Here is a 62,641-nt window from a genome sequence, read left to right as displayed (position 1 = left end):
GGCAGGAGAAAGCCTGAAAAGCTCTGCTGTAGTTGGATCATCTAACGGGACCTCTGCGCTCTCAGAAGCTCTACTGGGAAAAACATCTTTTTAGCCCGGTTTTAGCCTGGTCACCCCCCATCAGATGACCTAGGGCTGGTGTGGATATAGCCATTGTATCACTCAAGCTACCTGCATCCATCTGCGAAGCAGGATGGTCTTTCCTCTGGCACATGAACTAAGCTGCGAATGCTGTCTTTTGCTAGGAGGAGTAGTAAGGAGGGTTAGTAAAGTTGGTGTACCTTCTCCCTTCCCCCTCTTCCCACTCCCTGCTACCACAAGTCACCTGGTGGGCCACCGTGCTGAAGCTGCTCCCCTCCTCTACAGCTTATCTAAAACTCTTGGTGCTGTTCCTGCCACTGCAAAGCAAGTATGGACCGTGGACTTTTTTTTTTTTTTTTTAATATCAAATATTTCAAAGTCAGAAACTGCTAGTTAACAGAAAAGAAAACTTCCATAGAATGGAAAGTGTTACTGGGAAAAAAAAAAAAAAAAAAAAAAGACTTTTGTTAAAAATCCTCCAACAACTGACTCTGTGAAAACATGTAATTTCAAAAAATTATTTCCATGTTATTAGAGTAATGGCAAGAAAACAAGATGTAGACACTCAGTAGGACTGGCAATAGCAATTCAGCTGAAGTTCAGCTCAGCTCTGGATACAGAAACACATCTATTTTGCTACAATCACTTTCAGCTATCACCTCCAGCTCTATTTTACAGTGTATGTATTTAATTAAATTAATTAGAAAAAGAATCTGCTTTGCAGACCTGCATATTTTGAAAATCCTAAATGTAGGGTTACAAGTTTTATATTTTATAAAATCCTATGAAATATATTCCAATACTATATACATGTTATTTCTGGTTTTTTGCAATGGGATAACAATACTTTTTAAAAAAATATTAAAATGACTTTTAAGATGAAACCCATTTTTTTGTTTCAAAACACCTGTAAAAATAGTTGGGGAAAAAAAGGGAACTATTTTACCATTCATATCCCAGCTTTATAAAGAACATTTTTCTAGGTTTTTTTCCTTCAGGGGAAGACAGTCACATTCAATCCTTGATTCCATAAGAGATTAAGGGAATGAATATATTTCCCAAACACCAGACCAGAGCAACGTAGGTTAATGCCAGGAGATCGTCTCTTGAGATCAATGCCCTCAGAGTCACTAACTTGCTAGAAGAAACAATCAAAAGGGGACAAGGCATAAATGCCACTGAAAGATGGCCCTTGCACTCTGCGAATATGAATGCCAACTGCATGTCTGACACACTGGTGCCTAAGCGAAGTATGATAATGACTGGTTTATACACTGCACTAATAATTCCCAGATTATGTTCTGCAGGTTGGAATAATTACAACTTCTTTGGATCACTGTAGGTGAGAATTATTTTCTAGTGAGTTGTACTGACATTGTAAAATTTAAGATACTACAAGTAATTAATATTCATGCATTTTGAAACAAATTCAAGAAAAAGAGGAGTCATTTTTATGTTGCAACTGTAGGATTAAATGAAGGCATTCAAATGTAAACAATCATGCTATCCTCTTTATAAGCATTTTCTGACCATTTTAGAAGCACATTCAGAGGGCATAAAACACTGTAATATATGCAGTACAAAATGTACACCTAAGAACACACATACAATTTCATATTCAAACGTCATAGGAAACTGGGTAAAATTTATGCCAATGAGAAAAACAACTTTAATTCATGACCTCAATTCCAAATTTACTCAGGATGTTCAGGATATTATGGCCCTCATTATGCCACATATAGTCTTTTACAGTCTCTATCCATGAAATAAATATAGAGTAACAGCCTTCACTATTTCTTTTGAATAAATGGGTATGTCAACATACAATATATGATACAAAGCCTGTGCTCTAGTGAATTCCAAATCCTTGTCGTATTGGACCTTGTTTCTGGTTTATTTTTCCATCCCAAGCAAAACATCATAGATCTTTTAGTGATAAATATGATAACCCAGCTCTGAACTGTACTTGTTTAGCTAAGCAAAAACCCTCTGAAGTTTTCCATCTCTGGGGCCAGGAACTGCTTTTTCCTGAAAGGGTCTAACACCACCAGTCCACAGGCTGGGCTGGAACAGCAGACAATAGCTCTGGATGTTAATAAAAACCATTCTGTGACACCACATGCTTGCATACTCAGCAGTGCTATCTTATGGTCAACTATGATTAAAGAAAGAACAGAGATTTCTTTCCCAACTCCTTCTCAAAACTGATGCAAATTATACCTCTTAAACAGCAAACTGTAAATTTGGTTTTAGAAGAATGGCAGTCTGTCTAATGTGAGTGGAATATAACCCAAGTATGTGAGTCTGAAGCTCTGACTCCTGTTTTAGGCCTCAGTGGGAATTCCTGAGACTGCCTTCATTAATGAGCTACAGTATAACCTGCATATATCTGTCTGCATGCACACAGCTGATAGACCGGTGAAGCACAAAATGCACATTTGTTGTCACCCAATTAATTTCAAAAGTCTGAAAGCATTAGTAACAAGGTAGAAAAAACCTGACCCGTTATGATTTCTTCAGCAAAATCTTCACAAAATACATCTCTCCATGTCTCCTATGCATGCTTACATGGAATAAGGAAAAATGTTATCTTAAGCACAAAACTCAATTTTGATTATATTTCAGTATTACCTGCCAGTCGTGTCCAAACCAAAATTACTAAATATCCTGAGAAAAATACATTCTCTTGAGACTTTTGAATCAAATAAAAAGAAGTGGGGCAAGGAATATCATTTATTATAAAGCTATTTCAGACCTGTTTTAGCAGAGTTTGAATAATTAGAGTTCTCTGATTTTCCAAGTGCTTTTCTAAGCTAACCATACGGTTTATTTGTATATAATATATAGTAATAATCTGACAAGCTTTTCATCTGCTTGAAAATTTATAACATACAGAAAGAGTGAACAGCATGCTGTGATGGATTTAACTTATGGGCTGATTATACAAACAAATGTTAGAGAGGTAAAATTGGAAATGTATTTAAGGAGAATCTTCGAATTTTACAGGACACTCATGCCAGCAAGCCTGGCTAAAGATGATTAAAAGTAATAGGTTTTGGATCATACTCGTAGTTTGAAACAAAGTTTAATAATTCCAGAAGCAGACACTACAGGTTCTAAATCATCCTTTCCAAAAGAAAAGTGGGAACCATCCATTCCTGCTGTTGTAAATATGGATTTGTTGCTTGATTTTACTGTAAATATGCATGGTCCTTGTTAAAGTTAATGCTTTATTTATAACAACTAAGAAATTCCAGGTATACTGAATGCAATGATGAATCAGAGTCTAAATAGATAGGGGCTTTATATATGCAAGAAAACAATACTCTGGGTGCTCATTTAGAAAAGCATCATAGTTTGGTAGACCAGGCTGCATTAAAATATTCTGAGATTACACTGTTAGTAATCAATATTAACTAGATCCAGCATACATCTGACAAATTTTAAATCGGCATGTTATTTTTTTTCTGCAAGATTAAAAAAAAAAAAAAAAAAAGGCAGCTGAACAGGCAGTACAAAAAAAATTTGTATTTGAATGACAGGAAAAAAGTCTTACGCTACAAGATCTGACAGTTTACATGAACCACGGAAGTAAGAGGTGACAATAAAGTAACTTTAAAGGAAAAGAATAATAGTATCTAAGGGTATGTGAATTGAAAGGGAATTGGCCATCGAGAACCAAAAATCAGGCAAACTGAGGTAAGAAATAAGGCACTTGAGTTGATCCATATGTAATGGGGTTTTAGGTATTTCTGTGACTCATTAAAAAGCTTGTTTTCCTCCTTGCATTCACTGTTTACACAGAAATAATTAAACCTAAACAAGACTTTACTAGTAAAAAACCATTGTAGCTATCTCGCATTTTCTGTTTCACTCTCTTTTTCCTCCTGTTTATGGCGATTTGCACAAGGGATGGAACAGTTGGAGCACTCTAAATCCTTCTTTTGTACTTTGTTTAACTTTGATGAGCAAAATGGAAATGCTAATCCCTTCTGCAGACACATGATTTCCTTCCTTTCTCCTTCTCTCCGAGACATTTGTTTTTCTGTTCTCCAGCCTTTGTTCCCTAGTCCCAGCGAGGTTCATATGATGCACTCCTTTTCCCAAGGTCCTAGGGTGAACGAGGGTCCACAATCCAGCAATTCATGAAATGCAAGTGATACTGAGACAGGCAAGGGATCTATCAAAGCAGCTTCCTACCTCTCCACCCTCTCACTATGCCTTTAGAACAAACAAACAAACAGAAAGAAGGGTCGGCGTGTTCAGTATCTCATAAGGAAACACTCTAAAATACTGGCCTGAATTTTAGCCCTGAAATTGATTGTAGCTAACTTCAGTGATTCCAGGATTTCCCATCATGGCTTCTCTTTGATCAATATAATTCTGACCACATATTTAAAATTGGAAAATAAATAAAAATTATTCAGTAAATAATAATGTCACATACAAAGAACAAGTTGAGAAAAACATTTGATTTGACATGAAGCAGACTCTCTGGTACAGTATATAACATTCATGAAAATGTTGGAGGATTCCAGCGTTAAAGGCTTGAGGGAAGTAGGATGTCAAAGAAAATGGATCCAGGTGCAAAAAGGGAAAGCTCTTTGCTATGTGCCTTAGTAAATTTCTTCATGAACATTCAGTGGAAATAGTTTATTATTTTTTTCTTTTATTTAGAAAGCTAAAGACTATCCAATTGGATTAGATTAAGGTACATAGATGCAGGTTAGAGGGTACTGGTTGAAAGATCATATTTTAAATTCTAAAATAAAACTTTCACAAGGTCACAATAATAGGTGTCTTTCCCAATAGTTTAGAATGTCTGTAGATGGAGTTACATCTACTTTGCAGTCTATTCTCTGCAGTAAAGTCAAAGAAAACAAGCATTCATTGTGGGCATTTTATTAATAAGGGGTACATGTGTGCCACCAATAATCTGAAACCTGACCTAAATATATAACAGCTTATAGTCATTTAAAAAGGACCAAAAATTTCAAAAATTGAATAATATATATAAATCTGTAATGAAAGTCACACAATGTATGACATTTTAGTACTTCAACTATGAATTCTTTCCTACCATTTGAAAAGTAAACTACAATAAACTACATACAGGGCTTTTTGGGCAACACCACAAACTTGCTTTTTCTAGAAATAATCCTTCATAGGTTTAAATACATAAGGGATCTGCCAAAAATACCAATTTTGAAGTTTAAGACCAATGTTTTCCATGACCACTGGAGGTGACATACCAACTTTATTTGGAAGAGGTGGCTCTTGCCCCTGCTTGGTGAGCTAATCCTACAGTCTTTGGCTTACACCCAGCGCTTTATACCAATTAAACCTATTTTTTGCCACCTTCTTTTGAAAGTGCCCCATATTCACTTCCTTATATTAACATTATTGTTAACAAGTTAATGCTAACATTAACGTGTTAATATTACCTGTGTTTTGGTTGTGAGACATAGCATATCTTGAGAAATGAATACTTATTGGACCTCCCACATACGACCAAAACACAATTGTCCCCATCACATAATGCAAGTGACCCCATGTTATTCATGCGGTGGATGCACTTCGGGTCACAGAACGTGGAAAAGAGTTGAGGGAAACCCAATGCGTCTTTTTAGGAAACTGCGTTGCCCAAGCAGCTGAACTTACTGTCACCAGTACTGGAGCACTCATGTAGTTCCTCTCCTTTATGTAGGCTGGTCCCTGGCCCAGGAGAAGGTGATCTTTCACTTTGTTACTATTGTTTTATATGAAAATACATCAATATTTTAATTTATTGCTCTTACTCTATAGTTTCAGACTGAAAGCATCTTTTAGCCAGGTGCCAACTAGAAACAACCAAATGAATGACTCATTTGGGGACTCCCCTGTCACTCCTTCCAAAGCTGGATATTATCTTGCCCTCCTTGTTCAAAATCAGCACCAGAACTTTCCAGAGCTGATGCGGTATGCTAAAGACCTGTATTTCTATTCAGGCTGGCAGACTGAGAAGGTGCCAAGAGGGAAACTTGGTACCACACCCAAACTCTTTCTGAGGGTCAGACAGGATTTTTCATTTTACGGCAAAGCTAGTATTTCTCCCACATGCTCTTTCTTATCACAAGTTCCTGGGGATGAATCTGTGAAGCCCAAAAGAAAACAAAGCAAAGAAAAAATTATATTTATATCAAGTGGATGCTGACAGTCTGAATCAAAGGCTCAGTGCTTTATAATCAAGGTTTTGGAAAAACAAGAATAGGACAACCCTGAGGCTTTGGCACTGAGTTCAAGAGCACAGTTAGAAGTCATTGCACCTCCAAGAACTGGGAGAACTGAAATGGAAACAAAGCCCTCTCAAAAACCAAGGGAATAAATTAATTCATTTAGCACTGCCAGCAATTATACAATGGGAATGCATTTTAGCTAGGAACGTGTTAGGCAATGCCCACAGCTGGATATGCTTCCAGCTGAAGTCATGCTCCAAAAACCACTGGATGCAATGGAACTCTCCATTAACTTTAGTGAGCTTTTAATCAAACCCAAGTTAGTAAGTCAGACAGCAAGATTTAGAGACAACTGAAGAAGTTTGCAAGACAGTAACTTAAACTGCACAAGGCCAGAGCATCTGGAAAAAACCCAAGTGTCAGTGAAGGGACTAATTAGAGGACATGAAAAGCTCACTCCCAAATGTCCTTTAGTCAGACTCAGGAATTTCATTATCTTCTGTGATAACAGGATTCAGAAAGAAAAAGGCACTGATCTGAATCAGTTCCTAGCTCAAGCTAGCTCAAGCTCACAGATTTTCTGTGAGCTTTTTTAAATGCTTACCTTTCTGGTCAGCAGCACCGTAAGAGCTATAAGTAGTCTTTCTTTTCCTTTGCTTTTAATGGCATATTTCTGAACTGCTTAAATGTTGGGTTTCTTGGGTTTCTAGCTAGTCTAGGGTTGCAAGCATCAGGACTTCTAGCATCCAAGCTCGAACAAAATGCCAAACATTAATTCCAGCATCAACTAAGGCGTGTTCCCTACAGATATACCACTCCATCTCCAAGTTCTGGTTCTTTAAAGCATAAATTGTGACAAACAAAACTGTTTTCTTTGACCCTTACTGGCAAAATTTGCGTGCCATATGAAACAACATGATCATAAGCTTGTAAAATGCTTTGTATAAAATATGTCTTCTTTCAGATAAGTTTCCATAGGTCTAACAAAAAATAGAAGCAATTTCAATGCTTGTAAGTTAACATTTGCCTTCAATTAATTTTACTTGCTTAGTGTTTCTGGAAAACAAGACCAGCAAAACATATTGTAGTCTGACAGGAATACAGAAAGCCACTAAAAACAAGACTAAGTTAAGATCCAGAGCCAGAGCGATTTGAACTTCATTGGTGTTAATAAAACAAAAAAGCAAACCTACAGACCAAAATATACAAAAGTTTCAGGCCCTAGGTCACAGTATGTCTAAATCAACTTAGTTGTGCAAGAATGAAGAAAAAACGCTAATATAGACATGAAGAATTTGTTGTAGATTAGAATTTTCCTTTAGCAAAGAATACAAGATTGGGCTCTTTTGTACAAGTGAAATCAATGAACCCTAGGCCTGTCTAGAAAGAATATGCTTTGTAAATGAAGAAGACATATTAGGAGTAAGGATTTAGTAGAGTAAATCTTAAAAGACCAAGCACAGCAGCAAATAATATACTTAAAAGTGAAATAATGTTAATTACTCCCACATGTGGAACAGCATAAAAATTACCAGTAGCGGTAAGAAAGTGAAATGATGCATTTTGCTGCAGAAGATACAGCTATTTGCTTTGTTGCCAGGAAGGACCATACACAGGCACTAAAAGCAACTAAACCACTAACTTAAGGAGTAAACTGAGGCCAAAGCTACTGACCTGAAGAAAAAGAATAGCAACAGGACACAATAGAGTAGTGCTCCCACTGTACTTATTGCTCCCATTCTTCATGGAAGAAGCTGCTTTTACATGGCAAGGGTCTGTGAATGAGGAAATTAAAAAGATCTGATTTAATGATTCAAGACCCCCATTTTCATAAAAGCAAATCATGCTGAACCTTCCTTAGGAAGAAGTCTGTCATCCAGAAGCAGTCATGGTCCTGTAAGGCACTGCAGACTTTACTTGATTGCCAAAACAGCATACCTAGTGCCATTTGATATGTCCTACAACATCCTACCTTCTACCTATCTGCTAACAGAGCTGTTGCTTTTCAACCCTTTGACCTATCTATCTGCCAAACCCATTCAAATGTCTTAGAATCCCCAGGCTAGCACTAGAATTCTGATGTTGGACATTCAAATTATTGAGAGCTGGCTTAAAAATCTTAACATGCTTTCAGTCCCTCATACAAATTTGGCCTTCTAGGATGGTGTTCTTAATGGAAAAATTTTGATGTGGAAATTATATAAAGCAAAGGGAATCAGGTTTGCTTAGCGCACTGGAATCTTCTACGTGAATCTTATATTCCTCCATAGATAAGGAATGGGTTATGCCTTTTCCTCACTTTTAATATAGGACATTTACAGTGTTAAGAGGTATATTTCATTGAAGAACTGGAGGAATGATGAAAAAGTTCAGAGGAATAGTTATATGTCGTACAAAATACTGGTAACATAAAAGTAAGCAGAGAATTATGGAGGATAATAAAGAAAATACCATCAATAAGGAAAAGAGATAGCTTGACTTCTGCTAACATTGTAAAACCTTTTCCTGGTGTAATAAACCGCATGATACTACAGTGTATGCCTACCATTATTTGCAGCATATTATAGCAGTTCATACGTATTAAGGAAGTGGTACTTCCCCTTCAGAAGGAAAACATACTGGAAAGAGTAGAACCTATAAGTAATGCCACATAAGTACTAACAGAAAAGTAAAGAAAAAAAAAACCAACCTCTAAATACATACCAGATAATAGCCACAGCACATGGAAATTCATTAAACATTATCACATCCAATGAGACCCAATATAGAAATGTTACCTATAGGAAAAATTATTCATATGTAACCCCATTTGCTTAAGCCTTGATTTTGGATGTTGGAAAATATGCATTTCTGGATTATCAGGACACCCAAAAGATTGTTTCCAGAATGCATTTGAGAATGTTATTGGTATATTGGTAGGAGCAGTAACAAATTTGAGGGGAAGGGGTAAAAAGCTGTGAAGTGAAATAAATGCCATTTGCTTAGAACAAACCTTTGTTTGACCTTGCTAGAATTCAGTTCAGCAAAATCAAATATAAAGGTGTTTGAAGTCGGAGAAACTCCCTGGGCTGAGGTCTCCAGTTGAGGGTAGACGCTGTACCACCTCCCACAGCCCCAGAATGCCACTGCCATTGGTCGGGGTCTAATACCACTGGCTCTGCATTCTGAGTAACGCCATCCCATTTGAGAGATTGGAAGCTAAAGGTAAGTTTTGGTACTTCTCTCTTAGAACAGTTAATTGGATTTTTAGCACTGGAAATATTTTTATAGTATTTGTTTTATTTTATCATGCATAATACTGATTCAAAGGCTGCAGATTGAGGAGACTATTTATTATTCCCTGGATATGTCTCAGTTCCTTCCTGTGAGAGGAACATAATCTTCATCAAAATATTTGATCTTACAGCTACTGCAGATGCCAATATCATTACAGTGTGTTCCAATATATTACACATAAGGGAAGTACAGAGACATGCAAACTCTGAAAGTTAGTGAGGATACTATAGTAATAGGTAAATAATATTTTTTTTTCACAGAGATTCTCATTATATTTGCTGGTTTTGCCTCTATATATACAAAACAAAATACTTATCAAGCCCTGTGCCCTTTAAAAACCTTTTAATTCTAGGCAATGTGAAATAAAAACAATTTTGAATAATGAGTAATTAGGAATTGTTTGTTCACAGGAAAAATTACACCAGGTATGTTAATATTATATTTTGGGTTAATAGATAACACCCTTTATAGCTGAATCATTTGGGGTAAATGACATGCAGAAGAAAAGCAAGACCAAAAACTATCCTGTCAAAAGTAGGAAGCAGAAAATATAAAGACAGAAAAAACCCAAGCTCCAGTATACTTCAGTTTATTTCAGAGATCGGTTGCATTTTTATTTTATTTTTTTTCATTTCATTTTTTTGTAATGAAGCAGAATACATTTAGTAATATTGGGAGCTAATACTGAAAGGTGCAATTGAACTAAGTCTTCTCAAAGACAAGCCCAAGTGACTCTAGCTTCTTCCAGCAGCAGCTGAAAAGTCTTTTTGAATAAAGCAAATGAGGGAAAAATGAATGCCTTGTGTTGCTGACCATCCCCAGAGGAATTTCATATCCTCATGCCTAAACCAGCTTCATAAAGACCTCTTTTCATGAAGCTAAAACTCAGCTTGTTGCTTAGCACACACATTCAAAAAAAAGTCTCACGCATTTCTTGTACTTAGTCTATTTTAAGTAGCTACAGTTAAAAACTGAAATATTTAAGTGTGTGTATTACGGCATCACATCAGGAGTACAATTTACTAGACTCGTGCACTACTCATTTTCGCTGTCTATGCTTTTGGTGAAATTAGTGGGAGCTGTAGCTAAATCAAGGTGTAAATAAAAAATGCTGAATAAAACCTTTTGTCAGGCAGCTTATATGTTAATAGTGAATACATCACTTACAAGGAATATGGAAGGCATAAACACTAATAGTCAAGCCTAGCATGAATTTTCTACTATTCTACTAAAATATGGAACTGTCAAATGGGTGATAATTCAATTTTACAATTCTATTCTCCAAGCAGAACAGGTGACTGTACTACGCTACCATTTCTCACTACTTTAAAAATGGTGTTGATTGAATAAAAAAGGAATACAGAGTACTGTCACTTAAAGGGCTATGGAGGGGACAGACTACTTTTTATTATCCCCAGAACTTTGCAGAAGTGATGGTCCAAATATCCCACACCATTCAAGCAATTAAAATTATATTCTGGAAAAACAATGACCAGGTGAAAAATGTTTTGATTATGCTCATTCAGAGGCAACAAAGAAAGAGGTCCTAATGTTTTCTAAGGTTTTGGGTGGTTTTTTTATGGTAGAGGAGAAAGACAAAATTACATTGTTGTACATTCCAAAATGTACATTATTTATTGTGATAGACACAAATAATATAATAATTTAGCTTTTGGCTAGTTTCTAAAAAGTTCTTCTCTAATGGTGCAGTAGAAATAGGTGAAGTTAGATGAAAGGGGAAAAAGTTGAATATATATCCTTTTTTCACCTTTTTAGGTAGTTTCTCACTGAGGCCAGTTTATTTTTATACCAATAAAACACAATAGGTCTTTTCTAAATTATCTAAATGTTAGTATGGCCAAAGCAGTCTGCAGAAATTCTCAGATCCAGGGACTCTTCATGAAGCAAAACAGAATAAACCATCGAGTCATCATGAATAAATATGAGTTATTGAATAGAAATATTGTTGCATACATATAAGTACTGTATTTGTGACGTTAAATTTTCATAGATTCCTTGCAAATACCAGACTACCCACATTTTGTCAATTTTCTTCTCTTTCAGAAAAGAAAGCAGAATGCAGACCTTTGTAAATATTTTTCTGGGATTTTTTATCTTTGAGTCTATTGGAGCTGCGCCTATCACTGATACTGTAATTTATGATTCTGAGTTCTATGACATACCGCTTGGAGAGCTGCCTCACTCATTCATCTATGATGAAAATGAGCAGTCTGACCAATTAGAGGTAATCAGAACTTCATTTATTTTATCTGTCTAAAGTGCACAAATGCAGTGGCTACTGATGAGTTTTTGTTGGCCATGACAACATTTATGAGACAAATCTACTCATGTGGTTGCTATTGCCTTTGGCTGATGAACAGCTTTCTGTGCTAGTAACACACCATAGTTCATTCACATTTTCCCTAATCTACAAATGTGGCCAAAATATTTCCTGATTTTAATTTTTTTTTGTGGTAATCTTTGAGAGCAGGTAAAAACTACCATGCTTCCTTCAGGTCTCCTTGCATTGCCACAAATTCTGTTGGAGATTGTCCTTGTGATTTATCTGTCTGGATGAGGCACAGAGGCAGCTGAGATAGGACATCCAGCATTCTCAATTAAATGAGGTTATAAAATGCTGTTTCCTGAGGTTCTTTGTTATAGTAATAGATATGTTCAATACAGGTATTTCAGGCTATAAATGCTAGTGGTTTCTATTTCTGTTAGGGAAGTGGGCAGAAGGAATTTAAAAAAAAGAAAGGGAAGTCACTTGAATTGAAAAATAGGAAAGTAAGATTACTGAAGAAAAACTGTTAAAAGTCTGTTATAGCATGAGATAGTAATACATGTTGCCTGTACAAGCAAGGAACTCATTTGTTGACTTAGAATGCCTCCTTCCCCTCCTACATTCCTGTATTTCTCTACATTACTACAAGGCTACATTAATTTAACCTCACTCTGCTGCTTAGATATGGACACAACTTCCCTGCAGGTGATATATGCGTTGTATGATTCAGGATTGAGTGCCATAGAAGTTGATGGAAATATTTAACATTTAAATAATAATATGTGGGGTTTGCTATTACACAGAATATTTTAGTACTTTTTCAGTACATCATTCATGAAAATGTGTTCCTTTGAGTGATCCATGATTGCAGCAGGAAGGACAGGAACTAGTCTTTCATCAAGGTGAGATCAAAATTGGAGAGCAGCCTTGAAGTCAAAGGACAGAGACAATTTAAGAATAAATATATCCCCAAACCAGAGAACTGAAGAGATAAAAATCACCTCAAAGTTTGCACTAAGATCAAAACCTTACAGTTTGGAGGAAAGAAATTTTCTCATCTAAGAAGGACCAGGAAGATCTTTGCTCAAAAAAAATTACTTTGCATTTGGCCTGTTTCCCTGTACCATGCAGAATCAAAGCTCTTTAAATACCTATGCGCTTGAGCTTTCTTCCCTGATGAAGTCACCCCCACTTTTATTCACCTGATACTTATGCTCTATTTCGCATTGACTAATAAGTCACAGTTCCTGTCTGTCTTTGCTCTTAAAAATGAAGCCTTTATCAGTCCTACAGAAACCGCTTCCTTCCCAGAAATGGGAGAGGTTATTTTCTATGTGCCTCACCCCAGAGATTTTCTCATTCAGACAACAGATTTCTTAGTAATGCATGAATGGTAGGTGGGACTCTCCTGTGCTGTGCTCTCTCTGTGAGGTCCTTTGACACTGAAGCATGAAGTGGCCCCTTTCCAAGTTTCTGAGTAAAGGATAGAGACAAGGCAAGGCTCCTGTGGCTCTTTTCCAGCTGAAAGAAATTCAGGATTATCAATATTGCACCCAACAAGAAAAGATACAACAGGTCCTATCACAGGCTGCTTTCTTTAGGGAAGTATGGAATAGGCAGAGTCCAAAAAGTCTTTTCATTTTGTCTTGTAAACTTCTTTTCCAGAGCAGGATTGTCTCCCATTACTGAGCTCCTCAGGCAGCCTTCTTAAAATTCATCAAGTGAAGGTCATCCATCATAGCAGTTGGAAGGAATGTTGCTTTGCATATGGATGAACCTCCCTGTGAGAGCCTTTTTTTCCTAGATGTTTAGCCAAAATCTTTTTTTTGCTTACATTCCTTTTACCATGTACCACCCATAAGAAACCTAAGCATTCACAATTCCCCTAAACCCAGGAGAGTTCAGAGTGGTCAGTGCTGTAGAAATCAAGCAGCTTTTATAGACATGCATGTCAGTCTTGGAAGTTATCTTTTAGACACTGAGTATTAATCACGTCACTCAAGTTTTAAACAGAATACATTTGTTTTCTTGATTGCGATTATGACTTTCCTCCCTACAATCCTGTTATCATAAAAATGTGAACCACACAAGTGGCTTTATGTGTAAAACCCGGGATTTATGCAAGGTCGCAGGTTAGATTTTATTACGCATAGCTTAAGTGATGAGCAATACCACAGAGACCCAGACAAACAGCAGGCCTTCGTCAGATCTAGCCTGTGTACAGTAACTCTTTAGGGCCTGATTTAAGGCCTGCGTTTCCTTCTAGAGACTCTGAATCATGTCTTTAGTCTTCTAGTGGAGAAAAAACAAAATAGCATTTTCCGTTGTTGCTGTCTTCAATTTAAGATTTTAAAATTCAGTTGTGTGCAAATAGAGATCATTCTGTTTAACACATTTTTAGACTTATTGGAGAAATGCAAACTCTTCCAAGGTTGTGCGTCCAACTGATTTTCAGCAGGTCCTGGAAACTGACTGGTTCTAGAACTTCAGATGTGTTTGGTGTGTTGCTCCTGTTGGTTTCAACGGGAATTAGGCACCTGTGCACCTTAAGGAATTAAACTAAAGCATCTGTATCAATATGTCCTTTCCAGAATGTTACCCATTGGGTACTGTAATCACTCATTCAGTGTGTAACCACCAAAATGAGGGATGACCTAGAAGTAATTAGGGAGGGATTCCTCCCACTCATTCTACCTAGCTAAAATTGGGCATTGCATCCCAAGACCATCCTCCAAGACCAGTGGGAATCATTCTCTTGGGATATCTATTGTGGTGGGTTGACCTTGGCTGGCTGCCAGGTGCCCATTAAACCACCTTCTCACTCCTCCTCCTCAGGGGGAGAAATTAAGATCAAAAACTCGTGAGTCGACATAAAGGCAGTTTGATGAAGAAAAGCAAAGGTTGCACACAGAAGCAAAGCAAAGCAAAAAGATTCATTCTTTACCTCCCGTCAGCAGGTGATGTCCACACACTGCCTGGGAAGTAGGGCCTCAGTACATGTAGCAATTGCTTCAGAAGACAAACACCTTAATAATGAAGCCTGCGCCACCACCACCACCACCACCACCACTCTCCCCCTGCTTCCCCCACCTCCTTTCTCTTAGCTTTTATTTCTGAGCATGATGGCATATGGTATGGAACATCCCTTTGGTCAGTTTGGGTCAGTTGTCCTAGACACGTCCTCTCCCAACCTCTTGCCCAGCCCCAGCCTACCGGCCTTGGGGTAGGGAGGGCGGCTGGAGAGACAGCCTTGATGCTGTGCGAGAACTGCTCAGCAGTACACAAAATATTGGTGTGTTATCAACACTATTCTAGCTACCAATACAAAGCACAGCAATATGAGGGCTGCTATGGGGAAAGTTAACTCCATCCCATCCAGACCCAATACACCTATCTTCCTCAAATAACTTTAGATGGACCTTAGGAACCTGCCTCAGGCTTAGCACCAAAATTTCAGCTTAATAAAGTTAATCAAGGGTCCATGTTCATGACTTCTTTTCTACTTTTCATATTCTGGAAGTATTTTTCCTTGTGAGGTATGTATACCAAAAATGAAGTGTATGTGTGTATATATACACACACTTCATTGGCTTGCGAACATTTTTCTGACAACAGTTTATCTAGGTAACAGCTATTGATATTTTTCCACTTGAAATCTGTCTATTTTGCTCACAGATTTTAGAGTAACTTTAAGGTCTGGAATGGTTACTTAACAGTGCAAATCAGAGGTTATCTAGCATTGCAAGCTAACATCATCATATCTGTTTAATTTCTTGCATTCTTTTCATTGTATTCAATATGTGTACATGGAACACATTTTTTAATGCAAAGATTTTGCATGGTGAAAATACTCATAGCTGTGAATTACTTGGGAGAGTTGTATTGAACCCTCAATCAAAGCTATGCATTGTCGTGTCTTAGATGGGTCAAATCTGGGCTATAAAATGTGTGGTTTCCAAGTTCCCAGGTCAGTGAGACATGGAAGACCTAGCTAAAGCTTTGCATCCAAAGGGAAATTGTTACTGAAAAAACCTTAAATAATATATTACTCAGAAATAAAATGTGTACAGAGACTTTAGAGAGAACAGTATCAACTCTTTCACAGATAATGGTAAAAAACACAATGTAAAAGAAAATGTATTACCAAGGAAGAAATTCCAAGGTCCTAAAGCAGAAAGAGACTGCAAAGAAATGCCACTGTAAGGTAGCGTACAAAGTTTGTGTTGGATTTTTCTTTGGAAACTGATAGTTACAACAGTATAAACTTGAGCTGCTGTATCGCCCCTTTTCTTCACAGTAAGTTTCATTATTATTTTCAATGAATATTTATATCATTATAGGGTCCAGAGGCCCCAGTCAAGACTGGGTCTTCATTGTCCCAACTGCTCTGCAAACACATACAAAGATAGATTTCCTTCTTTAAAATGGATACAATCAAAGCAGACTGCCAAACACATTCCTGTGTAAGTTTCTTGCTGGTAAAACAGAAAGCTTAGAGTTTTTCCGTCTTTGAAACTAAAACTTGGTTGGATAGTGTGTGAGAAAAACAAATTCTGGAGAGAGATTCCCGTGTACATCAGCTACTAATGTCTAATAAAATCATATTGCAAACTTGTGATTACATTGCCTGTTAAACATAACCAGTCTATTTTCCTTCAGGTAGGAAAAGCTAGGTTAGAAAAATAAGAAGTGAAAATATAGGGGCATCAGAAAAATATTTTCATCAATCAAATAGGCTATCAGTGAGGCTGAGAAGCAAGGGAGCTATCCTAGCACTGAATAAGCAGCAAAACAAGGGAGTTGAATACAGGTTGGTCCAGGTACACAGAAGAGGTGAGCTGGAACGTATGATCTACAAAATAATCAGAAACAAGCACTGTAAAAGCCTAATACTCGATCCTGCATTAGCTTGTTGAATTTGAATCAAACTGTTAATAGGATATTCAGGTGCCTGCACAAAGCTCAGAACTTGAGTCATACACACACATTCATTTATACATATGTATGCATACACACAAAGCATCTCTGCTGTTGCCATAACACACGTGAAGATGGTTACTTGTGCAAGAACTCCCTCTTGCCATTCTGCAGAGTTGAGAGACGTTTACCCTGCTGTTTCCATCTTTGTGGCAGGTATCTGATTAAATAAGAGACTTCAAGGTGGATATGCAATGACTTTTCACAGCATGTCATATACACTTAAAAAACCTTATGAATTGGTACGAGTATAAGTCAGATAACTATATAGTTGAAAAGAGAATAAATTTACCATTTGAAGCTTTATCCCCAAATTGGAATTCTTCTACTTTTTCAGAAAGGTTTTGACTGCAGCTGTTACATTCACTTGGCTGTTCATAACTGATTCCATATGCTTCGGTACAGATATCTTCACAAAAGGTGAACATTTCTGTGGATTAAAAAGTAATAATGAAATATCTGAGTGATGTTTCAACTATTTTGTCATATAGCAAAGGCAAATACCGCAAGATGAAAAGGAAAGATTTGAAATAGCATGTTAGTCCCTAAGTTCTAGTACAACAATCCAAGAAGAGCTCGTCTCGCCACTTAGCTATCTGAAATGTTATAAAGACTAAGTGTACTGGCAAAGACACCTAAAACTCTGATGCTGGGCATGCCATTAGTTACAACTGCGTTAGCTGAACCAAGTACCTACATCCTTTCTCTTGCCTCAGACTGGGTGAGATTCTCTAAGTAGTTGTCCTGATCTGAAAACACCTACATTGGTCCATCTAGGGCTCATTGCTTGAGAGTAACTATCACAATGCTTGAAATTCCTGTGAGGGGTCACAGCTGAAACTCCACAGTGAGATTACATAGACCTTTTACAGTAGATGCTGATACCTCGATTTCCCTGGTCACTTAAACTTTTTTTCCCCCCCAGACTTCCACTTTTGTGGCTTCTTCCAGAAAGAAGTAATGTGCATCATCCCTACTGATGTGGTGTATGAAACAAGGATACAGATATTTTAGAAAATTACTAATTACTAATTACAGATTTCTAAATTGTACCCATGGCTATATATTTTTTCTGAACACTGTCAAGTTAAATAACATGTGCATTTCTATCGCATTTAAAAATCATTTACGATAAGAATAATTTTAGAGCCAATCAAAACAGAATCCAGAGCATGGTTTGGTACACAGCTCAGAGAGGGGAGTGTTGTGGTTCTGCTCTGAGTCTGCTCCGAGACATTTCTATCTTTGTTCATGTTTAGTGATTATCTAATGCATAGGACATTAATAATCCTTTGAAGAAGGTCCCAGGTCTCAGTTCCTTTCATATTAGACTAATCAAGTTTCCTTTGGTTTGTTCTCCTTCTCCTGCCATGAGGTTTGCCTCTTTGGATGTATTCTGGCTTTGTTTTAACATCTCATCCAAACTCTCCTCTAGCCCCCATTTGATGATTAGGATGTCTTCTGGAACAGAGGTTTTTGGGGTGCCAGCCTCCTCACATTAGCAACTTACACCTCAGCTCTCTTGCTTGGATGAATGGAGAACCAGCACCTTTGTGTTCATTTTAACTGAAATGGAGTAAAACAGTTGTGCATATTTAACAGATGGGTTCTTTGAATTACTTAGGTGAGGAATGCCTCATTCCCTACACAAATAGCCTTAAGTGTGAGACAGATAGCTTAATAAATTCTGAAGCTGTGCTTCAGAACGTGCACAACTGTAGAGCCCTAATGAAATTTCTGCCTGAATCCTTAGCTGCACAATATGTATCAGACATAGCTATCAGAGTTAGCTAAGTAAAACTTCACTGAATTTCTTTCCCTAGATTCCTCAATGCAACCTAATATTTTGTTAGATGCTTAAAGACTTGGTGGACTGTCCACCAGTATCAACATAGATGTTGTTTTTAATGAACTGTACCATTTATTTTTTTTGTTTTGTTTAAAGAAAAAAAAAAAGTATAGAAATGGTACTGAAAGAATTGCATATATTTCACAGCAGCACAATCCCTATTGTGACATTACAGAAAAAAGGGATTGAATATTTACTTTGAATGTTATTTCTCAAGAGTGGTTTTGGCTCTGGCTTTCTTTATGAGAGATCTGAGCCTGAACCAGCTTCTAATTTCTGCTTTTTAACTTCCACTGCCAACTTAGCTCTTATTAATAGAAGGGGAAATAGTAGCAGTGGATAAAATAGCTGCAGCTATCCATCCTGGACATAAAGTTCAGACCACAAGTTCAAGAAAAAGTAGGAAGTACAAAAAAACTAATGTGCAGGAAGAAAAAAAAATCTATTATTATTATTCCTTTTTTTGATATTGGCATTCCTTACTTTTACAGTTGTGTAGCAATGCCTAATGTTATGATGCAGAATGTCCCTCCCAGTGTCAGGAAATGCATCACACCTGTGCCCTTGTCCTCAGCACTTTCTTCCATGCACCATATTCATATCCTGGACCTGTCACTAAATGATTGTTAACTGGTCTTACACTGACAGGGCATTTCTATATAGCATAACAGTCCACACTGTGAAGATGAAGCTAAACTATTAGAAACTTCCCTAGTTCTGGAGATAGAGCAGCTTGCGAGCACTATGTATCACTGCAGGCTACATGTGTGTAGTGGATTGGATCAAATCCGATGAAATGTCTTTGCACTATAAGCTGTAGAAATGAGAGGAAGAGCAGATCTGACATCAGACTTCGGCCCTGATGTCTGGTAAAAAATATGGTTGCTTTTATATGGTCTCCTTTACAGCCAAATGAAGGTAGATCAGCACCTCAGGGAGTTGATTCACAACATATGTGTGCTGAACCTCCCTCAGGAGATGATTCTTCCTCCACTGCCTGCACCAGAAACGCAAGGAGACTAAGCTACTAAATAGGACACTTAAATTCAATGTCTGAAGTTAAGTGGAGTGAATCTGGTGGTCCTTTTTGTTTGTATTTCTAACACCGTTTGAGGCAGCTCCTTACCACAGGTCTGAGGGCTGACAATGTTTCTGGTAGATACTCTGGTCATCTGAGTGATCTCCAACTTCATTTGTCTGGCTGTGTATGTCTACTCTGTGGCTTGGATCAGCAGGAGGTCCTGTGGAAATCTTCATTAAATAGCTGGGACTGGGTTTCAGTCCTTTTGTCCATTATAATAGTGCAAACAGTCCTGCTCCGATTTCTAAAACTGGCATATTTCTCTTTGAAATTTTATGTCTTGCAAAACTTCAGCACTGTTCCAAAGAAAAGCATCTGCTGTAGGCTAACTTAGATATTACATAGCCCTCAAAGCAGAATGTTAGAAATAAAATCTGTAATTTCAAACAATGTTGGAATGAGTCTTTGACTTCCTTGGTACTCACGGAAATCCAGATTACTTCAGTTTGTATTGAATTTCTTCATTCTCAGGCAACAGAATTAGTTAGTAAAATCTCTGTAGCAATGCTGCGCAGCATAAATGTTTTTACTCAGTTAAAATCAGACATGACATAGATACACCTGCTTTTGAGACAAGCTTTAGTATATTCTGTGGTCAGTGCTAAAAAGGTGCTAAAAAGACTACTTCTCTTTCTAAGACCAATTAAAAGAACCTCAGAGTCTACCTATATTTTCCAAGGCAGAAGATTAATTTCTAGACAGACATTAATTTCTAGAGAACTGGGTTACAACTCTAGAGCTCTGTAACTTTAATATTAAGGTTGGTCTGTCTGAAGTATGAATGGAAATTTAGGCGTGTATGTGTTTGTAAGACCCAGCAGAAACAACAAACTAACTTCCAAAAATTAGAAGGCTTAAAGGGTTAAAAGAATGGCCTGCGTTGATAATGAAGGACACTGTACCCGTCTGCACCACTTCCAGAACATTCTTCCCAGCAGCAAAACTGAGGAATGTGTTTTTTATGCCAAAATCAAAGGTCCTGCACCCTGATAATGTCACAGCACAGATGACTTCTCAGTGAAGGCCCTTCATCCTGCCACCAGCAGACAGGAAATAAGGTTGCAGAATATCATATATACAATTCCTTTCCATGTTAGCCATCATGAAATCACACTGCCAATGAGGAAAAGAAGGCAATGGGTAGCAACCTGGTGTAAGATTCAAGGATGCTGGAGTATCCAAGACTCTGAGGAAAAAGACTGCCCCATAACAGCTCGTAAATTCTAAAGGAGATAAAAACCTGCCCAAAGGTTAGTTTTCAATGCTTGTCAAGGACTCCAGAGGCACAAAAAGGACTCAGTAGCTTCCGTATCGAACACAGGTGATCCTGGCCAGACCACTCGGGCATACACATTTAGGTATGTGGGAGTATGTGGGTGTAAATGTGCAAGGGATTAAAATTTGAGAGTGTGAGTAGGTAAAATCAGTTTACTAAGAACTTTTGTAAACAAATATCACCTTTACTTTCCCCAAGATCTCACTGGGGTTTAATACACTAATTTCTCCACACAGCTTATTTCTGTGGCTCTGTAGAAGAAAATGACAATTTATCTGAGCTGCACAATTTGCAGTCTAAGTAGTCAGTGCATGAACATGCAATGGCTCACAGATCTATTTATTTTTAAGATAGAACAACAGGAGAAAAGGAGACCTTAAATGCAAAATTCAAGAAGAAACAAGTATGAGCCACTTTTGGAAAGGAAAACAAACCAAAAACCTCTACCATAATTAGACATATTCTTGTAAGTCTTTGGTAGTTTCAGAACAGCTGTGGGGGAAGCTAGTTCCTTTTGATGGGTCAGTGTGTGGTGCAACTGTCCCTTCAAGTTTATAATGTCTCTTTTTAACTTCTGAACTTCTGTTTGCATTTTTAAGTACATTTTTTGCAGTAAAAGAAGCACTGAAACAGGACACGCTTCAGATTCTTCTCTGGATTTAAAGTTATTACATGTAACATATCAACTTTGATCCTAAAAGATGTAGCCATAGAACAATAGACAAAACATCTGCCACTGGAATTACACCACCTCGGAAGAAAAATGTAGCAACTGATGGTTTCCAGCCTTGCCGTTTACCTCTTTAAACCTATTTCTTTTCTGTAATTTATTACTTTGCATAGATTATGTGGGTCCATAATCCTCAAATAGGTTACTCTTATCTACATTTCTATTCTGTTCCACGCCTACTGACCTCTAGCCCACACTCTTTCATCTTTTTTTTTTTTTTCCCCACAGCTCAGTCTCCTGAGCCATTTCTAATCTTAAACCCCTTTTCATTTGTCTCACCTACTTTTCAGCCAAAGGTGAAAGACAGACACCTAAAGAGCCCATCCTAAAAGAAACATCTGTGGTCAGGGGCTGGAGCTGCTTTTCAGAAGTTTTGTCTTCTTCTCTGCTGACTGTGAAAGGATGCTAGCATAGACTAAATGCCTAACCTATTGATGACTGAAGTTACTAGCTGATACAGATTTCTGTGCTCTCGACTTTTGCAACTTCCTGGTCTGAAAGCGCCTCTAAATTGGCCATCCACATTAAGCAGTTTCGTTTGTAAATGTAGTCACACTGAATAAATGGGGAGGGGGGGGCGGGGAAAAGATACTGCATGCAGTATTAGGAAAGATGTTGATCTCCTTTGGCATGCTCTGTGGCTAATATTCTGCACTGGTATTCTCTAACTATTTTGATTGATTCCAAAGATGGAGTAGGGTAACTATTAACAACATAGTTAGATGACTTAAGGTAGGTGATGTGATTCCCTTTCAGTGTTTTCTTATGCCATGTATTAAATCTGGCTTGGAAGGCTGATTACGATTTGAAGACTTGCAACTACTGGCAAAGAGAAACATGTTGTATTGTATTTCTCTGCAATATTCTTCCTGCTTTGTGATTTTTCATAAAGAATATTACTTAGAGTAGTAAAGGAAATACAACCCCACACCCACCCCCCCAAAAACCTATGGAGAATAATACCATTGAGTGATATAGAATCACTTCTGTTTCAATTTTTTAGTAAAGTGCATGTTGCCAAAAAACAAACAAACATCTGGAAGATGAAGGATCAATCTGTACAGTATATAGTCCAAGAAACATCTTTGTCTTGTTACAGTCTTGCGTGATTTATCAAATATGTAAAAGACAGAAAGCTGCATGGATCAGATGACCAATAATGGGAAACAGACTTTTACCTTTAGGTTACTGGTTCAAGTCCAGCCTATGTACAGCAAGCAAATACTGCTCATGCTCTGAGTCTGGTATGTAATACACACGTATCAGCGAACTCCTACTTCATTACCCGTGTAAAAATGGCAACAATTCACTGTAATAACTGGTATTCTTATGACATTCACAACTGGTGCAGGAGACTGAATAGATAATGCTAGTTGCTTGCAAGAGTTTCTCTAGAACCCAGATTTAGCACGCTGACAAGGAAACTATGGGAGGCTTTCAAATGTGCACCTCTAAACCAAGAGAACATCCTGTAATAAGAGAGAGAGAACAGTCTAGAAACAGAATTACTAGAAGTTAATACCTCTGCTTTGGTACCCAACAGCTACAGTGACTAATCAACTAAGAACACCTGAGAAAGCATAAAGCAAATCACAAATCCCAAGCTAGTATGTTCCATAAAGTATACCCTCAAATATTCAGAGAAGTGGCAATCAGTGTAGATGACCCAAATCCCATGACGAGTGAAAGGAACATTATCTTAGGTCTGAAACCTATTTACAAACTATATCTTGAAAACGCCTTCCTCCAGAATATTATTTTCAGTAGAACTGCCACAAAAGATGCATAAAAAGCCATTAATAAGTCTCAAAATCCCCGGATTTTGTTCCAAAGTTCAGGACAGGGACTCTGATCTGATTTCCATAAAACTGGTGAAGAAGTAGACAGCATGTGCAAGCACTTTAGTGCAGTACTACCCTGGGTCAATAAAAGTCTGGAATGCCTCTCTCCCTCTAGGCTTCCTCCATTCGGAGAACATCTGTCCCATTTCCTTTGTTCCCAAAGTCTTTTGATTTGTCCCCAAGTCCATTCCTGGTTAAGCTGTCTTACTGTCGGTGCTACAGATGGGAACATTGTGTATTTGTCTGCACAAAGCAACAAGGTACATCCTTACTCTTACACCAACAGGTTACTCAGTCATAGTTCAGCTGAAGTTCATTTTGCTCACTTGATCACCCTGCATTTTGGAAAGTTATGATCCCAGTAACTGTATCAGGACATTTTTATCCATAAACCCTACTTAGTAATAGTATCTATGTCTTACTGGAATACAACTAAAGAATATACGGAGAACCTGAAGTGTGCTCAGTCAAAATCTGCGTCTGTGAGGTTCACAGTGTTTCCTGGTTTATCATTGCGTCCATATTCTCTGTCTTCAGTGAAACCAATTGATGCAAAATATTTGAAACTACGGCCACTATATAACTTAAATCAAATAATTTCTATGCAAAAAATAGATTTTAGATGGTTATTTAGATGTTCTCAGGCAGTCCAGGATCATGATGCTTAATACTGCTAGTAAAGATACATAGCTACACTGCAAGATCCAGCAAGTCTATTAAAAGTGTAGTGTTTTCTTCCAAAACTGCGGTAAATATATATACACATATGAATACATATATATACACATATGTATAGTCTACATAGAAAGCCTAATTTAAAATATTGTAGCTACTTGACCAGTCTGGATGCAAGCTACTTTTACCTGTCTTCTACAACTAGAATTACGAGCACTAGTGTGAGTGATTTCAACAACCAGTTCTCCATGGAGACAGCAAAGCCAACAGCAGCTGGGTGATGATCTCAAAAAAGGAGATGTTTGGTCAGGTAGAAAACTCAGGATTCAATAGTTTGATGGTGGTGGTGTGCTAGAAGGCTGCAGTGGAAGAAAATCTTTATTAAAGCGTAATTTTAGGCTTCAGTGCCTTTACACTTGGGATAAAGATACTGTGACAATATTCCTAATTTTGGTCATGCCTTAGATACAGGCTAAGGAGTGTTAACTGCAGCACAGGGGTGTGGCATCCATAGGGGTGGATGTATTGCCTAACTTTTAAACAGTACCTCACATATGCAAAACCCTATAAGGACACTAATTCATTGCCTGAGATTTAAAAAATAAAAAGTGCATTTTCAAAAGAGGCCCTGGTGCAGTCAAACAATATTATTACACATGGGGAAATCAAGGTACACTGGTAAAGTAACTTGCAAAGAACACACAAGCAGAGTGGATTCTCGGTGTCTGGGTGATTACAATAAACCAGTCTGCCTCTTTGCAAGTGTAGGCCCCTCCGCAACAAGCCTGGCAAGTCTGCAATACTCTTTTTATGAGGGGTGATATGATGCAAGAAAATTGCTACATCCTAATTTTTAGCCTGAAGTTGTCATACAGCAAAATCAACAGAACGCGTCTTTAGAATTAAAGTTAACACAATAAAATTTGCTGGTTTGACTCATTATGTTGAGTGAAGAAGAAAAAATAAGGTTTCTAGTCCCATGAAAGGATCTGCCAAATGTTATAGGATTTTTCCAAATCAAAATTTTATCTAACATTTTTTATTTATATTCTTAGTTTTTCATACTATATAATGCAGCCACTGATGAATGAAGCTAATCAGAGTCTTCTGGTATTCAGGTTCAGAAAAAAATTGACAAAAATACTGTCAACATATTATTAGCATGTAGGATGTGAACTTAGACTTCAGCATTCTTAGATAAGATTTTTAAAGCATGTTAGTGTTCTTAAAACAAAGCCTGCATAGCTACATTGGATTTGGATTTATGCTGGTACAATTTACAATTTTATGGTCAAATGACTTGCATCTTTTTGATGCTTCACAGCAAATTTTAATTTGTCACACAGAATAAATCAATTTTTATCATAAATCTAATTTAACTTTAAATTAATGTGGAAAAAAACATTTTGTTAGTGCATGTTCTCACTAATGAAGTATATGCGTGTGTGCATAGAACAAAGCATTTAAAACACTGAGATAAAAAGTAAATGAGTATGTTGGAGTTTCACGAATTGTTTACACATCATCAAGAATTCATTTTAGCTGCCAGATAAAATGCAGCTCAAGCACTAAAACTCAGAACGTATGTGACCTCTAGTGGGAGAATATGAATAGCTGGAAGAGAAACAGCTGCCAGTGGAAGCAAACAGTAACATTTCCTTTTCCCTCTTAATTTTCCGCAGACAGAGATTGGGACAGCACTACCTTCCATAATTCAAGACAGTTATTCTTCCGCACCATTGGCAGAAGAACCTGAGGAGGAAGCATCAACACCAAAATTAATTGATGGCTCTTCAGCACAGGGGTCTGGGGTTCTTGGACCCCAGACTCACGACGGTTAGTAGGAAAGAGAAATGAGTTTTGCATGTGCAGCTTTGCTTTTCAGTGAGCCCACTTTGGTTGCTTATGAATGTCTACCTCCCTTAATGAAGAGGAGGTATAGTTTCTGTACCTCTCTTACTGAAAAGGGGTATAACATGCCTATCTTGAATGCTCTGAAGTCAGATAGGTACCTAGTCAAAATGTTTCCATACTATTTCGCTGTGAAAGTAACTGTATGTCAATGAAGATTTTTTCCAAATAAAATTTTGCTTAACACTTAAACACTTACAACTTAAAAATTTGCTAATGGTTGGCAAGTGCTACCAGTACTTTTTCTGTTGACTTAGATTTCAATATCATTACCAACTACCTTTATGCTATAGTGATTTTTACATGTTTTTTATAAATATGTTCATACACAATATAATTAAAAAGTTGAAGAATTTTTGACCGTGAAAACTAGAAGCTTTGAAACTTAATGAAAGGCAGCTGTTTAGAAATTTTAGGTGAAGCTGATATTCTGTTCATCTGACTACCTATAGTGAAATAAGAACTTTCTACATCTCACAGGGGAATTAAAATTGTAAAACACAATCTGTCCCTCTCCCACAAAGACATTGTGATGCTAATAATTGGCATTTGTTAGCAGCTACTCTAAACTCTTGTAGTTAAAGCTCAGTAGAGTTACCCACTGCTCTGATGGGTCTTTGTGCTATAAGGTGATTAACATACAACAACAGGAAAATCCTAGTTTTCACTATGCCTAACACTGTAAATGAGTGCCATAGAAGACAAATGAAATGGGGAAGAAAAAAAAAAAAAAGAGTTCGTGTTTCCAAAGTTGTGTGTTTAGTAACATTAATCATTCCTAGTCTTGTTTTTATACATATTACTAATGAGCCTTGATCTGGCAAAAAAAAAAAAAAATACACTGATGTCAAAACAACTAAAAATGGAAATGAGAATTTCCTAGGACAGCTCTGAAAAAAACACAAAGTTGTCTTCAATTTTGAAAGCTGCAGGTTGTTACAAAACATTTCACATAAATACGACTTATTATGAATTCTGTATCTGTCAATATTTTTGAGCACTGAATGCAAATCAACTAGTGCATCAACTAATGATATGCATGGGAGGCTCAAGGCTGTAACATACCAAATCAGGGGGTTTTTATGTCTTTATTTTTTTTAGCAACATATTTTCCTGTCAGATGTTGCTGTTGTTCTTGGCTTGGTACTGATAGAAGAATACAAGGCTCAGGAACATGAAGCCAAGTTCATTTTTCTTATTGATATCTTCTTGAATCCTTCCCATACCTCTGTCCTTTTTCAGTCTACACCAGCCAGAGGTGACAGATACCACTCCTCCAAGATCAAAAATAGGACAGAAGGGGAAACTCTCTTCCTGTACTATGTTGCAATATTTTGAAAAGATGTCAGCCATCCTAAAATCTACATTCATTTAGGCCTGGATTGGCTTGAAAGGTTCAAGGTGTGACAATTTATTTTTTCCCTGTGTCAGGCTTGCTCCCTGTAGCTAATTTAAACTGTCCTGTGGAGGAAGTTAGAGGAAGTATTAAAAGAGTCTTATCTCTCCAGAAATGTTATTCCTGCATGCCCAAGTAGAGATTCTCAAATAAGAGAGTACTCTGGTCAATGATTCTTTAATCTTGCCTGAAAAGACAACACATATATAGTCTGCCTTTCAGTTAGCTACTGCTGCCTGTTGGCAATTGACACAGATTAAGGCAGCAAATCTTCCATCTAGCCACAACTGATTTGGAGAAAAAACTCATCTGCAAAAAACTGCCATTTTAATACTCATTAATTATCCTACTATTCAAGTAAAGTAACCAGAACAGACAACAGCCATCTGCTACGAGGAGGAGGAAAACACGAAACAGAGAAGTATTTCTATGGGATTAAAAGCTGAGAAACAGATATGCTGATTTATACCCATAATCAAAGAAAATATGTATCAAAAATTCAACACACATAGCAACTTTTCCTACTGAAAATGACATTCAGACAAACCAGTGTCACAATTCTCACCAAATTTGAACAGTACCATCAAAAGAAACTTCCAAATTCGCAGTATTCATCCAGCTTTATTACTGAGATGAAATGGCTTAATTTTTCATTTTCATGAAATTCTGGTGCTAACCAAATATTTTGTTAACATGGTCTCCAAGTTACCTTAACTCAGACTGATAGAGAAATTTTTCATTATGTTAGATTTCTGAATCAGAAAATATAATTAAACATGTAAAGGAAATTGAGTTTCTTCTCCATAGCTTTGTAGGAAAATATTAGTTTCCTTACAAATTATTCAGAAGTACTATTTACAGAACCAAACTTGGAAAACCATAACAAGTTTCAGCCATCAGCTGTTATATCTGCATCTAGATGGAAGTGCACCCTTGCCAGCTTAGGGGGAAATTGATCTTTGGTTGGCTGCTGCCACCTAATAGTCTGTTGTTACAGTCTGAGAAACACTGTATCAGAACAAGTTAAATGACCTTCTATTAGGCATAGCCAGAAAAAAACTTTGGTTTTAAGCAGAATTTAATCACTTTCTTCTTGCAATTATATGGTGTGGTGATCAAAACAGAATGGGAGCGAACATCAACAAAATCTTATTATGTGCTTAGGTGAGCATTTCATTGTAGTGATTTGCATATAATTTTTGTTTGGTTGGTTTTTTTTTTTTTTTTTTTTTTTTTTTTTTTTTGTAACAAACTGTTTTCTTTTAAATTGTTTTGATAGGTCTTCCCACTTGCCTTTTGTGTACATGCCTAGGGACCACAGTCTACTGTGATGATCATGAGCTTGATGCTATTCCACCATTGCCTAAGAAAACCACGTATTTCTATTCACGCTACAACAGAATCAGGAAGATCAACAGAAATGACTTTGCTAACTTAAGTATGGATAGTAGTATTGTTGCAATTAGCTTTAGTTTCTATTATTTCTGGCACATAGTAATCTAAGAGACGGTGATTCATTTTATGTAATGTTTGACGATGGTAGGATTATACACATAAATGCACATATAGAAAAGTGGTTTGCTACTTTTGAACGTAAAGGTCAATACTTCAAATGCAGATTCTTTGTGGAATTTTTGAATTATTAGAAATAACAACGTTCATCTATCTTTATGCTGTTACCTGTAATCAGCTTTAGAAAGGTAGAAAAAACCCCAAACCTCATGGAACATTTGTAGCATATTAGAAAGTACTTTTTTCCTAAACAAGATGAGTTCTCAAGTACACATACTTCCAAATATTTGCAAAGTATCTGTGTGAAATGAATTTTACCTTTAAACTTTACCTTTAAAGGATATATTCATTGGTTTACTCCAGAATTATCTAGGAAAATCTTCAGTAAGTGAAAACTGCTATTCCAAAACTATTTGTGGCCTAAAACTTGCTAAAACTGATGATTTAGGGAGCTTATATTTTCACATTTCCTACTTGAGATTCTTAAAGATAACTGATTTTTTCAGGAATACTAAGCCTACCCTTTTTAGAGACAGGGACTATACACTCCCCAGCTTGAATGTCAAGATACACTCTTTGTTTTTTTGTTTTACAGCTAACTTTGTATAACTAATGCTTATTGATTTCATGATGAAAAGTGAGGAATCAGTGCCAAAAAAGGCGACTACAATAATTAAGTGGAATGCAAAGACAATTTTAGGAAAGAAAACTATAAGGGTTTGGCTTCCTCAAACCAAGATGAAAGTTGGGAAGGAACACAATTGGTATATAAAAAAATCAAGGGGAATAAATATTAAGAAAAGAGAAAATTTATTTAGGCCAAAATATACTGTTAGCATAAGAATAAAATAAAATAAAATAAACCTAAATAAAATAAAATAACCATGAAGAAAATTCTGGTGGAATTACAGAACAATGCACTTAAAATTAATGCCTCTTAATGCACTAATATTTACACATTGTTCTTTTTTGCCAAAAATAAGTTTCATTTTCTTATTTTGATTGAAAAAAGTGTTTGAGTGTATTCTAGAAAAAAAGTCAGTATAACAAATCTGTTATATATAGGAAAATGTTGAAAACAAAGAAACATGGAACAAGATAGTAGAGAATGTTTATTTCCCTTTAAGTGTTATTTTTCCAAAAGATAACCATTTAAAAGGTTCCCAGAACACACAGAAATTTTTTTAAAAGTATTAACTTCAAGGTCTTTCACTGAAAGGTGTATGAAGAATGACACAGGCAATTCGAAACAGTATGAGAAGGACATGTTGGTCCCCTTCCTTAGGAGAACTGTTCAAATACGGATTATTGCATTATATATAAAGAGAGAGAGAACTGACACATAGTGGATCAGGAATGGATGTGATTCAAGACACTTCACCTGTAATTTAAATAGCCCATTTGCCTTTTTCTTTTTTAGAAATTTCAGTGAACACATTCTTACATGTTTGTTTTGTCTTATTTCTCTGCCAGACAATTTAAAGAGGATTGATTTGACGGCGAACTTTATATCAGAGATCCATGAAGACGCCTTCCGGAGATTGCCCCAACTTGAGGAGCTAGTGCTCCGTGACAATAGGATAAGGCAACTCCCTGAGTTACCATCTACCTTAACATTCATCGATGTTAGTAAGAACAGGCTTGGTCGCAAAGGAATACGTAATGAGGCATTTAAAGTAAGTCTGAGTTTGATGGGAAAATCTTTTCCTCCTCTCTCCAAAGGATGTGGTCGGAAAAGCAGCCTAAGTGTCCCTCTAGAGTAGTAAAACCTCTAAGATTGTAGGCACCATGACTGTGCTGGCTGCTGGGTAATTTATAAAGATGGAGCAAGACGCATGAGCACTATCAGCTGGACGTGAGAACCCTTTCTAATCTTTTTTACAAAGGTCTGCACAAGACATGTGATGGCACTCTATGTTTGTATCTATGAACCAACTACCTACATGACTAGCAAGACTCCAGAAAGCTGCTTGATGTTCCCTTACAAGTAGTCAAGAGGAAAGGGCAAAGCTACGGGATGCCGCTGCTTCAAACTTACTTTGCCATGTATCTACATGGGAACTTGCTAGAGTATTCATTAAATGTATATACTTTCTTTCCACCTTGAAAAGCAAGGAGATTGGAACCTCTGAGTGAGAGTCCTTCCTTGAGAATTTTGGTGGGGAGAAGCAGCCATGTACTGATCCTATGTGAAATCTGAATGTGAAATCTGAAGTCATTAGAGAATCTAGGCTAGCTTCGTATGTTAGACCTGGCTTGTACGCATTATTCAATTGCATCTAAGAAGGCAGCTGTAACCAGCCATCTCTGAATTACTCCTTTGGAAAACAGGTTCTTACTGAAGCAACCAACAGCAGTTATTGAATCAGATATTTCCTCCTAACCCAACATAAGGTCGGTGTTGGCAATAGGAAAGATGGGAAAAAATCAGTCCCCCAAATTGAGAGTCAGGTCCAGCACCTTTTTTTTTTCTGCACTTTCCTGATTTTAGCCATGAAAGAGTCTCAGCCTTTATCTTCCATATTTGCCAAGAACTTTCACCCTGGTACCTCAGAGTTCTGTCAGTAGGAATTAAACTAGGACACGAAACTCAAAGAAGTAGTTAGGTACCACGATAACTTCTGTGTGTAGAAAGGGGGCAAAATGAGAGTATTCTGAGTATACTGAGCCTTACTGACGTAGCCAAGTTTATATCTTACTTTTGTTATAATTATCAGATGAAGCTCCTTTCGCTAAGTCAAAGGATAAAATTATTTACCTTTTCAAAGGGAATGAGAAATTTATTTTTCGTTCAGGCACTTCTTGTGCAGTTATAATATGCTTCAACACCAATACACTTCCGCAAAATTGAGTAAGCTTGTCACAAAAGCCAGAAAGCAGACAGAATAAGAAGCCTTTCTGCGTAATGACTGGGAGAGGCAGTATTTTCCCTTTAGAACAACATCATTGAAATTATATCTCTAATTATTAAGTCTCTAGACATTTCAAAGAATTTTTTTCCTTCATTTTAATCCAAACACCTAATTTTTAAGAGCAACAGTTCTCAGCCTCTGCAAATGAAATGGGTTTTGAATTTCTGCCTTTTCAACCATATCATGCTGAAAGAAAATGTGTTAACATCCAGCGGTGCTCATCACAGTGATACGTTTCAAACTTACTTCCTAGAGATTTTCAAAAATGTCTATCATTTTCCCCTACCTTTTGCCTTCATCCTCTAGGATATGCATGAACTGCAGCATCTTTACATCACTGACAATAACTTGGATCACATTCCATTGCCACTCCCTGAAAGCCTCCAAGCTCTTCATCTTCAGGTAGGCTATGCAAGTAATGGCTCCACATATCACGTTCAAACAGTAAGTAAAACTGACATGGGCAACTATTGTCTTGTTTCTTCTGTTTATCCAAAAGTGTACTTACTGGACTAAACAAACTATTGGAAACACACAATTAACTAGTGAATGCAGTATTTGAAAGAAGTAAAATTTAGCTCAGCTAAGCATTAATTATTAAAATTTGTAATACAATATTTTTCAAACATAAAATTCTAGATTTATTGTTAGCACAGACTAAAGTTAGGTTCACAGCTGTCAAGAGCAACATTAGTCTAAGAGACTTCAAAGACAGAAATCCCTCACACTGCTCATACGAATCTTCCAACAGGAATACTTTTAGATACCCAAAGAAAGTTGCTTTACATATTGGTTGTATCTATACCCAGGGCATTTCATTCTCTTAATAAAGGTCATTCCCTGTGGCTAACATTTTTTCAGCCAAAGTTTTCCATTTGACTATGTTGGAACATGCTATCCATCATCTTTCTGTAATTATTTTTATTTTTTTTTGTATTTGTTTTTACCTAAACCTTTGTTTCTGAATTCTTCCTTTCAACCTTTTCTCTTTGCTTCCTTCCCTTTACCTCCTTGTGTACCAATGCCCAGTTTTGATTATCAAAAGATGTTTGTGTTTATTACATAATACAGCAAAACCCCTTGGAATATATAACCTGATGTACCATATATAATTTGACCTCTATCTTTCAATAAATAAATCTATAGAAATACTCTGCCTGCTAGCTGACTATTTTTTTCACCTGCACATGCCTCTAAATTAAATATTCAGTGCTATGTGCTACAAACCAAAGTTAGTGAGGTGGACTTTTTCCACACCAATTTCTGACTAGCAAAAGAATGGAGAAGAGAAGAATTTTCAGACAGCCCTCATTTTAGGATACTACCTTTTTAGTCTCAATTTCCAGAAAATATTGTATTCTAGCAATTCATTGTTGAAAATGGTTCACTTCAAGAACAAATGGTCAGTAAAGAAAGTATATAAGAGGAATTTAAAGCAAAGGACTAAAACCTAAAGCGTTCAATTTTCCCTATATATGTACAGATGGGGGTTAAGCTAACGTGAGAGGGCCTGCGGGAAAGAAATTTGTCACAGATCAAATAGATTTGTGGCTTTGCAGGTTAAGGCATATCAAGCTGTCAGGATGATAACTATGGTTCTATGATTTTTGGACTGGCCTATGCTGGTTCCAATTTGCATTAATCAGGCTCTTCAATATGACCCCAGAAATGAAAATGCTCGATACTTCTACCAGGCCCCTCCTGCAAAGCCTGTCTCTGCTACATGGTTTCAGCTACTTAGTTTTGAAGCTTTGAACCGGCCAAGAAATTTTCCCCCTGCTTGGAAGATTTCTCTGTTGATAACTTGCAGCCACAATCTGGTCCCTTGGGTTCAAATAAGTGTCTCTCTAGGCACTGAAAATGCATCCATAAGTTGTTCTTCAAAGAGTAAAAAATTACTTTCAGGCAACTATTCTGACAGCTTTTTTTCTTTTTTTAGAACAACAACATTCAAGAGATGCACGAAGACACTTTCTGCAAAATGAAAGATTTTACTTATGTACGTAGGGCTCTTGAAGACATCAGACTGGACGGTAATCCCATCAACCTGAGCAAAACACCTTATGCATACATGTGTCTACCCCGTTTGCCAGTTGGTAGCCTCATCTAAGTTTTGACAGAAGCCAATACTGTCATACACTATAAGAATCTTTAAAGACAAATTTTTAGCTCACTGCTACACTAAGATGCATTTTTTCAAATCTCATTAATTTGGGAAATATTTCTGTTAATAACGAGATCGATTATTGATATACAAAGAATAATATGAAATGCTAAAAGACAACTCCATTATCTACCCAACTGTAAGTTGTATAGCAATATCAAGAAAATTATTTTACTACAAAAACTGTACTGAAGGCAATAAAAGATCAACATAAATGTAAAATTTTATGCTGAATTATTCAGATCTAATGTATGAATTTTAAAATGAAATAATTTTTTATGTTAAAATCTAACTATGACATAGTAAATAAAGAAATAAAAATAAAATGTGTAAACAACTGAATATTTACCCCCTTTTCATTTGATTAAATATTTTTCTCTCTGCGACACATCCATTTTTCTAATTCTTTCCTTAAATGTCCCTTCATTAGTACTAACAATATTCAAAAAAACATGTTTTCTTTAGCAAACAGAATGTTTCCTTAAATCAATAATGAAATACAGAGATTAAACTTGTATCAGATTACCCCCCAAAAGTACATAAACTATTTATTTATACCTTTGCAGTAATAACTGTCCTTTGTAATGCTGATGAGGCCCAAAGCTGTCTCCTGTATCTTGGATAAACTTGCCTGCAAGATTATCTGGCTAATAAAAATCTCATGTAAAATAGCCTTTTTTTGAGAAATACTGAATCTTATTCTGCATAGGAATTGGAAAAAAACTCCCGTTGACATAATTACACAGCCACACAAAACATTGCATTTCAATATACTAAGGACCAGAATTCATGGACCCAAGTCACAAATACCCTTGTGGAACCATGGCTCAATTTCAAATTATTTGAAACAATTTCACTCAGCTTTTCTGCTTTACTATTTAAGAGCCTTACCAGTTAAAGATTAGGAAATTCCCTCAATGGGATAGTTTGAACAATTCTCCTCCTTTTGTGGAGGAGCTTTAATACATTTTTCTAGGGAGAAAGCCCCCAGGAAAGATCCACCAGATACAAAAGAGGTACTTGCTCATTCTGTTCTACAGTGACAAGCTGTAAATAACACCTGCACATCTTCAGTCATAAAAGTTTGATGAAAGACTTCAGCCAAAAAAATCCCCATAAAACGTAACAAATCCTTCCACTTACCCAAGTCGATATTTGTTTAATATCAAAGTTCCCTTTCACCTAACTGAACATACATGCTCATTTAAGATGTAAATGCAGCTGACTTGCTAAATTTCTGTCAGACTAGGCAATGGAAACTGTACACAGACACCACATTCTTCACCCTCACCGCCACTTTCTAGAAGAAGAACACACATGGAACATGAACAGCAGGTTTACATGAAACAACCTGTGACAGGCTAAAATCAGAGTTGAAAAAATACAGCAGGCTACAACGACTGTGCTTTTTTGACCATACTTTTACCAATTTGGCAGTCTTACTTGAAATCTAGATAGGCAAAAAAAATTCCCCAAACCAAACATAACAGACCCTTCACTTCTGTTTAAAATAATTTTTGTTTTCAGACACTTGTACAGAACAAACTGTAGAACAACAGCTATCTTCATTTTAGCATTTCCCTCCAAAGACATGAGTTGCTCTTAGAGCTGAGACAATAGTTTTCTTTCGTCCTTCAGTTCTCTCTAATAGTAACTGAAAAGTCAATGATTTAAAAAAAAAACCCCTTCTGAGCTACAGACATCATTTCAGGCCTAAAATGGGAACCTATGGGACTGTGTTTGGTGGTCAAAGGGACGATGTGCAATACATCCTTCAATACACAGAATCTGCAGTGCTTTATCCTGTAGCCATTTTGTCTTACCTTTGGGACTCAGTTTCCCTGTTCCGTCAATCTGTATGTAAATAACCAGCTTTATATTGTTTTGTCAATCAAATGAAAACAAGTATTGAGGAGGAAAAATGCTTGTTCTGTTGGGCCATTCTTTTCTTTGAAGTCTCTGTCAATGCGTTGCACTGACAGTGGATACTACCTCTAGAAGGTTATGATCTCTTAGAGTACATAGTCATTGCATTCTAAATACCAGCCAGGGCTTGCACCGACCATCACTTTCTGCACATCTGCATTGCTTCGGCACGTGCCTATGTTCAGACACACTGTTTTGGTTTGTGTGACAGGGTTTTGGTGGCGGAGCTGCAGAGGTGGCTCCTGTGAGAAGCTGCTAGAAGCTTCCCGGCTCCTAGTCGGACCCGCCTCTGGCCAAGGCTAAGCCCATCAGTGACGTTCTCTGGGAGAACGTATTTAAGAAGTGGAACCAGCAGTGAGTAGGGGGATTGGAATGTGAGTGAAAGCCCTGTGCAGATACTGAGGTCAGTGAAGAAGGAGGGGAGGAGGTGTGCCGGAGGAGGGGATGCCCCCACAGCCCGCGGTGAGATGGCAGGCTGTCCCCCCAGCCTGTGGAGGGGAGCAGGGGAGCAGATGCCCACCTGCAGCCCAGGGAGAGAGAAGCCCACGCCGGAGCAGGGGGATGCCCCCCAAGATGGCCGGGACTCCATGGGGAAGCCCACGCTGGAACAGTCTGTGCCCAAAGGACTGCAGCTCGCGGAAGGGACCCACTATGGAGCAGCTCCTGAAGAACCGCAACCGGTGGGAAGGACCCAGGCTACAGAAGTTTGTGGAGGACTGTCTCCCGTGGGAGGGACCCCACGGTGGAGCAGGGGACAAGTGAGGAGTCCTCCCCGAGGAGGAAAGAGTGGCAGAGACAACATGTGGCGAGCTGACCCCAACTCCCATTCCCCATCTCCCTGTGCCACTGGTGGGGAGGAGGTAGAGAAAATCGTAAGCAAAGTCCAGCCTGGGAAGAAGGGAGGGGTGGGGGGAAGGTGTTCTAAGGTTTGGTTTTACTTCTCATTATTCCATTTTGATTTGATTGGTAGTAAATTATATTGATTTTGTTTCTTCCCCAAGCTGAGTCTGTCTTTAGCCTGTGACCATAATTGGTGAGTGATCCCTCCTTGTCCTTGTCTCTACCTGCCAGCATTTCTTTAATTTTCCTCCTCATCCCACCATAGCTGGAGGGGGAGAGGAATAAGCGAGCAGCTTTGTGGTGCTTTATTGCCAGCTGGGCTTAAAACACGACAACAAGCTTTAGGCAGGCTTTGGGGCACACTTTGAAAAACAGCCATGATTCCGTGTTGGGTTTAAATATCTATGCACTTATGTCCCCAATATACAGACAAATTGAACATTGCCTAATCTACAGCCATTTAGCCTGCAATATTAACACATCTTTCGGAGCTCTCACAGATGTGGCCAGTACCATGCAGACAAACTTATTCCTAAAAGAGTCCTAATATTACAGTGTAAATTTATCTCCAAAGACACCCAAAGGGAACTAGCTAGTCAAGTTCACATGGCTAGCATTGGTGCGGACACTGCCTTACTCCAGTTCGAGTAAAGTGTTTTTCCAGTGCCTAGCAGGTAAGCAGAAGTCCCCAACTGGCTGTAACCATGCAGTTAATTCAACAGTGTCACATAAATTAAGGAAATAGTCGGAAAAAAACTGATCCTGAGAAAATATTTAAAAAAAAATAAAACAAAACCCAAACCAAAAAAAAACACTCTATTGCAATGTTTTATGGTAATCTGATTAACATGAATATTAGATTCCTATGGAACAGGGACATTTTCACACCCAGCTGTGTTTCATTACCTATAAAAAGGATGGATGGATGTCAATCTCCACCGGTTACTTCACACCCCGATTGTGAAGCTCTTTCCCCTCCAGCAAATGGAGGTGTAAGCAAAAGAATTCCTAGGTTTGAATGACTGACATGCCTACCAAGGGCAAGTAAATGGGTAAATATCTTTCAAAGGGTCACAGAATACAATGCAATAGAGGAAACTGTGCTGCCAATGAAATTCTGGGAACTGAGCAGGGGATAGAGCTGGGATGAAGGAGGTGAGGTGGGGCAGGGACAGGATGTGGAATGACATGATGAAGCAAGAGAGGAAGAAAGCAAAGTCAAGAGCAGAGAGAGATGATTATTGTTCTCTCTTGTCTTGCTGAAAGGCAGAGAGCAGCAAAATCCCAGAAGTCTGACTCCAGCTGCATTTATTTTTTTATTTAAGAGATTCTAGCCTTTTCTTTCCATTCACACCTCACTCCTCATGCCATCATCAGCTCTTCATGTTGTTAGTGGAACACATGTGCTCTGGGAAAGATAAAAAATTCACAGGTTGAGGGGGAAGTAGAGTGAGGGAGACCACTAAAACCCTTTTCACAGTTGCTGCAGTAGGTTGAAGCAGCCTGAGCTCTTGTGCAGAGGTCAAGCACCATGCCATGGTGATGGACTTGCTGCCTGTACCACATCTCTTTCAGGGAAGATTCATATCAGTCGAAGAGGGCAACGCTTGCTAATAATGATGAGTATGGTGCACCGCAATTATACAAAGGAATGTGGGTGTTCAGATATCTGGCCCCCAAGCATATTCTATGGTGCCTACGTGCAACTTGAAGACTGTTTTACAAGTTACTGTCAGATCAAGGACAGTGAGGAAAGGGTATGTTACAAAAAAAAAGCAGAAATTTCTGCACCAGATAAAAATCAACTATTGTACTCCAGAAGTCAAGAAACACTGAATGGAATATAAACTCTCTAAACTCTGCCTTGGAAGAAACCTCTAAAACCACAGACCAGAGCTCTATATCCCTTGTATAGTGGTCAGCTGTTCTAATCTAATGCAAACCTTATCCAGTTGTGGAAACCTAGCCAGGGAGTTCAGTGTCTGTGTATATATTTTTCTTTTTCATGTGGTTTCTCTGAACTTCAGTTGTTGTTCCACATTACAAATTAGACCGAGTCTCATGGAACTCAGTTGTGATGCTCAGGTGCAGACCTGCTTCATGTGAACAGACCTCCTGAAGGTCGCTACTAAATTCCATTGTTCAGAGGTTTGGGAGAGGTGCTCAGCATGCCAAGCGCATGTGCCACCTGCTCTGCTCCTTTTCTCTGTCTGAGCCTTAGTTTCTCTTCCTCTGCAGTTCAGTATCCTGCAACAGCACTGCCAAACATAAAAGTCTAAGCCTATGCTTGTCAAACAGTCTTGCAGCTTCCCATTCAAGTACATGCCAAGTGTATGCCCGTGTTAGGGAAAAGAAATGTTCTGACTTCTGCAGCTGTGAAAGTGTCATACAGGCAAAAAGTCAATGTGAAATTTTACCAAAAGAAGAAGTTGTACCAAAACTGCACCAAAAGAGAAGAGACAAAAACTCCTACAGTGTGTCCTTTGGTCAGAAATGTCATCCACCAGAAATAGAAAGAGTGCTGGAGATGCAGAAACTATACAACTCTATTCTTACTGGCTTCTGTTTCCAATGACTGAAGACTCCTAGGGACTATTATCAAGGCCATGAGCACTAGTGTAGCTGTCATTTTCCACTGACTTTTGTGAGAGAAAAGCCTTTAGAAGTTTTCTACTCAAGTTATCTTCACACTACTTTTACAAAGTGAATGTGCATGGACCTGATTGATTTTAGCTAAAAGATAGCTAAAACTAGAACAACTAAGAACCTTGAAAAAACTGTGTAACAGTTACAGCATTAGAGACTGTGCCCACTCCTGTGCCCATACTATAAATCTCTCTATCCTAGGGAAAACAAACCAACGTACCCATTAATAAGGACAACATTCTGGTGCAAGTTCACAAGGCCAAGCATACTCACTACATTCTCAATTTCATTCATTATACATATAGAATATCAGCTGTGATTCCTTTATATTGTGAGTGGATGTTAATGCAAAAATGATAATCTCTTCTGTTCTCAGCTGCTGAGTCTACCACCTTTCACCATTCATATTACTGACATCTGCAAGAACAGTATCCTCACTGTTATTTGGTTACATTTAAAAATGATGTTTGCATCAGTTTCTGTAATTATTTCAAGAGCAATGTATGAGATCTGGGGTTTTCATTTATTAAAAAGGGAGGCTAACCCAAATTTCAGGCAATAAAATAGAAAACTCATAGTAGGTAAAAGGGTGTGTGCCCAGGTGGGTGGGTTTGAAAAAGTAAGGAAGCCAGAATGACACAATAAAGGGAGAGAATCTTATTTCTCTGAAGTTGAAAATGCAAACACTTCTCTCAGCAACTGAATCAGGCACAATTTTTAGGAGCAAACCCAGACCTACACCGTCCTAACATCAAATAATTGCTTCAAAATTAATTCATGGGATACAAAGGGGTACATTTTCAACACAGGAAGACAGGTGTACTGCTATAATTTAAATTCTCTGCCCCCCAGACTGAAAAGCATATATACCCTTTGTATGCAGAGTCAAAGTACCTGAGTGACAAATGAAAGGTGTTAGATTTGCAGACAGTTCTCTTTGCCAAATACTCAATACTGGGGCAAGAACCTGGAAAGTCTGTTAAGAATAAAGAACTGAATAAAAAATAAATTAATTTAAAAAAACAAAACCAAAGAAATGGTGATTCCCAGCTTTTCTGTAGCCAAGCCCTATTTGAGGCAATTGGCTGTGCTTCACTGGATTCAGTTCCTTATCTCTCTTCCTTGATCCTTTGTGCACTGTTCTACTCTTATAAAACAGAATTTGGGTGCCTGCAGAAAACACCAACAATGTTTGACTTATTGGCTCCAGAGTGGGACACCAAGTGAGGTGTCTGACGCCTTCCATGCTGCAGGACCTTAGTGCTATGGAACATAACCAAAACAGCTGCAGCTCCCACCAGTCGGTTACTACGACACAGTGAGTGTGGCATCAAGTCTTGGAACTTGCCTCATCCTGTTTTCTGGGTCGTAGGATGGTATTTCCACTTGTTGTGAATCCACAGTCTGAAAACATTATGTTCTGCCCTAAATCCCTTAACTGACCAGGCCTTACACTACCCTTACAGCGTGAGAGTGTTATCAGAGGTAATACAGTTGATGCTCTTTCCACTTCAGAAAATAGTTCAGAGGTTAGCACTAATAATGCCAAGGTTAAGTGCCCGAGTCCTGTATGGGCCAACCTGCTGCTGTTTTCCACCACTTCTGTCCAGACATGTAGCAAAGTCCTGGAAGTGGACAGAGCCCTGTCTCTTCAGGGGTAGTTTCTGCCAGTCCCTCTCTGCTAGGAAGTTCACCAGTTAAAACCAGTGCTAGTTTTAAAAGAAAAAGATTGCTGTTATATTTTATAGACAGTTCAGTGTGGCAGTTGTGTGTTTGACATCATTTGAGTACATCTGCTGGGACTGTTGCAGGAGGAATGAATAACGTAAATCATTTTTTGGACTGGGAGACTGAACCGTGCTGGGAGGACATCAGGTGTCTGAAACAGTGGAGCTATGTTACCCTTGCACCCTTCCCAGTAAACCCTCTTAAACCTAGGCTTTTTGCAGTGATGTAGCTATTTCTGCTGCTAGGTTCTGGAGCTGGTAGGATACAGGGTTGTCTCAGCAGCGCAATCCATTGATCACTACAAATGTTCCTTCAGCCACAGGACCAGCCTGACTCAGCTTGGGACACCCATGAGAATCTCAACCATTCAACACTGTGTAATTACTTCAAGTTACAGGGAGTTGATGTTCAACGTCCAGTTTCTATTAAAGAGCTGCTCATCCGGAAGGAGATCCGTGCAGATATATTCTGCAGAAAGGCTGAAGCTGTCAGTGTTCAACAAGAAGAGAAGTAATGACATCAAATCAAATCAAACTGATCATTGTATTAAGCTACTTTTACATGTTTAAAAGACTTTTTCTTGACATATTGAAGATGAAGTGACAACGCAGTTTGGAAAAAGTTGTATTTGCTTAGTCAATATGTCTCTCCAGCAAGCACCTTTGATACCTCACTCAAAATTGATCACAGATAAGGGAGCATTATTAGCTGAACGGGCTGTTAAAGAAATCTTTCTTTTGATTTGGCAAGGTCCCTGAAGTGCTACTGCCTGACCAGGAGGCAAAGAATGACTATAGAACCTGCTATAGCTAACACGATAAGCCAGAGAAAGCTTCACAAAAAGTCACCATAGTTAACGACATCACCAGACTGCCACTTTATACATCGAATTTGAGATCACAAACTATATCTGGAATAACAGTTAGGGCCACCTTGATTAAGAAAAGACTATGAACTTTCCTGTGTTTACTACTTTTTTCTTTTTTTTTTTTTTTTTTTTTTCCCCATTCCTCTGTGGAGCTGACCTTGGTAAGTGTCAAGATTCATAAGCAAAAACTGTAGTTATCTCTAGAAAAAAAGGTGTAAGAGAGGTTTTGTTTTACTACGTGCATCAGCTAATCATTTCACAGACTACTACTGCCATCGTGTGTTGACAAATAGTAACACTTGCTATCCTACCAAAGCCTCACACTGAGGGTAGATGTGACTTGTCTTTGTTTATGTTTGGTAAACTTAATCCTATGCGTATTTTTCGCCTTTCATCTTTAATGAAAGCTGAAAGAATTGGAAACTCTTTCAAGAGAAAAACAAAGGAACATTGTGTGGATTTGTTTGTTGGTTTTCTTTTAAATCAGCCTAGAAAATAAAGGGAAAAAAATCCTTTTTGTATGCAATATTGCAAAGAATTTTTTTTATATTTTTAAAAATATTCTACTATTTTTCTTATTTTTTTATTTAAATAAATAGACTAGAAATGCCATCAGAACAATTTGTGTCTCAGGGCACACTACTATACAGATGCTCTAATCACTAAGTACAAAAATTCAGAGTCCTCAATGACATTTCTCAGCAAGAGCTGGACACAGATTCTGGTCTAAATATGGATTTGCATCACTCACTATGAAACCATAAGCCTGATCTGACAGTATCAGCAGATGGAGAAGGGGGCTAAAACAGTAAATCCCCACGTCTTCCTAGCTACACAAGCCTTGTGCACTTCCACAGAGACAAACACACCCACAAAAAAACCCACCCTTATCTCTGCGGCGAGAATGAGGATACACCACCTGTTTTTCCATACATAAGTGTCTTGTGTAACACCCATCTTCAACCTAGCTGTCTTTTATAAAGCTTGTTCACTCACCATAGCAGATGAATTTATTTATTTATTTATTCTATACCACAGGAAGCAAAACAAAAAGGGATGTTACGAATAGCACTTGGTGTGGTATAAATACAGTATGTACAGAAAATAAATCTTGAGGTAGGCCTGCTATCCATCTTGCTACTTTTCACAAAAAAAGGACAGGAATTGATTTCAACAGGTGATATAGAGGACTGGATGCAGGATTTTGAGTCAGGAGAGTGAGAAGGGCTTTTTGGCAGTGCTGACTTACTGTGCGAGCTTGTGAAAGTTATTTAGTTCCTCCGCATCTTCCTCTGTCACGTGGCCAGAATAACATTCACTCACTTTTACGAGGTGCTTCGAGGCAAGCAAAAATTAGTACTGACTAACATTAAAGCTAGACCTGGTTTGGGGCCTGGGCTTATGCGGGAGGAAGGCACAGATGTGCCCCGTTGCCCCTGCTGATGGAGGCTGAGGTCACAAAGGCTGGTTGTCACAGCTATCACCCCCATGGCACCAAAGCGCCCCACTGGTTCCACCAGGCAGGGTGGCAAGGCAGTCTGTCACTTTGCCCCCAGATCAGGCCAGGCAAAGACCCTCCGCAGGACGGCAGGGTGTCAGCATGGGGCAGGCAACTTACAAGACTCCCTCCCAGGCCTCCCGGCTAAACGTCCCCCATCGGGACAGGGTTTCTGCCCCCGCTGCAGAGCCAGACCCCGCCAGGAGAGGACATCAACCCTGGCACGGCCCACACAGCCATGCCACACCACCGGCCATGGTCAATGCTGGGCACCAGGAGGAGGCACAGCAAGGGCAGGAGGAGGAGGTGGAGGTGGACTTCGTGCCCCTCGTGCTCTGGTGGCGCGCCTCGGGTGGCAGGGGCAGAACGCAACAGCAGCAACAGCAGCAACAGCAGCAACAGCAGCAACAGCAGCAACAGCAGCACAGGAGACAACGGTATTTTAACAGAGACAATAAGCGAGGGCAACAGAAGAGAAAGAGAAACCTCAGGGAGCAGGATCCCTGTGGATCTCCACAAAGTGGGCAGCCTGGGGAGGCACGCTGGCGGTGTCACAACCAGAGGAGTCAACAACAACAACGCCCTAAGCCCCTCCACCGAGACCAGGCAGGTGGACAACATAAAATGCTGTTCTGGAATGTGAAGAAGCACCGCCGGGTCAAAACCTCGCACGTGCCGGTGGCAATGCTACGAGAGGCAAGCACGCGCCTCCGCCCCATGAACATGGCGGGGTACTGCCTGCCAGGGATGTGTGCGCCCCACAACACCAGCCAGTACATCATGGACCAGCATACATACACATGGAGAAACGAAGAGGAAGAGGCAGCGGCAAAGTCCGGAGAAAGCAGTAACTACAGCACTGTGGGTGAGGACTTCCTTCTCACTGTCCCTCTCCCTTCCACAGCCCAGGAGGATGGAAGGGAGAAGAGGAGGAGAAGAGCACGGAGGAGGAGGAGAGCACACAGCCTGCCCACCAAGGCTAGAAATGCCAAGATGATATCTCCTGTGAAACCTAAAACGGAGTGACAGCACAAGGAAAGCATCTGACTTGTACAATCATCAGCTATTAAGAGCAGGCAAGCTCTTGACATTCAGCTCCCTAAATAAACATATATCTGCACTTATAACCCTTCTGCCTACTGCCTAGTGATTCACATACACTGAGATAGGGCTGGCAGAATAAGAACCAGAAAAACAAAAAGGTTAGCATTGCATACGCCGAAGTGGTCAAAAATGCTACTGCAGAGATCTATCTTTCAGAGACCCCGTGTTCCCCTTAGGTTATATATGTCCCATTCAGGAAGGCTTTTATGTACTTTACCATGTTATACTGAAAACAAAAGGCCTTACAAGATGATTTAAACCAAAAAACCCCAACATATATTTCAACACACACTAGAATGCAGGCTTTTTCTGGACATTAGAAAAAAGAAAGCATACTTGTTAGATAAACATACTTCTGATATAAACAGACACTACAACCTGCTTATCCATGGCTAAAGTGTGTATTTGCATATGTAAGCAAAATAAATGCAGCTCAAAAATAGGAGAAAAAGAGCAAAAAAAATCCCATTTGGGGCACAGCAGCCCAGTCACAGACCACGCACCTTGACCTGTCATGAATGCTCACATCATTTTCCTTTTACCAAAAATCAAGAAGAGAAAGAGGCTTGGTGATATGCCCTAGCTTCATTTTTTAAGGTGAGTGAAACTATAGCCATGGGAAGTATCACTCATATGTTAGTATTTCCATCTCAAGGTGAAAGAATCACATATGTCTAGTAGCTATCATAAGAGAAAAGCAGTAGTCAAAATCCATCCTGGGGGGCATCAAACACAGCATGACCAGCTGGTCAAAAGAGGGGATCATCCCGCTGTATTCAGCGTTGGTGAGGTCTCACCCCGAGTACTGTGTGCAGTTCTGGGTCCCAGGATTTAAGAAGGATGTTCAGGTCCTTGAATGCGTCCAGAGGAGGGCAAGAAAGCTGGTGGCAGGGCTGGAAGGCATGTCCTGTGAGGAGCGGCTGAGGGCTTTGGGTTTGTCTAGTTTGGAGAAAAGGAGGCTGAGGGGCGACCTCATTGCTCTCTGCAGCTTCCCGAGGAGGGGACGTGGGGAGGGAGGTGCTGAGCTCTTCTCCCTGGGGTCCAGGGATGGGACACATGGGAATGGTTCAAACCTGCACCAGGGGAGGTATAGACTAGACATTAGGAAGCATTTATTTACAGAGAGGGTGGTCAAACACTGGAACAGGCTTCCTAGAGAGGTGATCAATGCCCCAAGCCTGTCAGTGTTTAAGTGACATTTGGACAATGCCCTTAAGAACACGCTTTAACTTTTGGTCAGCCCTGAATCGGTCAGACAGTTGCACTAGGTGATTGTTGTAGGTCCCTTCCAACTGAAATTATTCTATGCTATTTGGTTGGAAGGTTAACAAGAACTGCAGTGTCACAAGACCAGAAAAGAAAGCTTCCCCAAAATCATTTCAAATGTAGTTCTCAAGTATTTCACATTTTTGTTCAGAATGTTTCTATTCAAATCTTATTTGTTTTTAAATTGTAAGATTAAGATAAAAATCTTTCTTTTCCTTTATGGATAAGGAGAGATTTGTCTGATTATTTATAAGTAACTTTCCCTATCAAGACGATTTCTAAGACTGCCTGAGATTATAAGAGGAAAATGTTCTTCTTTCTCCTTCTTAATTAACTTCCAGTTGTATCTGAGAGTGAATCTGTCTGGAGAAATACCGTGGCAAAATTACAAGTGACGTGATGCTAGCGATCACTCAAAAATTGACATTTTGGTCAAACCGAGTATTCTATTAACCCAATCTATGCATTATTGGGGTATTTATTTTGATGCAAATTTCAGTTCCAATGTGCTGAAAAATATTTGGTTTATAAAAAATGGCAGAAGAAAACTGTTCATTTTGACAACAGAAATTATAGATTTTGGTAAGAAGGTATAGCTGATATGAAGCGTGGGATAAGCATATTAACCACAGGTCTCTGCTAAAATGAGTAGTGATGTAGCACAATGCTGGATTTTATTACTTATTATATCTTCACTGACTTCATTTTGAATATTAACAGGAAGTTCAGACTTCCATGTTTTATACTGGGGGGGTGGGGTATGTATGTTTGGGTTTTCTTAAATTGTTTTTCTACTTACACAGACCAGGAGTATTAAATGATCACAGTTTAGCAAACAGTTAACTGTTAGCAAATAGTTAAACTGTGGAGTCTCCATCTCTGGATCTTCAATACCTGACTGGGCACGGTCCTGAGCAACCTGCTCTAGCAGACCCTGTTCTGAGCAGGTGGGTTTGACTCAGCAATCTCCAAAGGGACCTCCCAACCTCAGCCATTGTGTGATTCTGTAACTACTTCACCTTGGCTGTATTTTTCTCCTTTGGCAACACAAAGTAGTTGTTAATCACTACTCTAATATACCTGCAGTTCTACTGAAAACACAGCTCCACACCATTAATGATTGCATAATAACGTTCCTTTGCATTTACCTTCCTAGTGATCAAGAATGAACTTTTGAAAAGCAAAGAAATTCATGCAGGAATTATAGATTAAATGGGAGGTGTGGCTTAGAATATACATCTAAAATGTAAACATTAAGCAGTCCTCGTAATTGTCTCCAAATTAAGCCACATAAATTTAAGAAATTGCAAGGTTAAGGATATGCTTAAAAGAAATCCAAACATTGTATTTTAATTTTTTTTTGCAAATGAGACATCCACATGATTTATGTACTATTATGTATTGATGTCATTACAAAAATACAATATCCTTCAAAATCCATGAAATCTAATCCGGGACTGCAAAGCACTAGACTGATTATCATTTGTGCTGACTGCTGTTATTGCTACACCAGAACAGAGATTTGCACACCTCCCTTTGACAGATGTTTAGGACATAAGTATACAGTATTTGAAAATGATATAGTTGTTTACAAAGACTGCAGTTAAATTACTTTCTGATCCCCGCTTTCCCCATCCAGGAGCTCTTCAACAATGGTAAGCACTCTATCTAAAGCCAGCTCTTTCCCAGTTCCTATTTAGGCACCTTCCTCAGTCTTCTCTTCTAATATTCCTGGATTGAACAGCTGAACATTTTCCCTGTTTCCACCTCACTCTCACCGTAAGCCTTCATCCACACTAGAAAACTAAAATGCTCAAGGTACTGCTGTGCAGCTCTCCATACCATTAACACAAATGCAGCTCTCCATACCATTAACACAAAGCCTGGCACCATTTTGGCCAGAACTTCCAGGCAATACCTGGAGTTAACATGGGCTGGAGACCACTCAAAGCCAGCAGTCTGGATGTGGCCATCCTATTTTGGGTGGGAAGGGATCTGAGCTATTTAGAAATAAGCTGTGCTGTGTCAGTTGGCCTCAAGGCCAGAGGGGCCCATTGTATCTATTAATATAAATGCAACAAAATTAAATATTTTAAATTAAATTTAATTAAATATTTTCTCCTTGGTAGACGCAGGAGGTCACATAGAACAGTAGCAAGCTTTCTACTCTGAGTTTAGAACCCAGCCGCAACTCAGCCTGCAGTAAATCAGAGCTGCCCAAATCCTTTTGAACCCATTCCAACCCCGCGCTGGAATACATGCTGGTATGTGTGCCCATGTGGATAGCACGTGTGCGCTCAGAGCAGGTGGAATCCTCAGACAAACTGCAAAACCTTCACAAGTCTCCTACAGTCATAGCAAAAGTGCACTTTCTTTAAAGACTCATAAATGGAAGAAAAATGAGTGATTTTTTTCATTCACAACACAAGAGGTATGCCCTAAACCAAAAGCCATTTTTCAGTTCAACATTGAGTTCCTGCTCTCAAGTACAAGAGGTTGAAAAAGAAGGACCATAAGGATTTTTAACAGGGACGTGACCCTTTTTCACAGTCTTGTTCTCAGAAACAGCTAAACCAAATTTGACTAAAAGTTTCCCAAAAGTTAAACCTGAAGAAGATATCCAACGTGGAAAATTTCAGTCCCATGCTCAACCACTTACAAACACCTGAAGATGGGGTATTATAGTGAGAGTTACCACTGATAATAGGCAGTGCTTAAAATTACAAACCAGTAAGCTACCAGCAAAAACTGCACAGGTGAAGTAATTGCCCCCCCCCCCCCCCCCCCCCCCGAAATTACACCTGAATAAAACCATATTCTGAAGAAGACAACAGTATACCAGATGGAATAAACAACTTTGGTCAGTGCCGAAGTTTTCATACCTAAACCTGAGATGGAAATCATCCCACCTAACTTTAGACATCTACAGTGTCAGTTGTCTGCTACAGGGCTTTCAGAACATGATCCAGGCACAAAAGAAAAGAAAAATGAGCCTCAGCCCTGCAAGTCCAAGATACATTCTCTAGGTCACACTGAGCTCAGCTCCATGCCTCCTCCACAGCATGGCTAGTTTTAGCCCTGAGAGCAACAGGTGATTTCCGAGGCATTACGGAGTTCAAATTGGTGCACCATTTTGGCAGACTAATGCATTTATTACAGAGATAGTAGCAGCATGCAGTATTTATGTAACCACTACTTAAGATGCCCATTTGGGTCATCAGGGTAAGAACAAGCCATACAGACCCATGAGTTACGATGTTTTCAGTCAGAGGACTGGCCAGGTTGTGATACTTAGCTATGACAAGTTTGAGATCCCAGTACTGTCCCGTTTCTTCATAACTGTGGCTTAAATTGTCTACTTCGGGAAGGCAGCTGGAAGGAGGCGGAGGCGACGCTGGGAAGAAGATTGTGCCTGCTCCTTGTCCCTGCTTCTTATCCCAGCTCCAGCAACGCTGCCTCTCCTTGCCACATCCTTACAGCTCAGCTGCGGGTCTTTTCCAGCAGCGGCATAATTCCAGTGCATTCAGCTGCAAAATAGGTGAGTGGAGGGATTTCAGCATTATTAGTTTAACAGGTATTTTTCACAAGGAAAGTGGCAGGCCTTCTGCAGAAAAAGGTTTTAGTTGTGATCGTAGCTTTTTGTCAGATCCATGCTTTCATTCCTTGCACTAAATCCTTTCTCTGTTCAGCAAAGCTTTTTGCACCAATTGGCGGATTAGAACTTCAAGATAGCCTTTCAGTTTTCCTAACACCTGAGCACTGAGGCACTACAGTATTTGGGCATCAAAGGGACCATCCTCTTGAGACAAGTCCTAAATGGTTTAATAGCCTTAATAGTTTGATACTTAAGAGAAAAAATAGTTCAGGTAAGCATGAATAATGTGCCCACAGCCATACAAAACCTGAGTTTTCATCTCCACTCCAGTCCTGGCATGCTGAACGATGGCAAGTGAGTTGCCAAACTACTTTGAACTTTTGATTCTTCTACAGGTAAAATACTGATTTTTTACTTGATATTACTAGATATCCATTTTTAATCCATTCATAAAATGTTTAGAAAGCTCTGGATACACACTGCAAAAGAAATACAAGTGTCTATGTTCCCTGGGGTCATCACAGCTCTTATTTGGGGTGGGGAGTATTTTTAACTGTTACTAAGAAGCAAGAAGTGAAAAACAGGAGAAAAAGCTGGTTTCAGCCCCAAAGAGGACTGAGGGTTGGGAGTGGGAGGAGAAAAATTTTAAGCCAGTAAAAATTCCTGGGAAGTGAAAAGCATCAGCCCCCTGAAGCTCGCTGCTGGTGGGAGTAGTAGAAGTAGCTTTCCATCTGCTCAGCTCTAGTGTGCAGAGCTACTGGAGGGTCAGAGGGTCCAACAGAGCATTTTCCTACTTGAAAACACAAGTTTGTCAAAAATGAAACACAGTTCAGGGTCACACTGACAAATTGTCATTGTTTAAAAAATAGCAATGGTGACAGAGGGTACATTCTGCTAAAAGCAAAATGGAACAGATTTTGGTTTTGTTTCCAAATAATTTTTCATTTCTGTTAGCATGAGTTTGGGGAAACTGAATTATCTATACGTGCTAAGACCAGGATCATACACCCCAAAAGACTGCTCAAAATGACCATTATATTCCACTGTCATGTTTTCTGGATATGCCACAAAAAGCGCACAAAAACTACTTTAGAAATGTTTTAGAAACTTGGAAAAAAAAATCCACACACTGGTTTTTTAATGTAATTGCCTCTATAGAATAGAGCTTGAGAGCTAAAAAACATCCTATATATGAAGTAGGGTGATGATTTTATGTCCATAGGCTGAAAAAATCATAGAGATTTGTTTATAGAGGCACCTATAGTTGATACAATATGCCACTAAATTTGGCAAAGCTGCACCCACAAAAAAAAATGTTACAATTCTAGGGCTGAATCTTCTCCCTTTTAGGCTCAGCAAAATACAGACTAGGGATGTCTCTGCTCGAAAATGTAGAAGAAAACCTACTTATAATCAATTCTCTGAGGAGACAGAGGCATATTGAAATATAACTAAGTTTCAGAAAATTGGGGTGCCTGGCCAGAAAACTTGCGAGGTTATCATGCATTGGCAGAGTAAAAAAAACACCCTATCTGTTCTCCTCAGAAGTCTTTCTCATCATAATTTTGCTTCTTTTGTAGGTAATCAAACTCATGCAGACTTTTTAAAGGCTAGCAAATTGTCCAGTTTGCTGTAGATTTTCAGCTGAATGGAAGGTGCAACAAAATTATTCTCCTCCTATTTCAGTGACTCCACTGGGAGGCCCTCTAACTGCCTGGAGAACTAAACTCCCTGACTATTTATATAGTTTTATTCTCTCTCCCTGCCCCCACCACCCAGCCCATGATAGCAGGTAGCTTAGTATTTTGTTAGATAAATTACAATAACTGAAAACACATCAAGCTTAATTCTCAGGCTGTTATTAATAAGGATGTCATTTAAATCAGTGGAACTCTATCACTTCATAAAAGATACACATCTCACCCATGTTATTTAAAATCCAGGGAGATTTATCTCGAACTTGTTTTCACCAACTTTCTCTGCCGCCTTGCCTAATTATCAGAGATGTCTTGCCTCTAGAGAGAAAGTAATTTAATATGTTTTTCTAGTTGCTACAGTAGCTGAGTCATAATACATGGTTTGTGAAATTACATCCTTTCTTTGGTGATGGGCAATAAGATAGAGGGAGCTGCATGAATTAGTATATACGTAGGAGAGATTCAGAGAAGAGATGGATTTTGGCAGGGTAAAGTCTACTTTTAATCCACAGTATCTCTAGTGTAGAAAAGAGGACTAAAAAACCCACAGGCAAACTAATGGTTTTGGCAGAACATTTCTCCTGAAACCATGCTCCAGTGTGAATTGTCTCTAAAAAATCTTCAGATAATATACTAAAATAAAGTAGCTTGGAAGTACTTGTGCATTTTTACATCCCTAAGCACATACTTTGTTAGATCATGTTTTAAAAAAAAGGATTTCTTTAACGAGAAGATGGTTAATTAGAACAGACATGTCCAGAAATTACATAACTGCTGTAATATACTGAAAAAAATCTTCAAGGGGAATATATTTTTTTTCTTTTTTAGCATTTAATCTTTTAAATAAATGCCTATACTGATTAAGATAGCTATCTTGGCCAAATAAGCATCCAATTTTTATATTAAGTGAATATAAATCTCTTCATTACTTGAAAATATTTCACAGTTAAAATTTATTTATTCAGTGCTCAGAATGAGGGTTTACTGGGGCAGATTCCTGTTTGGGTTATCATTTGACCTAGAAGAGTTCTTTTTAAAATTAGGATTACATGATGGATCCTGTCTTACCTCAAGAGTAACAATAGTAATAATATTAAAAGTCTTTAAAAAGATAATAAAAAGAGAAAGGAAGATACCAAATAAGCTGAGCAGCCTTGTAACATGTCAGAATAAAGTTAAATGCCTTGGAGAAGGAATTAAGAAAGCAATCAAACAGAAGGCACAACTGAAGAAAGCCCTGTGACTGGAGGGCCTTCTAATGCGGCACATGTTCCTACCAGTCAGCATTTCCTTTGAAAGGCTGGAACACCCTTGTTTGCTCTTTAGTGACAGATTAAGCACAGATGGTAATTCAACAGTCTTGTCTGCGCTTGTTGGCCCAGAGAACGTGACCTGCATCTGTTTTAAGCAACAGACTAATGTGTTTGCTCAAGACAGCAGCAGGCATTGCTGAGTAATCCTTGGATTCACATGAGAGCCTCTTTTCTTGCCTCTGAGACTTTTCCAACATGGAATAGCAGGTGTTCGTATGTGCTTGTTCTAGGATGAAAGATGGCTTTCTGGAACACTGCTGAAATTTCTATTTTGACAGATTTTTGTGGAGAATGTGAAAATGAGCACATTATGTTTCAGAGAAAGGTTAGTGGAGTGCTATGCCACAAAAATTTTGTTCTTAATATGTTAAGGCAGCAGGCCGTGATTCAAATGTGCATTTAAAATAAAAATCAAAATATTTGTCTCAAGTCTAAGACTATTTACTATGTAGATGTATAGCATTTTCTGCAGACTGAGATTTTTTGTGAAGTAAACACAAATCTATATACAGCAAGTTTGTCATCTGTATTCCTACCTCTGAAAAAGTTCTGAAAACAGCATTTGCCTTCAAGCTAAAACTGTAAGATGTGCTGAACTACCAGAAATTAAGGCAATATCTATAATATCCTTGAGCTAGCTAGATGTAGACCAAAACCTGGTACACTCTCAAACATAGCTCCACACCTCCATATTGACCTCATTGTTCTTTGCTGTTGAAGTTAGGCTGTTCCAAAATACTAATTGCTTTTGAAAAGAGCCGAAGAAGTACACTACCCACTTTCACTCTTGCAAATTTCCTGTTGGACACAGCTCTGGGGATATCACTTTGAGGGCAGATGGTTAGAGGTCTGGCCAGTGTACGCTGGGGTCCATCTGTACTGCACTTGTGAACAAGCTGGCATACGTACAATAAAGCTGAGACTCCTGTGTAGATGTGTCAGGTATTCTCCATACCCACATCTCTCTGTACTTCTGAGAGTATGTCTCACAAACTGTTCTGCAGTAGAGGCAAGTGTTGAAACTGTTCCAAAATATCAGGTATTCTCAAAATGTGCTTTTAGTCTTAACAGGAATGCTTGCTTTTTTGTTTAAAAAAAACAAAAAACACCCAAACAACTAGAAAAGTTTCCATGTTGTGTACGTTTCTCTGCAACAGTGGATAAAACCTAGCATGCAACTCGTCCTTTGTTCATGAAACTGGCTAAGATACAATTAACATGGAAAATAAGGATTTTCTAGAAAGAATTCTAAGGTACTACCCCAGAGATCTCAGAAAATGCTGAGGTCTTAATGGCCAAACTTGACTTTATTTTTTTGAAACCTAAATGAAATCGTCACCTTGTGTGTAACATTTAAACAATTACTATTTCTAAAAAATTTAAATAAATATAGAAATAAAGCCCATTTTGTTTCAAGACTTCTTGTGCAGTCAAATTTCAGAGTTAAATGGTCAAACCTCATCTTAGGAGGGATTTCTATCTGCTTGTGTTACAAGGTACTTTTTTCCAAAATCAGTTTTATTCATCCTTTTTCCACTGTGATGACATTGCATCAGAGCAGGATATGATTGTGGAATGTAAATTTTGGAGTGTTATGGCAAAAAGACTGAGGACTGCATCATGGAAATAAAGAGAAACTATTTATAATTTAGGGACCATGGTAATTTTTAGGCATTTTTGTTGCTACATCATATATTTTTCTTTCAAGGAAAAGAAATTTCATACTTCTCACATAATTCAGTTAGCATGACCTGCAATTCAATAGTTAATTTTGATACTAATAACTTGACTTTTTAAAATCAGTTCATAAAACTCTTTAGACTCACAATTAGAATTAACTTGAAGTTCAGTCTAAAGAGACCCATAATTTAACAGGTTTTTGTAATTCCTCCAACTCTTTTTTACAATATTGTTTTACTACTGCTTTACAAGAAGAACAGGATATAAATTCTACAATTTTAAGGAACAAAGAACAGGAGGACTTGGAAGTAGAACATTAAATCATTTCTTGATACAATACTCCTGAAGCACATCCTCACTCTCTAATGAATGTCTCAGTACACAATACTCCTAAAACCAAGATAAATTTTATTTTTGTCAAGTTTCAGAACTAAAACCTTACAATTTCATGGAAAATCAATAGTTTTTTCTAGAGATGGTAGCTGAACCAGGTAGTATTTTTTTTCTGAAATCAAACTCTGGAGCCAAGTGCTGAGACCCAATGAAAACCACTAAACAAAATCCCTGACCACTTTTTCTGCTTTCTTTGGGAAGTGTTTTTTGGCACACACACACACACCCCCTCCCCCCCCCCCCCAACAAACCAAACAACAGAACAAACAAACAAAAAAACCCCCAAACATTTATAAGGGAACAATCTGACATTCATTTTTACATGTAACTTGTTCTTCAACAAAAAGCGTCAGAAATTTAAAACTATCTGACTATAAATTTTAAGATCACATCATTAAATAAAAAACATTTAAAAAGAAATACAAGTAATGGTCACTGAAGTGTCTGCATCATCCCTATCTTAATGATACTCAGGGGCTTAAAAATTAATCAAGCAGTCTTCACCTCATAAATACCATTACTTGTAACAGTTGGAACATATGCTTAGATTATTTATTTTTTTAATATAAAGACAAAAATAAAGAACTAATGAGGATATATGTAGACTTTTTTGCCTTTTCAGTGTTAGCCAAATTAATGGGTAGCATTAGAACGATAGAGATTTTGTGAACTAGAACTACTGTTTTAGTTGACAAAGCCATTAAGAATTATTTTCCTGCTAATTTACAGCCTGTGTTCCATTCCACGGCATGGAGTTTAATTTACTTTTTCACTACTTTAAAAAGAAAACTGTGTTACACATTATGTGAAAAATAACACCTTGCTCTAGCAAATGATTTTTGCAAGTGGTGCCATATACATTACCAACGTGTGTATTAAGGATATTCTTTGATAATACAAACTGTCATATCCAATCAAGTCAGTGTCACCAGAACTAGTTATTCCACTTAAGGACCTGGATTCAACAGAGGTTTCTGCTTTCAAGTTTTTATTAATCGATGTGACACCGAATACACTGATTATTTATTAGAATTTTAACAAAGAATGCTATTTCTCTAACTACCAAACCAAGCTCACTGAAAAAAACCCAGCACTGACCAGAACTACCACAATCATTATTTGACCCCGTGCAGCTTGAAACACCAACCAAAACAACAGCAAATACTGCAACTTGGACTGTACATATATAACAACAGAAAAATACCCATTTTTCTTTGGCAAGATGTTTTCAAATTCTGGCAAAACACCAAATAAAGCATGTGTCTGCTAAGAAGGCACAAAGAACAATGAAATGGCTGTAAAAGCATCCATCTAAATAGCTCTTTTTCTGCAATAAGGTTCATATGGGTTTATTAGAGAGAGAAATTCTATGATGTTGCCTTAAATAAATAAATGTTATAGAATAGGTATATCCCACATACAGGCTTGATGGTTTGATAGTGCTGAGACTGAAGAATGAATGTTAACACAGAAAAAGGCAGGAAACTGCTTTTATTACCAAAACGAAATAATTACTATTGACAATGCTTGATGTGATAAATATTATTTATGTTATAAAAGCTAGTCAGAATAATGGACTATTTTAATGCCATTCTTTTGTCTTAGAATCAAATGCAGTCAGCTTTGATATGAAGAGGTTGCTAAATGCAAGTGTTATTTTCCAGGAATGCCAAGGAAAGGCACTTAAGGCAGTCATCAACAGGAGAGAGTTGAAGAGCGGAGAAGCATCAGCAGTACTTCAATGTAATTAAATAGGTAAAGCATCTACATGAATCTCTGTTACTTCTTCTTAAGAGTTCACAGCAATCGATTAAGCTTTCAAGTCTGTCAAGCAAGAGAGGTATTTATCTAAGGTGGTCCAGCAGTCATACCACATATTCCTGGCCAAGAGATCTGAAAGTTTCCATGTACCATATTCAAAATTACACCACCAGTGTAATCACTTTCAGCCCTCAGCCACAGAACTGCCTCCTTCGCTGTCTCTTTGCACACAAGTCAGAATTCCCTGCTCTAAACCTCTACTTAGTCACAAAACTCCTGTTGTATTCATATGGCTTAAGATTAGACTTCTCAGAAAACTGTTAAAAAATGAAATAATTTTAAATATTGCACTGTTGTTGCGAGGTAAGGCTGTAGCAACTGCAGTCCCACCCAAACCTACAGATATACATCTAAATTCTGATTTATTTCATTACAGGTTCCTCCAGAAGATCTGTGAAAAGTGAAAAACGGCATTGACCTTAGCCTATGCAAAAGAGGAACAGCCTTAGGTGACCGTGTTCTGTGCTATTAATGATTAAGGGGAAAGAAAAAAAAGGAAAATAGTTCATCATTTTTCACCGGTGCAAAATGTGGTGGTCAGGAATTTAAGACACATTGTGTGAGATACTGAACATCCCTGCATGGTCCGTTACAACCAATGTTTCTGTGACAGATTACTTTCCTTGACAGAGAGACATCACTGCTCACCACATCCCTTGACTACAATTAAGAATGGGGTTTAAATGCCACAAATGTCAAGCAGTTTTCCTCAGAGGATAATGGATTTGGTCCCTGCTCTTTTGGGGAATGCTTGTTGTCATCTTGATAGGTATCATGATTAGAAAAAGGAAATTAAATTAAAGCAGAACTGATAGTTTGCTTAATACAAATACAAGTCTATAGACTTATATTTCTCATAAGCCAAACAAGAGGAGGCATTTTCAATTTCGCTATAGAGGGGAAAAAAGTGAATAGCTTAAGAACTTTGAAAACCATCTCCTTTACAACCCCTGTATTTTTACACAGGCATCTACTTCCCATGAACAGGCAGCAATTCTCCAGCAGCACTGAGAACGCTCTTTGACAGCATCTCCCAGTTCAGGGGGGTTACCCTGGCTTTCTAACCCATCCTTTTTTTCTGCTGCACAAAAGGCTTTGAGAATAGTTGATATTTCTAGTTGGTGGCAATGTTTTTTTTTAAACATACAGTCAAACTAAAATGATTTCTCTTAGTTTCCAAAGTGCTTGACACCTTTTAAAACTTTTTTCACCTTTTCTCCCACATTCTCAATTTGTAAATGAAAAACCTTCGGAACTGACTCTTCCTAAAGATAAAAACAACAACAAAAAGGATGATGTTTCCAAAATTCTCCATAGTCCAATTCTTTTTTTAGGTGATCCTGAAATAGGGTGATGTTCACTGTCAGAGAGGGCAATGTACTGCCTCACATAGACTTGGTAGTTTTCCCCCTGTCTGAAGGAAAGGATATACCTACCCCCTTTTCCAAACTATTCAAAAATTAAATAGAAATATGTAAAGAACTGTAATGTCTGACAAATTTACTTTTGAATTAAAAAATGTGGTTTGTAGAAATTTATCACATGCAAATGAGTGCTTGGCATTTTAATTTTTTCTAATAATAGCAGAAATAACACAGGGACCTTTCAGTACACTTAGATGGCACAGGGTTGTTCAAAAGAAAACTCACTTGGCTGACTTTTAGCTGTAGGGTTTTCTGTTCTAGGCTTTTTTGCTGATAACTATGAAATCCAGTAGCACATCTCCTTTCCATATTCTGGTCTCCTCTCCAGGAGATCGTGGTGCTCAGGCACTATAAAATTTAGCTATAAAAGATATTTTGTAGAGCTGGGAGTTAATATCATATTTCCAACAATTTGTGTATTTTTAAAACTTCTCTAAAGTTTCTGATTTCTGCATGACTTTCTTGTAGTGTACTAAATGAGGGTACCATGGCAGCTGTGGCTGTTAGCTAATAAGATGATTATTTTTATCATCTGCAGTAGTTAATTGGAATGGGTCATGTACCTGTAGGCAATCAAAAAAGAAATCAAAAGGACCGAGTTAATCAGGTTAGACTTTAAAATGTCTGCAGTAAGATTCTTTGCAATATCAGAAGCTAGCTTTGAAGAAAGTGCCAAATGAAATAAATACAGCTCTTTGGAGAAGGAAAAAAATCGTTTTTGGTCTAAAACCTGAAATACAAAAGTGTCGTGGTTTAACCCCAGCCGGCAACTCAGCCCCACACAGCCACTCGCTCGCTCCCCCCTGGTGGCATGGGGGAGAGAATCAGAAGGATAAGAGGGAGAAAATTGATGGGCTGAGATAAAGACAGTTTAATAGGGAAGGCAAAAACCGTGCACACAAGCAAAGCAAAACAAGGAACTCATTCACCACTTCCCGTCATCAGGCAGGTATTCAGCCATCTCCAGGAAAGCAGGGCTCCATCACACAAAACGGTCACTTGGGATGACAAACACCATTACTCTGAATGTCCCCCCCCCTTCCTTCTTCTTCCCCTAGCTTTATATACTGAGCATGACGTCCTATGGTCTGGAATATCCCTTTGGTGAGCTTGGGGTCAGCTGTCCCAGCAATGTCCCCTCCCAACTTCTTGTGCCCTCCCCGCCTGCTCGCTGGTGGGGTGGGGTGAGAAGCAGAAAAGGCCTTGACTCTGTTTGAGCACTGCTCAGCAATAACAAAAACATCCCTGTGTTATCAACACTGTTTCCAGCACAAATCCAAAACATAGCCCCATACTAGCTACTATGAAGAAAATTAACTCTACCCCAGCCAAAACCAGCACAAACCCAAAAGTCTTGTAGGAAGAATATTTAAGGCTTTTATTGATAAAGTTATGTTTCCAGTTTACTTCCTTCCTCACTGAAAATTGTTTTTCTGCTTAGTATATGTGTCTGAAATGAAACCAATAAGAGACTTGCCAAGGCTTGGATTTGACACCAAATGCTTTACATATGAGAAGACCTTTTCAAAATAGCAGTCTTGACTGCAGAGAGATTTTTATTTTAACTAGGTCTGATGATCCTTAAACTTACATTTAAATTTCTGCTTGCATGCTAACGAAAAGAAAGGTAGATTCATAGGAAGAGAAACTGCAATTAGACCTTTAGTCTCTATATTTCACTGCACTTGAGAAACAACAAGAGGCTGACTCAGTACTGTTGTGAAGTGGAAAATGATACCTTTTTGTAGAATATTTTCCAGTACAGGAGCAGTTTTATGTGTTATTTTCCAGTAAATTATTTTAGAGGTCACTCTTCATAGCTTCTCAAAGTAGAGATGGATATTAGCTTCACAAACACAAGTTTGGGGCTGTTTTCTCTTCTCCTCCTGACGGTCTCCGTTTCCAAAGCTTTCCTCAACGTGTACCACAGAAGTGTCTTCTGGGGAACCAGCTACTCCCTTTTTGCCTAGGATAGTGTACTTGAACAGTACTTGCTTACAGCAGAGGATTAAACCCTTCATTTATACTTTCTGGGTGGCTGCTTAACTCAGGGATGTTTATGCTCTATCACAAGTTCCAAGTGTGTCTCATGAGTCTCTGTGGTTTCCTCGTTTTCCAGTAAACAGACATGCCCAAAGACATCTTTTCATTCCTTAAGACATTGTTGACCAGTTGTGTTGTTCAAAAATCACTATACTACAGCCAGAAAAATTAACATTTGATGTACAAGACCTTACTTTCTTTAGCCAGTTCTTTCAAGGGCAGTAGTACACCTAGTACTGATCAGAAAGCAGCATCAGAGCTGAGTTATTAAAACTTTGATCATCAATAAAAAGGATCAGTCATTCAGCTCTTAGAGAAAGTATGTACATGTTAGGTAGCTGGAGGAAACTGATTTAGGAAAGAGACTTAGTGGCCATAGATAAGGGGCTATAAAGACCACATTAATAAGTGTTTTCTTTTTATGTCTGAGTGAAAGTATATGTAGAAGTTAAGGGTGAAACTCTGGTTCACTGAAATCAGTGGCCAAACCTCCAGTTAATTTCAGTGAGGACAAATGTTACACGTTATCCCTGCAGTAAATTCAGTCTGAAATAGGCATGCACACGTTTGCAAATGCTGAACCACCAAAGGTTAGCTTTCATTGTCAAATCATAGACATGTCTGAGCGTGTGCTCAGAAGCACTCTCAGGTCACAGGCAGAATTGAAACTCAAATGAAAAAATGCTAAGGAGGATTTTAGACACATTGCAGAACATTTTTTTAATGATGAAAGTAAAGAACAGAAATATATATTGTAAAACAGAGAAATGTGAAGAAGCAGGATTTGAGGCAGTGTAAGTTGACAGGATGTAACCCTACTAACAAGCCCACTAGATAAAGTTTGAAACTGAATACTGAGTCACCACCTTCGTAGATTAATGCTGTGTCAGTTTAAAGTGTCACCCTTCCCTGTCCCCTTAGCTTTCTGCTCTGTTCGTCCTGGAAGCAAAAGAGAATAAAGTCCTCTCTTAGCTGCCATACTTCACAGTCTGGTGTATCAACATAAAATAAACTTGTAGGTGATTTAAGATAACATGTCAGACTGTGATATGCAGTGGCTAAGCAGTAGCAGAAGGATGGAAAGACACCTGGATCCAGTAACCTATGAAGTTTCCACAGATCAAACACTAGAGATTGTGAGTCAAAGCTCCGAGAAGCCATGTCTGCAAGTGTATTGCAGACACAGGGCTCCTGCAGTCATGCCCAGAGTGAGTTAAGTGCTTGGGGTTGTATGAAGCCCACCACTAACATGAATACTTTGTATATAAGAGATCTGAGAAAAATAGAATGTTAAAGATGGAGTTTGAGGGTACACTGAGATAGCTACCTACCTGAGACAAACACACATTTTGAGTTTCTGCTATATGGTGGTGCTGTAGCAAGGAGATCTGGATGGGCCAGAGCTGGACAGCAAAGAACATGCCAACCAAGTCCAAATCAGATATTTCTTCCTTACAAAAGATGGATGTAGCTGATGGGATACACTGAGGCTGAAAAGAAAAAGCTATGATAAGGGATGAGAGACATGGGATTTTGCACACGTACACCAATGTTGGTATGTCATGTAGTTATGTGATGTTCAGCGATGCTCTGTTGCTTGTATATTGAGGTCAGACATGGTCCAGGGCTAGGCCTATTACAAACCAACTCTGGGGCATTGTTTAGACTGGGTTCTCTAAGGGGTGGACCATTCATGGCCATGCTGTCACACCGCACTGACTGCACATGGGCTTACTAAGAGATGAAATTGAAAATAAAACTCTCCTAGTTCATAGCTCTGGTTAACGCAGAAAGGAGGACTGAGATAAATTACCATGGGGTTTTTGGTTGGGTTTTCTTCCATTGGAGAAAAAGCTCAGATTATATTTCTTTAGTCACACAAATTAAATAGTTTCTAATTGATCCTCCAGGGCGCTGACAGCACTTTCAGCCAGTCTGGGAAATGGAAAGAACAGGGTTGATTTGCTATAGAAAGAAAAGATTCAGCTTTCAAATGCATCACAGAACAGTATCAAAAGATGTTTGTAGACAGGCAGGGAGAGCACAAAGTTTGTACCAGCTGCAATTAAAAGTTCACAGGTTTGCTAGAGCTAATTCCTGAATGCTGAGCAGACATGAATCAGAGCCGCAAGGTGCTTGACATTTTGATAGTGTGCTTCGCAGACCTTTAATGAATATATAAAGCTACAGAGTAAATGGTGGAATAATGAATACATAAAACTACAGAGCAAATGACAGAATTTTGTTGAAGAATAAAGCTACATAGCTAACAAGAGACATCCACTGTATGTGCCCTCCAAGACTAATGGAAAGAAATAATCAGGTATACAAAGAGATGTTGCCTGGATTTAAAAATAGCGATTTTATGGAAGAATTCATACCCATAAAGATGTATTTAAAGATGGGCACTTTCCTATGGAGAGGCATCAAGTGCCTGATTTTGATGATCCCAGGAAAAAAAGGATTTAAATTTTTTAAATACAAAGAGAAGCTGTCGCTTTGGGAACACATTCACATTGACCCAGCAGTTTATCCTTTTGGGACAGTCCTGCCCGATTAAGCAGATGCCCACTGGAGCACCACTATACATTCATGGCTGGTGAAGGAAGATGGAGA

General features: G+C 38.4%; 1 protein-coding gene across 1 annotated transcript; it reads left to right on the top strand.

Annotated features, from left to right (window-relative positions):
• The first annotated feature begins 9,326 nt into the window (after nt 1–9,326).
• On the top strand, nt 9,327–34,514 carry EPYC (epiphycan). Its single transcript, XM_049792204.1, has 7 exons — nt 9,327–9,500; nt 11,637–11,817; nt 25,971–26,124; nt 28,875–29,033; nt 30,581–30,783; nt 32,326–32,421; nt 33,959–34,514. The coding sequence occupies exons 2-7, from the start codon at nt 11,650–11,652 to the stop codon at nt 34,127–34,129; spliced, it is 951 nt and encodes a 316-aa protein (XP_049648161.1). The 5' UTR covers nt 9,327–9,500; nt 11,637–11,649; the 3' UTR covers nt 34,130–34,514.
• Nucleotides 34,515–62,641: the final 28,127 nt, after the last annotated feature.

The sequence above is a fragment of the Accipiter gentilis genome, chromosome 34, assembly GCF_929443795.1.
Source record: "Accipiter gentilis chromosome 34, bAccGen1.1, whole genome shotgun sequence".
Classification (NCBI taxonomy): Eukaryota; Metazoa; Chordata; class Aves; order Accipitriformes; family Accipitridae; genus Astur; species Astur gentilis.
This window is presented reverse-complemented; position numbering and strand designations above follow the sequence as displayed.

Coding starts and splice junctions, on each gene's coding strand:
- EPYC (XM_049792204.1), top strand. CDS start 11,650: ATGCAGACCTTTGTAAATATTTTTCTGGGATTTTTTATCTTTGAGTCT. Junction 11,818..25,970: donor AGCAGTCTGACCAATTAGAG/GTAATCAGAACT, acceptor AATTTTCCGCAG/ACAGAGATTGGGACAGCACT. Junction 29,034..30,580: donor AAATGACTTTGCTAACTTAA/GTATGGATAGTA, acceptor TTTCTCTGCCAG/ACAATTTAAAGAGGATTGAT.